Source organism: Gossypium hirsutum, chromosome A07 (genome assembly GCF_007990345.1).
Source record: "Gossypium hirsutum isolate 1008001.06 chromosome A07, Gossypium_hirsutum_v2.1, whole genome shotgun sequence".
NCBI classification, from domain to species: domain Eukaryota; kingdom Viridiplantae; phylum Streptophyta; class Magnoliopsida; order Malvales; family Malvaceae; genus Gossypium; species Gossypium hirsutum.
This window is the reverse complement of record NC_053430.1, coordinates 1,633,983-1,705,521: the sequence shown is the minus strand read 5'-3', so window position 1 is coordinate 1,705,521 and position 71,539 is coordinate 1,633,983. Positions and strand designations below refer to the sequence as shown.

At 29.9% G+C, this 71,539-nt stretch overlaps 6 protein-coding genes across 9 annotated transcripts; 3 read left to right on the top strand and 3 right to left on the bottom strand.

The window, feature by feature from the left end:
- The first annotated feature begins 19,525 nt into the window (after positions 1–19,525).
- Positions 19,526–20,798, top strand: LOC121232307 (uncharacterized). The gene is made up of 3 exons (XM_041118046.1): positions 19,526–19,833; positions 19,927–20,131; positions 20,250–20,798. The coding sequence occupies exons 1-3, from the start codon at positions 19,526–19,528 to the stop codon at positions 20,796–20,798; spliced, it is 1,062 nt and encodes a 353-aa protein (XP_040973980.1).
- A 9,275-nt stretch (positions 20,799–30,073) lies between these two features.
- Positions 30,074–32,250, bottom strand: LOC107929871 (transcription factor MYB1). The gene is made up of 3 exons (XM_016861404.2): positions 32,021–32,250; positions 31,697–31,826; positions 30,074–30,702 (listed from the first exon to the last, which is right to left on the bottom strand). Exons 1-3 carry the CDS (start codon positions 32,151–32,153, stop codon positions 30,201–30,203), a joined length of 765 nt encoding a protein of 254 aa, XP_016716893.1. The 5' UTR covers positions 32,154–32,250; the 3' UTR covers positions 30,074–30,200.
- Positions 32,251–46,498: 14,248 nt separating this feature from the next.
- On the bottom strand, positions 46,499–48,837 carry LOC107929977 (stress-response A/B barrel domain-containing protein UP3). Of its 2 annotated transcripts, none has more exons than XM_016861536.2 (2): positions 48,730–48,837; positions 46,499–47,440 (listed from the first exon to the last, which is right to left on the bottom strand). In XM_016861536.2, the coding sequence occupies exon 2, from the start codon at positions 47,379–47,381 to the stop codon at positions 46,602–46,604; it is 780 nt and encodes a 259-aa protein (XP_016717025.2). In that variant the 5' UTR covers positions 47,382–47,440; positions 48,730–48,837; the 3' UTR covers positions 46,499–46,601. The 2 variants fall into 2 exon arrangements, with proteins under 2 accessions (XP_016717025.2, XP_016717026.2); XM_016861537.2 differs by having other exon boundaries at positions 46,499–47,520; positions 48,730–48,824.
- Positions 48,838–53,425: 4,588 nt separating this feature from the next.
- LOC107929908 (E3 ubiquitin protein ligase DRIP1) lies at positions 53,426–58,899 on the top strand. Its single transcript, XM_016861439.2, has 8 exons — positions 53,426–53,536; positions 55,577–55,787; positions 56,322–56,421; positions 57,212–57,326; positions 57,429–57,781; positions 57,860–57,907; positions 58,032–58,104; positions 58,720–58,899. The coding sequence occupies exons 2-8, from the start codon at positions 55,673–55,675 to the stop codon at positions 58,897–58,899; spliced, it is 984 nt and encodes a 327-aa protein (XP_016716928.1). The 5' UTR covers positions 53,426–53,536; positions 55,577–55,672.
- On the bottom strand, positions 57,746–61,356 carry LOC107929911 (acyl-CoA-binding domain-containing protein 1). 3 transcript variants are annotated; one of them, XM_041117118.1, is made up of 5 exons: positions 61,226–61,356; positions 61,001–61,118; positions 60,449–60,511; positions 59,827–59,900; positions 57,746–57,764 (listed from the first exon to the last, which is right to left on the bottom strand). In XM_041117118.1, the coding sequence occupies exons 1-4, from the start codon at positions 61,235–61,237 to the stop codon at positions 59,827–59,829; spliced, it is 267 nt and encodes an 88-aa protein (XP_040973052.1). In that variant the 5' UTR covers positions 61,238–61,356; the 3' UTR covers positions 57,746–57,764. The 3 variants fall into 3 exon arrangements, with proteins under 3 accessions (XP_040973052.1, XP_040973051.1, XP_016716930.1); XM_041117117.1 differs by lacking the exon at positions 57,746–57,764 and adding an exon at positions 58,671–58,948; XM_016861441.2 differs by lacking the exon at positions 57,746–57,764 and having other exon boundaries at positions 59,656–59,900.
- Positions 61,357–69,751: 8,395 nt separating this feature from the next.
- LOC107929889 (protein ELF4-LIKE 3) lies at positions 69,752–71,277 on the top strand. The gene is made up of 2 exons (XM_016861423.2): positions 69,752–69,985; positions 70,641–71,277. The coding sequence occupies exon 2, from the start codon at positions 70,705–70,707 to the stop codon at positions 71,041–71,043; it is 339 nt and encodes a 112-aa protein (XP_016716912.1). The 5' UTR covers positions 69,752–69,985; positions 70,641–70,704; the 3' UTR covers positions 71,044–71,277.
- The last annotated feature ends 262 nt before the right edge of the window (positions 71,278–71,539 follow it).

The window sequence follows — 71,539 nt, the reverse complement described above, 5'->3', positions numbered from 1 at the left end:
TTCATTACAGGTTAAAGTGAATAGAAGCTGTGCACCAGGTAGGAAACCGGAAAAGAGGTGGTGAGTCCATCGGACTGCTTAAGTACCAAGCTCCCTTAGGATCCAACCCTAGACATGCATACCGCCATTGCCACACCTTAACGTCATGGATATTTCTAGGAAACGGATTTGATTAAGTCATTTTTAGGAAAAGTGATTAATTTTGGAAAATACTTTCATTGCGGAAGCTTTGCTTGTTGTCGTGTTATTTTGAAATCAATTGTTGTTTTTGAAAACGCGCACTAAAGCTATCCAATTTCAACAGTTAAAAATAAGTAATACCTATCTTAGTAATACATATTAAAACCATCAAAAATAATTAAGCGGCCTTATTACATTTAAAAACCCAAAACTTCAAACGTAAATGAAAGGGTGTCCAGTTCACCAGAAGAAAATCAAACTTTCAGAACGGGTGGCCATTCCGAATTCCCTCACAGCTCCAAGCCCACTATGGTTGGGGATTTCCTGCGTGGATGAAAATAAAAGGGGTGAGTTTGGGGAAACTCAGTGTGTAAGGAAAACCCATTCAAAGCCCAAGTCAGCTCTAGCCCATTGGGCCTAAGCCCATTCAGGTAACAGTGGTACTGAACCAGAGCCCTTTTCAGATTACAATAAACTGGGCCTTAGCCCCTTATTCAGATAACAGTATGACCCATAGGCCCATTTCAAAATACATGCAACATCAATAACATATGCAAGCCCATTTGGGGAGACTACTCAACCCACCAACCACTACACTCCACCCGTACCAGCCATACACTCCATGTGGGGAATAACTCAACCCACCCAGCCCAACACTCCACAGTTGCAGCCTTGCTGCTCAGTTAATAGTAAATTGAGGCAAAGCCTCCAGTACGTGGACAAGCCACTTTCAGTACTTCCTCCGTCAATATCCCAGTCTCATGCATCAGATAATAACAACATGGCATGCAATAAATAACAACAGTCAAACATGCATTTAGGTCAATTTAACCCTAGGGTTATTTCGATAATTTTGCACCTAGGGGTATAACAGTAATTTTCCATACATAGGGGTATTATAGTAATTTAGATGCTTTTAGGGTTTTTCATGCATATTCCTACTTTTCACGTACTAAAAGAATCACGTACCGAGGGTTCTTACCGAGTTGGGCCCGTTGGCCCATCATTCCAATTTTGGCCCATTAAGCCCAAAAATATTGAGGGCACAGAAATCATGCACTTTGCAGTCCAAACATTGCAGCTTACCAAAAACATTAATCGATTTACCTCACGAGCATTCGTACACTCGCAAATCTACAAAATACCAGTTTTCGGCATTTCAGCTTTTCGGCTTTTGCCGATCTAGACTAAGAAAGAGGGTGTTAGTTACACACCTGTTTGCAACAATATACTGACGAGATCCACACACACGAACTGCCTACAATTGGATTACTAACACGTTAATCTAACTATTCAAACACGAACTACATATTAACCCCTTACAATATTCAGCCAACCACACCTACAGATCATAGTAAGTGTTGTTCCAATAGGGTCGGAAGCGTGTAAATTATTGTACTAAAAAATCACACAAAGTTCAATTCCCAGGGAAGAGAGGTGGATCACAAGGATCTCTTAAATACCAAGTCTTTCCTTAGTCAGAATATTCCTTCTAACGTAATTTAATAGCACAATTAAATACTACTATTATACCCTCAAATATTGAAAGAAAAATAGGACAAAAAGAACATAAAAGTTTTAACGAGGTTCGGTAAATTATACCTACGTCCTCGGGCACTAACACCAGATGATAACTTTACTATCTCCAAAATATTACAAACAAATAGAATTCTTTAAGAATTCCCAAATGGGAGAAGAGAGAAAACTAAGAGAGAAAGATTGGTTGGGATAGTGTAAATGAGAAATGGTTAGGCCTATTTATAGTTGAGGTTCAACTAACTTGCAAATGGCCTAAAAAATTAGGGACCAAAATTGCAATTATCCCATTCAACTTTAAACAACTTGCCTACCATTTTTTTCTTTCGGTGCCACTTGCACCTCCCATTTTTTTGACTTTTCAACACCCATTTTAATTTGTCTTTTCAACAATCTCCACCTTGAAGATTTGATTAGGATAATCACATCTTCACATACTTCCTTCAACTCCCCAAATTCGATAAAGCTATCTTTTGTAGTGCCTCCAAATGCGCTCTCGAGCGCCATACACCTAAAGGTGCTCAAATTCTCAGGATGTTAATCAAGTTCAAACAATGATTAAACTTGATTGTTGTTACCACCTTGGTCATCATATCTGCGGGATTATCTGCTGTCGGAATCTTCTGAAGTAGAATTTTTCCTTTTTCAAAGACTTCCCGCACAAAGTGATATCTTACGTCGATATGCTTGGTTCTTGAATGATAGACTTGATTTTTCGCTAAATGAATAGCGCTCTGACTGTCACAATATAAACTTATGTGACTTTGAACAACTCCTAAGTCTTTCAACAATCCATTAAGCCAAATAGCCTCCTTAACAGCTTCTGTAACTGCCATATATTCTGCCTCTGTAGTAGACACAGCTACTGTAGACTGTAAGGTAGACTTCCAACTCACTAGGGCTTTCGCAAGAGTAAACAAATACCCCGTAGTTGAACGACGTTTATCTAAATCACCAGCAAAGTCGGAATCAACATATCCAACTACAAACTGACCAAGTGCTTCATCCTGTTCAAAAATTAAACCAACATCTACGGTTTTTCGAAGATACCGTAGAATCCATTTCACAGCTTGCCAATGTCCTTTTCTAGGATCATGCATATACCTGCTCACAACTCCAACAGCTTGTGAAATGTCAGGCCTCGTACACACCATCGCATACATCAAACTCCCAACTGCATTAGCATATGGGACTTTTTCCATATATTCTCTTTCTTCTTCAGTTTTCGGAGATAATTGAGCATTAAGTTTCAAATGAGAAGCAAGTGGGGTACTTACATGTTTTGTGTTTTCATTTACACCAAAACATTGTAATACCTTTTTCAGATATTGCTTCTGATTCAAACAAAGCTTGCCTCTCTGTCTATCTCTACTTATCTCCATGCCGAGAATCTTCTTGACCTCACTTAGATCTTTCATCTCGAACTCTTGATTCAACTGAGCCTTCAGCTTATCTATCTCTTTTTGGCTCTTCGAAGCGATTAATATATCATCAACATACAATAGTAGATAAATGAAAGATCCGTCATGCAGCTTCTGCAAATACACACAATTGTCATATTTGCTTCTTGTGTACTTCTGCCTTCTCATAAAGCTATCAAATCGCTTGTACCACTGCCTCGGGGATTGCTTCAATCCATATAGCGATTTGTTCAGCTTACAAACCCAATTTCTACCATCAGCATCTGTGTATCCTTCGGGCTGAGTCATATAGATCTCCTCTTCTAACTCACCATGCAAGAAAGCCGTCTTAACATCAAGTTGAGCTAGCTCCAAATTCAACTGTGCTACCAAGGCCAACAAAATTCTAATGGAGGAATGCTTCACAACAGGGGAAAATACATTATTGTAGTCAATTCCCTCCTTCTGAGCGTAGCCTTTAGCTACCAATCTTGCCTTGTAGCGAATATCCTTCTTGCTAGGAGATCCATCTTTCTTTGCGAATACCCACTTGCATCCGATTGCCCTTTTACCTTTCGGTAATTGCGCCAACTCCCAAGTATTGTTCTTCCGGAGAGACTGCATTTCTTCATCCACGGCGCTTTTCCATTTATCACTTTCTAAGCTTTGCATTGCTTCTTGATAAGTGATAGGAATATCATCAACAACGGGAAGGGCGTAGGCCACCATATCAGTAAATCGAACAGGTTTACGAATTTCTCTCCGTGGCCTTGCAACTGCAACTGGTTCTGGTGTACTTAGTGGTTCTTGGGTCAGAACCTCTTCAACCTCTAATTCCTCCATTGTGGCTGGAGAATTAGACTTATTAACTGGGCAAATCCCCATCTGCTCAAACTCCACCTGTTTTGGAGTACACTCCACCTACTGTGGAGTATTGCTCGTCTGAATATCTTTATCTGCTACCTTTTTCAATGTGGCAGATTCATCAAAGGTAACATCTCTGCTACAGATCATTTTCTTTGTGCTTAAGCACCAAAGATGAAATCCCTTCACTCCAGAAGTGATTCCCATAAAGAGAGCTTTCTTTGCCCTCGGATCTAACTTTGACTCCTTCACATGGTAATATGCAGTGGATCCAAACACATGTAAGGAATCATAATCTGTAGCCGGTTTTCCAGACCATACCTTCATAGGAGTTTTTCTTTCTAATGCAGATGATGGCAAACGATTAACAAGATGGCCAGCGTATGTCACAGCCTCAGCCCAAAATTGCTTGCCCAACCCAGCATTGGACAACATACATCGAACTTTCTCCAGCAATGTTCGATTCATACGCTCTGCCAATCCATTCTGCTGTGGTGTATCCCTAACTGTGAAGTGTCGAACAATACCATCTCTTGGCACACATCGAAGAACGGATCACTTTTATATTCCCCTCCATTGTCCGTCCTAAGCCGCTTGATTTTCTTGCCAGTCTAGTTTTCGATCATAGTTTTCCATTTAAGAAAAACTCTAAGCACTTCATCCTTAGTTCTCATGGTATACACCCAAACTCTTCTGGAAAAGTCATCAACAAAAGTAACAAAGTAGTGTTTTCCTCCCAATGAAGGTGTCTTGGAAGGCCCCCACACATCTGAGTGAACATATTCCAAAATACCTTTTGTATTATGGATAGCAGTACCAAATTTCACTCTCTTTTGCTTTCCCAGAACACAATGCTCGCAAAATTTTAATTTGTAAGACTTTGCACCTTTCAACAATCCTTGCTTTGCCAGAATTTGCAAGGATTTTGCGCTGGCATGTCCCAACTTCATATGCCACAACTGTATTGAGTCCAATTCTTTGTTACCGGAAGCTGTAGCGACTGCTCCAATAACTGTACTACATTGGTAGTAATACAAGTTATTTTTCCTGATGCCCTTCAATATCACAAGTGCGCCAGATGTCACTTTTAAAATCCCATCTCTCATAGTAACAACTGAACCATTGGATTCCAAGGCTCACAATGAGATGAGATTTTTCTTCAAACTGGGCACGTACCGAACATCAGTCAGAACTCTGGTTGATCCATCTTGATTCTTTAATTGGATTGAACCTATCCCAACAGTTTTACAGGCATTGTCATTGCCCATATAAACAACTCCTCCATTTAGTTCTACTAAATCAGAGAACCACTCCCGGTTAGGGGACATATGATAGGTACAACCCGAATCCAATATCCACTCATCTGAATGGAACGACGATGATGATGCAACCAGTGATAGTTCAGAGTCACTAGTATCATGCTTAGCAACACAAGCATCTACAACAGCTTTTCCCTTATTCTTCAGCTTTGGACAATTTTTCTTCCAGTGGTCTTTCTCATGACAAAAAGCACATTCATCTTTCCCGAGTCTGGACTTTGACTTTGATCTCCCCTTTTGAGTTTTCTTCCGAGTGTATGAACGACCTCGGACTACTAAAGCTTCTGTATCTCTGATTGAGTTTTTCTGTTTGTCCTTCTTTCTCTGTTCATAACTGTATAAGGCCGCACAGACTTCGCTCAGAGATATATCACTCCTGCCATGAAGTAGAGTAGTTTCTAGGAACTTAAACTCCTCAGGAAGTGACCCCAACAACATCAAAGCCAAATCTTCATCTTTGAATGTCTCATCCATATTCAGCAAATCAGTGACTAACTGATTAAATTTGGTGATGTGATCATTCATTGTGGTACTTGGGACGTATGTGAAGCGAAACAGTCTTTTCTTCAAGTGGAGCTTATTTTGACTGTTTTTCTTCAAAAATTTTTCTTCAAGTGCCACCCACAACTTATTTGCAGAAGTCTCCTTTGAAAAAGCATACCTCTGCTCTCGAGAAAGGCATGATCGAATTGTGCCACATGCCAACCGATTGATCGCCTTCCAATCTTTCTCCTGTACATCATCTGGTTTCTCTTCATCAATGGCAATGTCTAGACCCTGCTGAAAAAGGGCATCTAGAACCTCACTTTGCCACATACCAAAATGGCCCGTGCCATCAAAGATCTCCACGGCCAATCTTGCATTTGCAATTGTCGGTCTTGTCCACATGGACGATGTTGAAGCTCCTACACCGACCGTTTTCTCCATAATCTTTCAATATACCTAAGGAAATCTTTTCTGATGTGGAAGATCAGTTTAAACTGCAACCACAGAGCATACTACGATTAACCTTCGGCTCTTGATACCACTTGTTGTTCCAATAGGGTCGGAAGCGTGTAAATTATTGTACTAAAAAATCACACAAAGTTCAATTCCCAGGGAAGAGAGGTGGATCACAAGGATCTCTTAAATACCAAGTCTTTCCTTAGTCAGAATATTCCTTCTAACGTAATTTAATAGCACAATTAAATACTACTATTATACCCTCAAATATTGAAAGAAAAATAGGACAAAAAGAACATAAGAGTTTTAACGATGTTCGGTAAATTATACCTACGTCCTCGGGCACTAACACCAGATGATAACTTTACTATCTCCAAAATATTACAAACAAATAGAATTCCTTAAGAATTCTCAAATGGGAGAAGAGAGAAAACTAAGAGAGAAAGATTGGTTGGGATAGTGTAAATGAGAAATGGTTAGGCCTATTTATAGTTGAGGTTCAGGGACTAACTTGTAAATGGCCTAAAAAATTAGGGACCAAAATTGCAATTATCCCATTCAACTTTAAACAACTTGCCTACCATTTTTTTCTTTCGGTGCCACTTGCACCTCCCATTTTTTTTTACTTTTCAACACCCATTTTAATTTGTCTTTTCAACAGTAAGCTTATAAGAAATCAATAAGCAACTCATTAACAAATTTTTGTCAATGTTTACCACATAATCATAATTTCACTGCAAGCTGTCTTCCTGAGCAATAGTCACTAAATTATTTATAACTGGAGCTACAAAACTCCAAATCAAGTTCCGTTAATTTTCCCTAAAAATAGACTCATATTCTATCCATAAAATTTTTATAATTTTTGGTTTAGCCAATCAATACCAGATTTTTCTCAAAGTTTCCCATATTTCACTGTTTGACTAATCTGACCACTCTTCATTACGAATCAAATTTCTCATTGTACAAAATTCAAAATATGTTCTTGTTTATTTCATTAGAAACTAGACTAAATAAGATTTAATTACATAATTTATTCAGCTTCTAATTCATCTCCCACAATTTATGGTGATTTTCCAAAGTCACGTTACTGCTGCTGTCCCAAGCAGATTTATTACCAAATCACTCTTTCACACATACCTTGCATGCATGTTATTTAAACATGTATATCACCAATCAATCATCACATATCTATGATTTTACTTAAGTATAATCTCCATTTCATCATTTTAAAGCACAACGTGTTAGCTGATTTTTCCCTTTAACATCTAAGGCACATGCATGCTCATTTGTTTGGCTCAACTTCACCTATCTTCCATTTTTCATCAAAAGAATATGAAACAACAACCATTTCCTTCATTTTAATTCATGACTAAATGCTCACAACACAACTAAAAATCAAAATATACTTCAAGAGTTAAGGTAGAATCAAGAAGAACTCATGAACCTCAAAATAGAAGCAAGGTACCAAGAACTTACCTTCAATTTTCCTCCTCCTAATGACCGAATACTCAAGAGTTTTCTCCTCTCCTTTCTCTTCTCTAACTTTCAGCTATGATGAACAAAGATGGACAAAACTTTGTTCTTTTCACCCCTTTTTCTTTTAATAAAACTTCATATTTCATCCATTTAATTCTTTAATGCAAAAGATATGAAATTCTTATCATGAAACATTTACCTAACCCATTATCATGGAACATTTACCTAACCTATTATCATGGAACATTTACCTAACCTATTATCAATTTGTATCAATTTGTACCATAAATTATGGATATCAAGTGCACATTTTGTCTACAACAACATGATGGCTGACCACTTCATGTAAAATGGGAGGTTTGTCATGCAAATCCCCCTATTTTGCACTCCTATTTATTTGGCCACTTCAATTTAGCCTATAGCATTTTCAAACATTTTCACATAGGTTCTATTTCATAATTTCACCCCCTTTTTGTTATGGAACAAAAATTAACTAAAATTGTCGGGTTCTATCTTAAGTTTGGGCTTTCTAGAGGCCCACTAACATAATTAAACCTATGCCAACATTCACAGGATTCCCGAAAATTGGGGCATTACAAATTTTGTGTTTACGTTTTGTGGGTTCTTTGTTTTCGAGTTTTCGGGGTTTAGTTTTTATCTCCATCTTTTGTACTCTTCGTTCTTTTGCCATTATAGTAAAATTATCTTTGCCTGTGGTTTTTTATCCTCTTTGGAGGGGTTTTTCCACGTTAAATTTGTGTGTTCAATTTCTCAATTTATTCTGTTATTTTATTGTTCGTTACTTAATCGGGTTAAAATCCTAACAAGTAGTATCAGAGCTAGTTCAATTTTCATAGATCAGCCCGTTCAGAGATGGCAACAACAAGGTTTGAAATTGAGAAGTTCGATGGTGAGACAAATTTCAATCTGTGGCAGGTTCGGATGATGGCAATTCTAGTTCAATCAGGCTTGAAAAAGGTTGTTATCGGGAAAAAGCCTAAGAATCTAAATAAAATAGAATGGGAAGAGCTTGATGAAAAGGCTTTATCTGCAATCCAGTTGTGCCTCACGAATACGGTATTGCATGAGGTATTGATGGAGAAGACCTCATCTGCCTTGTGGAAAAGGTTAGAAACTCTTTATGCGACTAAGTCTCTGGCTAACTGTTTAGTGTTGAAACAACGTCTATTTACGTTTCGCATGAACGAATGTGAGCTTCTTAGAGATCACATCAGTCAATTCATTACTCTTTTAAATGATTTAAAGAATGTTGAGGTTCATATTGACGATGAAGATCAGGCTATGCTATTATTGTGCTCTTTACCCCCTTCATACAATCTTTCAGGGAGACCCTGATTTATGGCAGAGACAAACTCTCGTTCGAAGATGTGAAGGGTCATTTGTTGAGTAGAGACAAACTCGACAATGAGCTTCATTTGGATAGCAAGACAGATAGGCAAGCTTCCATTTTGGTAGCATCAAAGAAACGAGATAAAAGGTGTCGCTATTGTAAAATGTTAGGTCACGTCAAAGCAGATTGTTATAAACTGCGAAATAAAAAAGCTGCTGAGAGTAATGAAGAAGATGTAGCTGGTGCTAATTTGGCCGATGAAAATGGAGATGATTTCTTGTTAGTGTTAACAAGTGATAACACCAAGCTCACGTCTGAGTGGATCCTAGATTCAGGATGTTCTTTCCACATGTGTCCCAATAGAGAATGGTTATTCACATACAGTTCAATTGAAGGTGGAGTTGTGCGCATGGGAAACGATTCATCTAGTAAGGTAATTGGTATTGGTACTGTTAAAATTAAGATGTACGATGGGATGATTAGGACACTCTCAGATGTCAGGTATGTACCTGATATACGAAAGAATCTCATCTCCTTAAGTATTTTAGACTTGAAAGGATGCAAAATCAATATCGAGTTGAGCAGTATTAAAGTATCTCGTGGAGCTCTCGTTTTGTTAAAAGGTAAAAGAACCGACAGTCTTTATATTCTGGAAAGTTATACAGTGACCAATGAAATCGGACGTCCCTCATCCGTTACGGAGTTGAAGTTAACTTGTTTGGAGCGGAGGCAACTTGGTCATATGAGGGAAAAAGGTATGACTGTTTCGTTGAAGAGAGGTTCTCTTTTGGATGCAGGTTTTGAAAAGTTAGGGCACTGTGTTCGTGAAAATCAGACCTGGGTTAGCTTTGATTTGGCAGTGTACAAGTCTAAGGCTAGAAGTTTTCTAGTTTCTAAGCACAAATTCGACTCAGTTAATTCCTTGCATAGTTCAAGATAGGGTCGTGGCGGGCTTTGGCAAAGATGGCGTTATGGAAATTATGAGTCAAAGTAGATATTTGTTAAATATGACTCCTATTTTCAGTCAAATTTGAAAAATAATCTTTCAGTTAAACTCTGTTTACTTGTTTCAATCAAACACTGATTAGTTTGGATTATTTTATTATTATTTGATCTATGAATTTAGCCTATAAATAGGCTCTTTTACAACATTAGAAAATACACCCATTAGAGATTAGAACTCATAACACATTTAGAGAATTTTGTGTTTACGTTTTGTGGGTTATTTATTTTCGGGTTTTCGGGGTTTAGTTTTTATCTCCATCTTTTGTACTCTTTGTTCTTTTACCATTATAGTAAAATTATCTTTGCCTGTGATTTTTTATCCTCTTTGGAGGGGTTTTTCCATGTTAAATTTGTGTGTTCAATTTCTCAATTTATTCTGCTATTTTCTTATTCGTTACTTAATCGGGTTAAAATCCTAACACTTATTTTATTATTGTTATCTAATATACTATTATTATCACTATTATTATTTTACTATTGTAACTTAATATTTTTGTCTTCATTATTATTATTATTATTATTATTATTACCACCACCTTATTCTATTATTAACACTCTTAATTATTGTCACTATCATACTATTACTGCTAACTTTTATTAGTATTATTACCATTGTATTATTACTATTATATTATTATTATATTTTTTACCCATCACTCTTTAAATACACTAAATTATTTCTACTCCTCATTCACATTATATATTTATACATATATATATACACTTTTATATATCGTTCCGAACTTTAAAATATTTATTACGTTTATTATTACCATTAGTATTATTGCCATTACTATTACTATCAAAACTTTTTAATAATTTTACGTAATATTTGTTTATAACTAGTTTTTTTAAATACTATTAGATTATTTATCATTTCTCTTAGCTTATTTGTTATTTTATTTTATTTATTTTCATCGTTATCGTTCACGTTCGCGTTTATGCTCATTCCATTATGCTCATCAATATCGAGATTTATATTCGTTTATGCGTTCTTCATCTTATTATTACAAACTTATGTTGTATTAACCTTTTCTCGACGAAAATAACTTTTGCATAAAAAATCAATACTCCGTATTTGGAATTTCGAGAAAATCGTGCCATAACTTATTGGGTTTCGATTTTTCTTATTTAACCTAAATAACGGAATACTCTTTTAAATCGCAATACGAGTTTTGAAAAATGCTTATTCTCGGAGATACGAGGTGTTGTGCCCTAACTTACCGGGTATGACATTTTGTTACCTCGAAATAAGATTTTTCGCAAGTAAAGGCAATATTCGGTGTTTGGAAATTTGAGGAAACGTGCCCTAACTTACTGGGTTTCGATTTTCCTCGTTCACCCTAACTAACCGAATATCCTTTTGAAAAATAGTTAAAAATACACGAATTTTTAGGTAAAAGACAAGCTCATTCTCAAAAGTTTGAGATGTTGTGTCCTAACTCACTGGATATGGCATTTTGTTGCTTCGAGACGAGAAGGTCTTTAACGTTCAAATGTTTTTTTACAAAAAGAAGGATCGTATTTCAAAGTCTTTCAAGTTTATTTATTTTAGACACTAAGACACTAATTAATCAACTAGGTACCAATTTTTGAGCGTCACGAGGGTGCTAATCCTTCCTTGTGCGTAACCGACTCCCGAGCCCGTCTTTCTGAATTTCGTGGACCAAAATCGTTGTTTAAATAAATCAAACTATTTATTAAAAACAACCACTTGTACAAGGTGACCCAATCAAACCTTAACAAAAAAGATTGGTGGCGACTCCCGTTTTTTTCGTTTTCAAAACTTAAGTCGATTCCCGCGTTTTTCAAAAAATAGTTTCGACAGTTATTATTGCTAAGCATTTTGCTGTATTTAATTGCATCAACAATTACTTTGCTTAAATCGATGGTGGAGTTTCTATCTTTAATAACACCGTCGATAGAAGCGGGTTTTAGAGATTGTTGTGGTAATTAGTTATGTGATTTTGTTATAAGGATTGGAAATGAGTCAATCTTTAAGATTGAAGTAAAAACTATTCTAGAAGGATTTAAGTTAGCATGGGAATCGAGTTTCAGGCAATTAGAAGTGGAAAATGATAATACTTTAGTAGTGGAAATGTTATTATCTGGAGGCACAGCAAATAGTGAAATGTCGAAGTTGCGTTTAGTACATAAACTCTTATGTCGTAATTGGAAAATACGGGTTCGTCATATTCCTTGAAACCATAATGTTGTTGCTGATTTTTTAAAATTGTCATTTTCAATTGCAATAAGTTACAGGTATTTGCAGAACCCCCAAACTCAATACAAAATATTGTCAAGGTGGATCTTGATCGTATAACTGATGACATTCACTAATTTAATATATATTTTGTAATCGCCTTCTGATTGTCCTTTTCATACAACAATGTAGAATATAAGAAAATAAAATATATATAAATTCTTGCTTTATTTGTAAATCAATGTGGCCCTCACATACAATATGACTCACACCTCATAGAATCATTGATTTAGAACTTTAAAGGCATTATTCAATTTTTTAATATAAAGAACATGCCTCCTAATAAATTCACTCATCAAAGTGCATTAGTAGAAGTTAGATGAAAGTTTTTGAATTAAAAGTTAGTACATATATATTTTTTTATATAAAAAATTGAGAAAATTACTCTTATACGTTAAATCAGAAAGTAAATCAGTGTTTTTTTTATTAAAATTCTATTTATTTGTACTATTAAAAGCTGAGGTGGTTGATAGGAAACTAGACAATGATACATGGTATGCCACATGTACCTTATGCTGACGTACAAAGACCATATTTTAACAATAGAAATAGATGAAATTTTTAACAAGAGACCAAATTACTCTTTAATTTAACGCATAAGAACTAGTTTATCTATTTTTTAGTAGAGATGATAAAATATAATCCGATTCTTTATGGTGTTTTTATTGAGTACATCCGATTAGTCATTCATTAAATAAATTATAATTACAAATACAATAACCTATACATATTAGTAGATTACTAAATAATCAACAAGTTAATTTCTTAATTTCAAAATATGATCAAAGTTAAGAGACTCAAACGCTAAATCAAGAGACGCATGTTTTATTTTTGCATTGCTTTTTAAAAAATACTTTTGGAGGTTAAAAAGCTCTTTTAAAATCATAAACAATACTAAATAAATAATTTTTGAAATAAAAAATATTTTTGATCCCAACCACGATAACTAAAATTTTTAAAGTTTGCATTTGAAAAATAAAAAAAAAACTCGCATTTAATATCTAAATCAATTTCAACCCCTACCTTTAGAACCCGTAATTTTTTCAATCATTGCACATTCCTCTTATAATGATCATATTTTAATATTTATAATATAATTTATATATTGAAATTAAATTTTACAAACAACTAACATTATTTTCTTAAAAAATATTTTAAATTTATATTTTATATATCAAAATATTAATAACAAGTTACAATACATTATTTTTATTATAATGTTAACAAATTTAAGCATCATTTAGATGTTTTTTTTTTTACAACATCTTGTCTAAAATAGAATGTTTTATTACTCAATAGTATTTTTTAGCAACAATACTAAACACTTAAATCTTAAACTCAACTTTTTAAAATAACTATTTTTACAGCATTTTTTTAAATTATTTTTGACCGCACTTTGCAAAAGTAACGATGAACTCACATTTAATATCTAATTCAAATGTCTTACGATAGATGCTATATGATCACTACTTGAAAGAAACTTGACAATACTTAAACAATCAATTTCAACCTTTACCTTTGGAACCCGTAAATTTCTCAACCATTGCGCATCCTCCCTTTTAAATGTACAACTGACTCTAAAAAAATATTAAAAGAAGCAAATAATTTTAAAATCTTATGTACATATACTCATATCCATTATGAATCCAGAGGAGAAGTCTGAAAATTTTTTAGGAGACAAAATTAAATTATATATTTTTATAATAGTAAAAATATAATTTCACCATTTTAATAATCTATATTTTTTTTATAATTTTTAAAGAACTAAATCAAATTTTTATCATTTTGGAGAGTCAAAGTATAATTTTATTATTACTAACTTCAAATTTTATAAATTATAAAATGATTTAAATAAAAAAACTTTTCATTTCAGAGGAGATTAGGGCTTGTAAACTCTTATGAATCCAAGCAAGCAAGTCAAAAGAGAAAAATGATATATTGAGAAATAATATTCGTTATTCAAATAAAGAAAAGCAATAAATAATTGAAATATTAGTTTTTGAAATTATAAAAATATACAATATTATTTTAAAAAATCACATCTAAACTAAAATTTGACAAATAGATATCTTGATTCAAATGAACTTAGACATTCATGTGTCTAAGTTCTTTATAACTTATATTTTTTTTTGGTAATTTTATTACTTTTATTAAGTTTTTTCAATACTTATCGACGTGACTCATCATTTGACAAGTCAACAAAATGTAACAATTGATGTAAAAGTTTAAACGGTTATTTCTTTTTTTGTCAATAATGGCTTAATTGGGTGAAAAGTTACGATGATATCTTCTTCTTCTTCTTCTTCTTCTTTTTTTTTTTTAATTTTTTAACGAGAGTAGATTTTGACTCTTAAATATTCTTTTTTAGATATAAAATTTAAACTACTCATAATCAAAGGTGAATTCAAGGGTTCTGGTAGAGCCTGCCCCTTAAAATGAAAAATTATTATTTTGGCCCTTTAAAAATTTTTAAAAATTTAAATTTAATAAAGGTAAAATTTTATTTTAATCCCCTTAAAATTATAAAAATTTAATTTAATCTTTTAAAAATTATAAATATATAAACTATTAAAAAAATAAAATTTCATTTCGACCCCTAAAAAAATTTTCAGACTTCACCCCACTAATAATCTCTAATTTTTAAAATAAATAATATTACATGATTAAACACGTTGGAATTCACAAATTTAGAATTGTTATAACAACAATTTAAAGTCATTCAACTCAACCATCCACTTTAAATCAATTAGTCTAGACTTCAGGTATTATTATTGTAATGAACCGAAAGTTACGGTATCGGAAATTGAGTCTTGAGTACTGTTTCCGTGAAATTTATTCATGAATATTTATTAGAAATATTTATGAATTATAGTTGAATGGTTATTTAGTGTTTAATTAAGTGAAGTAGCTTGAATTTAGTTTAAAGGGCTAAATTGCATAAGGAATAAAAGTTTAATTATAGATTAAAGAAGTAAAGGGGACTAATCTAGTAATTAGACCCTAAGTGCCATGTGTGTGTTAATATTGAATAACGTGTGTAATAGTTGGTATATATGTGTAATAGCTATAAGATATTTTATGTTATAGCTATTACACATGTTAGTTTTATATTTATTATAGGTTAATAATAGTATAATAAGTAAAATTGATAAAATAGAAAAAGAAGATAGAAAGACTAACAGAGAGCAAACGTGAAAGAAAGAAGAAAGAAAGAAAGAAATAAAAAAAAAGGGAAATTTGAGGATTAAGGCCCTAAAGTTTGATTGGTAAGTTGTTTTAGCTCATTTTTCTTATGATTTTTATGTTTATGGATGCCTAATTCAAAGTTCTACATGTATGAGGTTAAAATGAAGAAAAATAGAGAATTTTTAGATATTGATTTAGTTGAATAAATTGAGGTTTTATGGGTTAAATTGATAGAAATTGAAGTTAGAAGTGATTAGTTAAAAGAATTTCTAAGATAGGTTTAAATAGGGACTAAGTTGAATAGAGCTCAAAATTTATGTTCTATAATAAATTTTATGAGTTAGAAATTGTTAATGAGTTGATTAAAAGAGAATATGAAGCTTAAGTTAAAGAAAAAAAGATTAGTAATGGAAAAAGGACGAAATTGGAATTTTTGTAAAAGTTTGGTAGAAAGTGAAAATGTGTTTTATGAATTAATATATTGATGATTTTTAATTGTATGATTGTTAGTAGCAAACGTAGCACCGGATACGTCATCAAATAAGGGAAAAGAGAAAGTGAACGAAGATATCGATTAAATTCGATAAATAGTGGTTTGTATTTCTATAAACCGAGCTTAATCGTTATTCCTATATTTGATATTTATATTGTATGAAAATGTGAATGAGGTAAGTATTTTTACTATATTGAAATGAATGTGATTTTGAATACCCTATTAACAGTGTCGGGCTAGTCGGATATAGTTGACATGTCATAGGAATTGGAAGTATTGGGATATTCTGACATTGAGTCGATGAGACACTATGTGTCGACTACTGTTAAAGTTTCGGATTTGTTCCGATGAAGTACTTTGTGTACTATAATGTTAAAGTTCCGGATTTATTCCGATGAAGCACTATGTGCTTATCCCGGAGTGTGGGTTGGATCCGTGTATCAGTCAGTGTCCGAATTATGTTAATAAGGGTAAATAAAGTAAAGGTTATTAAAGTACTGATTGATATTGAATAATAGCAATAATGTGTTTGAATTACCATGTTTTAAAGTTGATTAAGCTATTGTTTATAGAAATACTACTGAGAGTATTCTCAGCGTACGGTTTGTTTCCGTGCGCAGGCTAGGTACGAAAGTATAAGGACTCAGCATACAAGCCGATCCCCAAACTCAAATTGGTGAAGTTTCTATCTTTTTGGAAATTGGCATTATACCTAGGATGTCTTTTGGTCATTTTGAAAGTATCTAAGTTGTTAAGTGATATTTTGGTATGTTTTGTAAATGTTACCAAAACCTTAAGTATGGTATGTTTTGATATGTTAGTGAAGAGTAATAAGAGGAAGTGTTGGTAAATATTGTAGAGAGAAGAAATGAAGATGTTATAAACTTAGTTATCAACATTTTATACTAAAACAGATTTAGACAGTAGCGGTAGTCCAACTTTGAAAATATACCAAAAATAGTATAAAGTGAATTAGATAATGAATAAAAATTTTAATTGAAGCTTAATGAATCTATTTTTATATGGAAGAAATAAAATAGGTAAAAGAGTTGTATTTTATGAGATATTTACGTTTTGGTGAAACAGGGTTAGAACAATTTATGGATTCCCTATTCTGACTTTAGAAATTCACCATAAATTTATTTTTATGGATTCCTTATTGAGCCTATTTTTAATTGAAACAAATGGCATAGTCATTGGATTTCTGTACAGGAAGAAATTTGATTCGTAGTGCACAAGGGTCAGAGTAGCCGAACCCTGAAACAGGGGAGACTTTTTCTAATAAACTGTACTAATTGGCCTGACCAAAAATTCTAGAAAAAAATTAGTAAGTAGATATATGAGTCTAGTTTCAGGAAAAATTTACGGAATTAGATTTCGGGTTTCGTAACTCGAGATATGATTTTTTTTGCGATCGTGATGCAGATGGATAGTTTACTACGAAAACTGTTTAAATGCTAAAATAAGTTTTGTAATGTCTCCTGCTCGACTCCGGTGACGGTCCCGAGTAGGGGGACGTTACAAGCTTGATTGGTATCAGAGCTAATTAGGTTTAGTCAGTTCTAGGACTAAATCGAATGTCAATGTGAATCTAGAGGTACATGCCATTACACTAAAATCCAAATATCTTTACTCCACTAAACCACTCTAACCACTCCACTAAACCACTCCACTAAACCACCCCAACCACTCCACTTGCCTATAAAATTTATTTGTAAAATTTTGCTATAAAAGCCATTCAAGACTATGTTAGAATGGTCGGTTTTTTGTTTTTTGAAAAGGCTAGTTTTTGGAGATTAATCAAATATCAAAGCAAAAGAGGTTTCTTTTGTCTATTCTCATCTTCAGTTCTTTGTTTGTTTATTGTTTTCTTTTCAATTTTATTTTATTTTTTTATACGAAAGTAAAAATAAAAGAATCTTACCCATATTTTCATTACCGAAAAAGATTTTTTTGAGGTCCGGCCGCCGTGTACGGTGGCGCCGACGGCGGCCCGTGGGGGTCCGTAACCGAAGCAAAGCCGGGCCAATGGCCGGATTTAGAAAAGAGGGAGAAAGAGAGTTGAGAGCTTTGTTTTATTTTTTTTATTTTTTTATTTTTACTATTATTTATATTATTATTATTTCTCATGTATATATTATTATTTATATTATTATTATATTATATATGCCCTCTCCATATTTATTTATATTATTACTATCATTATTGTTACTTCTATTATTTTTTATTTCTGACTACTATTATTATATATATATATGTATGTATTATTGTTTGTATTATTATTATTATTATTATCACCCCTATTGTTATTACTTTACTTTTGTATTCTAATATATTATTAATATTACTCATATTTTTATTATTTTTGCTATTACTATTATTATTATATTTTAGTGTATATTTTTATGTATATATATATTTATATATAGTATTGTTTTTTATTACTTTAATTTAATATTTTTATTATATTTGCTTTTTGTATTTCTATATTTATTATTATATAGTAGTGTGTATTTCTATTATATACATATATATATATTTTTATATATAGTATTATTATTTACTTTACTTTAATATTATTATTATCATTATATCCAACCCAATAATAATTCTTTCATAAAAGTAATATTCCGTATTTGGTAATTCGAGACAATCGTGCCCTAACTTACTGGGTTTCGATTTTTCTCCTTTAACCTAAATAACGGAATACTCTTTTAAATCACGACATGAGTTTTGAAAAATGCTTATTCTCGGAGATACGAGGTGTTGTGCCCTAACTTACCGGGTATAGCATTTTGTTACCTCGAAATAAGATTTTTGCAAGTAAAGGCAATATTCGGTGTTCGGGAATTCGAGGAAACGTGCCCTAACTTACTGGGTTTCGATTTTCCTCGTTCACCTTAACTAACTGAATAACTTTTTGAAATACACGAATTTTTATATAAAAGGCAAGCTCGCTCTCGAAAATTCAAGATGTCGTGTCTTAACTTACTGGATGTGACATTTTATATTGTGAGACGAGAAGGTCTTTAACATTTGAGCATTTTCTTTACAAAGAGGGATCGTATTTTGAATTCTTTCAAGTTTTTAAATTTTCGATACTAAGACACTAATTAATCAACTAGGTACCAATTTTGGGCGTATCGAGGGTGCTAATCCTTCTTTGTGCGTAACCGACTCCCGAACTCATTTTCTGATTTTCGTAGACAAAAAAATTATCGTTTTAGTAAATCTTAACTTTTATTAAAATGATTAATTTAAGGTGATCCGATCACACCTCATTAAAAAAAGATTGGTGGCGACTCTTCTATTCGTTTTCATTTCCAAAAATCTAAGTCGATTCCCGCTTTTCCAAAAAAATGGTTACGACAATGATAAACCGTATAATGTGAATGAAATGAGTCTGCAACTCCAAGTGTGAATCCAGTAGGAAATCAACCGAATGTTGGAAGTGATAATACTGAAGTCTTTAGAATAATCGCCAACGCCCTTCAAAAAGCGGTAAGAACTATGCCTGCTACGTCCTCTATCCCTATTACCCGAAGAGCTCCAATTAAAGAATTGAGAAAATATGGAGCTATAGAATTTTTGGGTGCGAAAGGAATTGATTCGACTATTGCTGAAAATTGGTTAAAGACTAAAAAAAGAGTTCTGAAGCAACTTGAATGTACACCACAAGAAAGCTTAGTGTGTGTTGTCTCATTACTGCAAGATGAAGCTTTCGTATGGTGGGAATCAGTGATTCAGAATGTACATGAGGAACAGATAAGTTGGGACTTCTTTCAAAAAGAGTTTCAAAAGAAGTATTTTGGAGAAATGTACATAGAGGACAAAAGACAAGAGTTCTTAACACTGAAACAAAGTGAGATGCTCATAGTGGATTATGAATGAGAATTTCTGAGATTGAGCAGATATGCCACTGAGTTTGTACCGACTGAAGCCGACCAATGTAAAATATTTTTAAGAGGATTACGTGATGAATTTAGACTACAGTTGATGCCTCTTAGAATCACTGAGTTTGCGGATTTAATGGAAAGAGCTAAGATGATTGAACAAATTCTCAGAAGGGATAAAAAGTCTGAAGTTGCTCGTTCGACTGAAAAACGTCCCGGAATGGTTAGTTCAAGTCCGCAGCCTAAGCGGTCAAAGGAATCATGAGGTAATTAGAGATTTAGTTCTCGATCGGAAAGGAGTGATCATGAGGTAATTCAAATACAGTCTGAATATTCTCCAGACTACTGTGTCTACTGGCAGTATCCGAAGTCCAGTTCAGAATACTGAAATTCCAATATGTGAGCATTGTGGAAACCGACACAAAGAGGAGTGTAGAAAGTTGACTGGAGGTTGTTTCCGTTGTGGAGCTACCAATCACTTTATTAAAGATTGCCCAAAGATATCTGGAACAACACCGACAGTAGTGCAAGAATCTGAATTTGCTTCTAGAAGCCGGGGATCAAGCCGAAGTAGTTCGTTTGCTAGAGGTGGTACTAGAAGAACTAGTGAGAGTGCTACACAACAATCTGAAGCTAGAGCTCCAGCTCGAGTGTATGTTGTGAGGACTCGAGAAGAGAAAAATGCTCACGATGTGGTGACATGTATATTCTTATTAAATTCAGCACCCGTTTATGCTTTAATAGACCCTGGGTCATCACATTCATATGTTAATACGAAAGTAGTTGAGACAAAAAAATTAGAGTCTGAATTGTCTATAGTTATGATAGAAGTGTCTAGTCCGCTGGGACAAACTACTTTAGTGAACCATATATGTCGAAGATGTTTGTAATGATTCAAGATAGAATATTCCCTGTTAATCTGTTGATTATGCCATTTGGCGACTTTGATGTTATTTTGGGAATGGACTGGTTATCAGAACATGGAGTGATTTTAGACTGTTATAAGAAGAAGTTTATTGTTCAGAATGAAAGTGAAGATAGAATTGAAGTAAATGGTATTTGGACTAATGGATCAATTCGTATTGTTTCGGTCATTAAAGCTAGCAAGCTTCTTCATCGAGGTTGTAATGCTTTCTTAGCATATGTGATTAATTCGGATTCAGTTGAAAGTCAGTGTAGTAAAATTCAGACTGTATTTGAATTTTCTGATGTATTCCCTGAGGAATTACTTGGATTACCCCATGATCGAGAGGTAGAATTTGTGATTGAAGCCTACCAGGTACAGATCTGGTATCGATACCTCCGTACCGTATAGTACCTACTGAGCTAAAGGAATTAAAAGTACAGTTACAAGACTTATTGGACAGAGGTTTTATACGACCTAGTACATCACCATGGGGAGCTCCAATGTTATTTGTTAAGAAGAAAGATGGGTCGATGCGGTTGTGCATTGATTATCGACAACTCAACAAAGTGACTGTCAAGAACAAGTATCCACTTCCCCGAATAGATGATTTGTTTGATCAACTGAAAGGAGCTTCCGTATTTTCAAAGATTGATCTGAGGTCCGGATACTATCACTTGAAAGTAAAATAGTGCGACATATTGAAGACGACATTCCGTACGAGGTATGGGCATTATATATTTTTAGTGATGCCATTTGGACTGACAAATGCCCCTGCTGCTTTTATGGATCTTATTAATCAGATTTTTCAGCCATACTTGGATCAGTTCGTAGTAGTTTTTATCGACGATATTTTGGTGTATTCCAAGTCAGAAAAAGATCATGAGCAACATCTCCAGATTGTTTTGCAAATACTACGGGAAAAACAATTATACAGAAAATTGAGCAAGTGTGAATTCTAATTATCAGAAGTTGTGTTTCTTGGTCATGTCGTATCAGCGGATAGAATTAGAGTCGATCCAAAGAAGATTGAAGCAGTTATTCAGTGGAAAGTTCCTAAGAATGTATCAGAGGTACGAAGTTTTCTCGGATTAGCTGGTTACTATCGAAGATTCGTCAACGGATTTTCAAAGATAGCCTTACCGATGACCAAGCTACTACAGAAGAATATTTCATTTGTTTGGAATGAGCAATGTCAGAAAAGTTTTGAAGCATTAAAACGAATGTTAACAGAGGCACCGGTGTTGACTTTACCAGAATCAGAAAGAGATTTTGTAGTGTACAGTGATGCTTCATTGAGTGGACTGGGATGTGTACTGATGCAAAACGGGAAAGTCATTGCTTATGCTTCACGGCAACTGAAACCGCATGAACGCAACTATCCAACTCATGATTTAGAATTAGCAGCTGTAATTTTTACCTTGAAGATTTGGAGGCACTATCTTTATGGTGAAAAGTGCTATGTTTATACGGATCATAAAAGTTTGAAGTATTTACTTTCGCAAAAAGAATTGAATCTGAGACAAAGGCGTTGGATAGAGCTTCTAAAAGACTATGATTGTGTCATAGTCTATCATCCAGGGAAGGCTAATGTAGTAGCCGACGCACTGAGTAGAAAAGCTGCGATTGAATTACGAGTAATGTTTGCACAACTTAGTATCACTGAAGATGGAAGCCTTTTGACTGAATTAAGAATAAAGCCAGTAATGTTTGATCGAATCAGATCAGCACAATTAAAAGATGATAAGTTGTTAAAGAAAAGAGAGATGATTCGGAATGGTACAACAGAAAATTTTAGCATTGATGGAAATGGCTGTCTAAGATTTCAGAATCGACTTTGCATTCCGAATAATTCTGAGTTGAAAGAGTTAATTCTTCGAGAAGCTCATAATAGTCCATTTGCATTTCATCCTGGAGGTATGAAAATGTATCGTGATTTGCGTGAATTGTATTGGTGGTCGGGAATGAAAAAGGATATAACTGAATATGTGGCAAAGTGTTTGACTTGTCAACGAGTGAAGGCAGAACATCAAGTTCCATCGGGATTACTTCAACCCATCAATATTCCTGAATGGAAATGGGACCGAATAACGATGGACTTTGTGACGGGATTACCGATGTCTACAAGTAAAAAGAATGCTATCTGGGTAATAGTTGATCGACTTACGAAGTCAGCTCATTTCTTAGCTGTGAGAACCGATTGGTCGTTAAAGAAACTTGCTGAGGTTTATGTTCAGGAAATGATTAGATTACATGGTATTCCAAAATCAATAATTTCTGACAGAGATCCAAGGTTTACGTCAAGGTTTTGGAAGCAATTACATGAATCTTTCGGTACTCGACTTCACTTTAGTACAGCTTTTCATCCACAGACTGATGGTCAGTCTGAACGGGTAATACAAATTTAAGAAGATATGCTTCGAGCCTGTATGATTGATTTTGAGTCTAATTGGGAATATTATTTGTCATTAGCTGAATTTGTGTATAATAATAGTTTCCAGTCAAGTATACAGATGGCACCGTATGAGGCTTTGTATGGACGAAAATGCCGATCACCCGTATGTTGGACAGAACTGAATGAGAAGAAGATGATTAGACCTGAATTGGTTCAAGAGACGGAAAGTACAGTTAAGAAAATTCGGGAAAGATTAAAAACTGCTTTTGATAGATAGAAATCGTATGCAGATTTGAAACGACGGGATATTGAATACTCAGTCGGGGATAAAGTATTTTTAAAGGTTTCACCTTGGAAGAAAATTCTAAGATTTGGTCAAAAAGGAAAATTAAGTCCTCGTTTTATTGGGCCTTACGAAGTTATTGAGAGAATTGGACCAGTAGCGTATCGATTGGCCTTACATCCTGAACTACAGAAAATGCACGATGTCTTCTATGTTTCTATGCTAAGAAGATATCGATCGGATCCTTCACATGTTATTACGACCGAGAATGTAGAGATTCGACCTGACTTATCGTATGAAGAAGAACCAGTTGAGATTCTAGCACGAGAGGTAAAAGAATTATGTAATAAATGTATTCCTTTAGTAAAAGTGCTATGGCGAAGTCACAGTGTTGAAGAAGCTACGTGGAAACCGGAAGAAACGATGAGATCTCAATACCCCTATCTCTTTTCAGGTAAATTTCGAGGACGAAATTTATTAAGGGGGAGAGAATTGTAATGAACCGAAAGTTACGGTATCAGAAATTGAGTCTTGAGTACTGTTTCCGTGAAATTTATTCATGAATATTTATTAGAAATATTTATGAATTATAGTTGAATGGTTATTTAGTGTTTAATTAAGTGAAGTAGCTTGAATTTAGTTTAAAGGGCTAAATTGCATAAGGAATAAAAGTTTAATTATAGATTAAAGAAGTAAAGGGGACTAATCTAGTAATTAGACCCTAAGTGCCATGTGTGTGTTAATATTGAATAACGTGTGTAATAGTTGGTATATATGTGTAATAGCTATAAGATATTTTATGTTATAGCTATTACACATGTTAGTTTTATATTTATTATAGGTTAATAATAGTATAATAAGTAAAATTGATAAAATAGAAAAAGAAGATAGAAAGACTAACAGAGAGCAAACGTGAAAGAAAGAAGAAAGAAATAAATAAATAAAAAAAGGGAAATTTGAGGATTAAGGCCCTAAAGTTTGATTGGTAAGTTGTTTTAGCTCATTTTTCTTATGATTTTTATGTTTATGGATGCCTAATTCAAAGTTCTACATGTATGAGGTTAAAATGAAGAAAAATAGAGAATTTTTAGATATTGATTTAGTTGAATAAATTGAGGTTTTATGGGTTAAATTGATAGAAATTAAAGTTAGAAGTGATTAGTTAAAGGAATTTCTAAGTTAGGTTTAAATAGGGACTAAGTTGAATAGAGCTCAAAATTTATGTTTTATAATGAATTTTATGAGTTAGAAATTGTTAATGAGTTGATTAAAAGAGAATATGAAGCTTAAGTTAAAGAAAAATAGATTAGTAATGGAAACAGGACGAAATTGGAATTTTTGTAAAAGTTTGGTAGAAAGTGAAAATGTGTTTTATGAATTAATATATTGATGATTTTTAATTGTATGATTGTTAGTAGCAAACGTAGCACCGGATATGTCATCAAAGAAGGGAAAAGAGAAAGTGAACGAATATATCGATTAAGTTCGATAAATAGTGGTTTGTATTTCTATAAACCGAGCTTAATCGTTATTGCTATATTTGATATTTATATTGTATGAAAATGTGAATGAGGTAAGTATTTTTACCATATTGAAATGAATGTGATTTTGAATACCCTATTAACAGTGTCGGACTAGTCGGATATAGTTGACATGTCATAGGAATTGGAAGTATTGAGATATTCCGACATTGAGTCGATGAGACACTATGTGTCGACTACTGTTAAAGTTTCGGATTTGTTCCGATGAAGTACTTTGTGTACTATAATGTTAAAGTTCCGGATTTATTCCGATGAAGCATTATGTGCTTATCCCGGAGTGTGGGTTGGATCCGTGTATCCGTCAGTGTCCGAGTTATGTTAATAAGGGTAAATAAAGTAAAGGTTATTAAAGTACTGATTGATATTGAATAGTAGCAATAATGTGTTTGAATTACCATGTTTTAAAGTTGATTAAGCTATTGTTTATAGAAATACCACTGAGAGTATTCTCAGCGTACGGTTTGTTTCCGTGCGCAGGCTAGGTACAAAAGTATAAGGACTCAGCATACAAGCCGATCCCCAAACTCAAATTGGTGAAGTTTCTATCTTTTTGGAAATTGGCATTATACCTAGGATGTCTTTTGGTCATTTTGAAAGTATCTAAGTTGTTAAGTGATATTTTGGTATGTTTTGTAAATGTTACCAAAACCTTAAGTATGGTATGTTTTGATATGTTAGTGAAGAGTAATAAGAGGAAGTGTTGGTAAATATTGTAGAGAGAAGAAATGAAGATGTTATAAACTTAGTTATCAATATTTTATACTAAAACAGATTTAGACAGTAGCGGTAGTCCAACTTTGAAAATATACCAAAAATAGTATAAAGTGAATTAGATAATGAATAAAATTTTTAATTGAAACTTAATGAATCTATTTTTATATGGAAGAAATAAAATAGGTAAAAGAGTTGTATTTTATGAGATATTTACGTTTTGGTGAAACAGGGTTAGAACAATTTCTGGATTCCCTATTCTGATTTTAGAAATTCACCATAAATTGTGTATTAAGAATTAGGACTCAAACTTCATTTGTATGGATTCTTTATTGAGTATATTTTTAATTGAAACAAATGGCATAGTCATTGGATTTCTGTACAGGAAGAAATTTGATTCGTAGTGCACAAGGGTCAGAGTAGCCGAACCCTGAAATAGGGGAGACTTTTTCTAATAAACTGTACTAATTGGCCTGACCAAAAATTCTAGAAAAAAATTAGTAAGTAGATATATGAGTCTAGTTTCAGGGAAAATTTACGGAATTAGATTTCGAGTTTCGTAACTTGAGATATGATTTTTTTTGCGACCATGACGCAGATAGATAGTTTACTACGAAAACTGTTTAAGTGCTAAGATAAATTTTGTAATGTCTCCTGCTCGACTCCGGCGACGGTCTCGGGTAGGGGGACGTTACAATTAATGACTTGGATTCAATTATTATATGCACTGAAATGACATGTTGTAATTAAGTTTGGGAGGTTGGCTGGCTACCAAATCCATCCCTACATATTTTCTAAACCTTTAAATGAGTTTCTCTTTTTTTCCTCCTATATTTTACATCTTTCAAAAATTATTTATAATTCCTCCCCAACTCATAAATAAAAGGATAATACGTTTTAGCACACTAAAATCCACGTCCTCTTGTATAGATAGTGCCCATATTAATTAAGCTAAGAGTAAGACTCAACCTACCCAAATTATCTAAGTTTATTTACTTAATTCATATAATTATTTTAAACAAATAACAAACAAATTTAAAATTTACCATAAACAAAATAATCTGAGTTTTATTTCAATTCACTTGATTCATGCACTTATTTTTAACAAAATTCAATATGACTTCGGATTTCAACATCTTCAAGATTTTCTGTTATCTTACATCTTAGAAAATCGAAATTTTTTTATTTGGAAAAAGACAATTTAGAACAAATAAGAAGGTAAAAGAGAAAGACAGTGGCCTTGGTCCACCCTGAAATGGTAGATTTGTCATTTATGACTTTGAAATTTTTATGAAATTACATAATAGTATAATGGTAAAATTTCATTTTGATTCTCAATAATTAAAACAATTTTCTAACATTATCCCTATCTAGAAAATGAATTTCTTATTAGAAAATTATAGTTTTCTATTTATCTTTTTAACAATTTCCCACTAATTAACATGCATTTTTATGATGAAACAAGAAACTCAGCTTAATTCTGCACTATTTTTTTTTTTACAAGATAAAGGGGGAAATTTGGGTTGTCAATTCTATTACTTACAATATTAGTGGCCTCGTTTCCCATGGCAATTGCTATTCGAATGAAAATGAAATCAAATATAGAAAGAAATTAAAATGCCTCAAATCGATGCACCAGCAGTTTGAATTTTTAATATATATATACACACTAAATAATGAAGTTTATTTGAAATTCTCGTCATTAAAATTTGAAATTATTATAATGTGATCATAGTAGAAAAATAATCTAGTAGAATTTGAAGACTCACACGTATAATTATCCATAATAAATCTCGAACTCAGATATTTAGAATCCAAAACCTTCACTTTTACCAACTGTGTTTATTATATAATTAAATGGGTTAATGAATTTTTAATAGTATTAGTGGTTTGGATCAAAGCATAACATTAATAATAATGAAAATATCAAATTGTCTCAAATTAAAATATATAAGGACTAGATCTTAAAATTAAATGTAGTATTTGGAGAATGTATTCTCATATTTCATGTTAAATGGAAGGCAAAACAACAAAGGGAGGCCCAAACCGGGGCCTTGCTCCCTACCCTTAAAAATGGAAAATTTTATATTTTAGTTCTTCTCAAAGTTGTAATGTTTTAACTTAATACATGATAAATATTTATTTTATTTCCTCGAAAATAATAAATTTATGATTTAATATTTTTAAAAATTATAAATTTATAAAATTGTATTTTGATTTCTATAAAATTTCATAATTTAATTTCGACCTCTATTTTTTTTTTCACTTCGCCTCTGAAGACATTCATATGAGCTTGAAGAACACTAACAACAGGTAGATAGCGGCGAATATAGTGGGAGGTAGGACCCTGACCCTCACAAACGGAACAATTGTCATTCAATCATTTCATAAATAATAAAGATGAATGTATATATATATAGTAAAATTATATTTTGACTCCCAAAATAAAAAAATAAAAAATTTAATTTTTTAAAAAACACAAATTAATACATGATAAAAATACATTTTAACCTCTCGAAAATTCGTAATTCAATTCTACCCCTTAAAATATTTATAGATTCGTCCATGCAAGTAGAATGATAATATATACAGACCAATGATGGGAGGACAAATGCTCCCTTTAAAAAAAGCCTTAGAAATATTGTTTGTTTAAAGCTAATGGCCCCCTCAATGAATCAATATCGTTCTCAAATCGAGTTGAGATTTTATATTTCGACTTCGACAAAATACTTTTAAGTTAATATGATTTTTCTTTAAAAAAACAAAAACTTTGATTGATTTTGGAAAACTTTTTAACTGAATCCAACTATTCTACACCACTAAATGCCAAGAGAAAAGAGTAGTGGGGGTAGCATAGGTGACTAAACATGATATAAGAGGCAGAATGATACTATTCATTCATGCGTAGCTTTTGGGACAGGTTTTTTCTACATTATTAGTAAACCCTAGTTTGGCATCATGTTCAAATAATTCAATTTTTTCAGAAAGTTAAGGGTTAGAAAAAATATAATTAATAGATTTGATATTCTAATTTTGGACTGAGTGATATTTTCTATTTCTTTTTTGAATTATATTAAAAGTATTTTGGTTGAATTTTTAATTTTTAATTTAATCAATTCAATTTTTTATTCGATTATTTAATTATAAATAAAAAATAATTTGAATTGATGTTAAGAGTCACATCTTTGTTGAATTTTTAATTTTTTTATTTAATCGATTCAATTTAATGATGTAATTATTTATAATGAAAATTAATAATGATTAATGTTTTAAAAATATTAAAAATTAGATGATTTAAGGAAAAAAATAAAAAAAACAAAGATAAAAGTGAAACATAAAAAACCCTTTTTTGGGGCACTTTTTAATCATTTATTTTTAATTTTTGATTTATATGCCTACAACCTCTTATTTTTAAATCAATTGGTTTAACAGACTAATTCGATCCAGATTTTATAAACTTGTTAATATCTAGTCGATAAAAGATACAATTAAGTGGTGATACATACCGTTATGAAAAAGTTAACAAAATGACTAGTGGAAGGACCTATTTCAAACGATATTGATAGTTTGAAAATTAGTTAAAACTTTTTAAAATTTAGAGACAAATTTAGAATTTAACCTATAATTTAAGGATGTTGGATGCAAATAGAGTTGTCCATGTGTAAAGTTGGTTCTAACAAAATTTTAGGCCTGATTGAGATCCTACCTGGCCAAAAAAATGGGCTTAAATTTTTGTCCAAGCCCGACCTGGTGTACCCATATTAATTTTTTAATTTATTTATATAAATTTTAAAAAATATATAATACACCAAATATACTAAAAATATTAAAATAAATGTTTCCCAACAAAATGATTTTTTTTACTTACATAATACTAAAATTAGTAACTTAACAAGCAAATACCTTTAAAATAGTAGCAAAATTAACAATAAAATAAGTGTAATACAATATTCAAACATTAACAACAAAATAGTAGCAACATAATAGTGAAATGGTAACAAAATAGTAGTAAAAAGTGGGAAAACAACAGCAAAACAACAAAAAAATTTTATATCAAATTCAGGTCGGGCCCGATCTGGGCAAAGAAAATATTACTCAAGACCTAGCCCATTTTCTAAACGTGTCTTATTTTTTGCTCAAACCTATTTTTCAGGCCTATATTTTTGCTTATCATAACAAAAATAGTTTAATTTCAATCGAATAAACAGTTTGATACTTATGTTTTGGTAAAATTTGAGATTTAATTTCTGTACTAAATGCAATCATTAGTATTTTTCCGTAAAAATAATCTAACTTAGCTTTAATTATTAATTTTTAAATATAAAGTGAAATTACAAAAATAGACCCATATTTTATTGCTATTTCTCATAGATATTTATAGGATACAATATGATTCTAACACTAACAAACCTAACAGTCAAATCTTATTACAACAAATTACAAACTTTGGATTATTAATTAGTTGATCCATTCATCTTCAAGATTCAAATAAGATTCTAGACCTCGAAGATCCAAGTGTTCACCTGCCTGACAAAACTCGGTACCATGACTGTACTCCCCGTTGTCCGCCACATTATTGCCCATTTTATCACCGCCGTTTTGGGTTCGATACAACTCCGGGATCGCGTTGTATTCGAATGCGAGAAGTTCATTGATATCGAAATCGACCAAGAAATCCATGGAATTGTTGTTAGTATTATCCTCATTGATGGCTGAAGAAGAAGGGGTCTCACTAGGACTGTTGACTAGAGTTTCGGATTTGGGGTCTAAAGTATCAACATTGACGGCCTTGGTGCACTTCACTGCTTTGGTCCTAATCACATTGTGAGAAGAAACTTGGGGGGTATTTGGAGAAATATTCCTTTTTTGGCCTTGCATCCTTTTGCTTAAATTTGTGTTCCAATAGTTCTTTATTTCATTGTCTGTTCGCCCCGGTAATCTTCCAGCAATCAGAGACCACCTAAAAAGAAAACACAAATATTTTTAGCTTTTTGGCTTTATTTATTGAATGGGTTAATTCACCAGAAGTCCCTGAATTATTAGTTGAATTTTGAATTAATACTTAAAGTTCACGTTTTGAAGTTTAGAAAAGAGTTAACTACTACTATCACTATCACTCTAATAGAAAGAAGTTCACGGAATAGCTGTCAAAAGGATCTATTGGAAAGATACTCATGGGTTAATTTCACTAAAAGTCACTAAACTATGAGTCAAATTTTAAACTAATTCTAATTAAGTATTTAATTAGGATTCCAATCCGTAGCAAATTAACGTTGGTCCTTTTGAAATGAAATTCAAAGTCACAAGATGGGATTTTTGGTGGGTCAGGCTTTCCCTTTGTTTTTTCTTCATTTTAACCACAGAAAATTGTGGTTTAGCCATTAAAACAACAATAATTGAGAATTTTGACATCAAAGGTTCATGAAAAGGATCTTTAAGGGGGGAAAAGTAAATCAGATTTCTTAAATGTACTAAGTAGCCAACAATGATTACAGATCATCAATATCTTTCGCACACTTTAACAATATATTAATTTTGATTTCATTAATCTTAAAAGCAATAGATGAAAGGTTAAATTATAATTTTAATCCTTCGATTATGCTCAAATTATTTTAACATATTTTTCCTTAAAACATGCTTCCCAACACACAAAAATCCAAGTAGCATGATGAGGTGAAAGGTATGCTTTTAAGAAAAACTCATATAAACTCTCAAGAAGAGAGTAAGAACGTTGGAAACCGCCTCGAATATTGACCGTAAAACAAAGTGAAATATATGCCTAAAAAATCCAAGTAGCATGATTAATTGAAAGAGAAATTTTTAAGAAAAATCCATATCAACTTTTTAACCATATTATACCAAATTAAGGTACTAAGATTAAATCTCAAATTAGAGCAAAGTAGAGTCACTAAAACCCAAATTTGACCAAAAGAGAGAAGAAAAGTGAAGTTTACCTGTTACCAAGGAGCTTGTGTAGTCTAATAATGAGCTCTTCTTCTTCAATAGAGATGTTCCCTCTCTTAATGTCCGGCCTCAAGTAATTCAGCCACCGGAGCCGGCAACTCTTCCCACATCTCTTCAACCCTATATATATATCAAGTTACAAATTAAACTCCGAAATCATACAAAAGCTTGGGTCAATGCTATTCTATCAAAGTTTCGAGTTGGTATATTATAGACAGAAAAACAATACTAGAAGAGCTTTGTCCAGTTTAGGATCTTCCTCAGCTCAAACAGAATAATAAGTATATTTTCCGTGAAATTTAGCAGGACTATACCAGCTTTTTGAGGAAGGTCTCTCCATTTGCCTTCACCATGGATGGTGATGTAGTTTTTGAGGATTTGGTCTTCATTTGCAGTCCATGCTCCTTTGTTTAGCCCTTCTTTGGCACAGCAAGGCCTCCTCCCCATATTTTTACACAGACACACAGTCGCTCTCTCTTTGAGTACTGGATTTCTTCTTCTTATTATTATAATTGTAGGTGGACGTCATTTTCTGGTGATTTATGGGGTATTTATATAGGGAAGCCGTTTAAACTACTTATACGTAACACCGTATACTGGGGGTTGATGTTTGCATGTATAAAGGAACCCCAGGTACTCTGAATTATTGAGTAAAAAAAAAGGGCAAACTGCACTCGAGGTTATTGAACTATTAGTAAATCTATGTTTTAGTTATTCAACTTTAAAAAGTTACAAAATAGTCACTGAACTATTTAAAAGTTTTCATTTAAGTCCCTAGACTGTTAAAATCGTTGTTGATGAAATAGCTTTAAACATTATGAATTTGCGAATCAAAATCTAAATAACTTTCTTCTTCTATATTCAACACTGATCGTTAAATTGGTTTGGATCTAAAGTATATTCTTTTACTCGTTGATGGGTATTGATTTGTTATACCGATCATTAAATAATTGTTTGGAGCTCACTAGCTAAACTTTTAAAAAAAAAAAACTTAACAATCAAATTACTTAAATAAAATCTTTTGAATAATTCAATAACTTAAATGAAAACTTTAGAATAGTTTAATGCCCATTTTGTAACATTTTGAAATTTAGTGTCCCATGTCCAAAAAATTCATATTCAAATTCCAATTTGACTCGGTCCGATTGATTCTGCTTACACTAATTAAATATATAAAAAATATTTCAATTTAAATTTGAGTTGGGTTGTTCAAAGTCAAAATATCTAGTCCAAGGTTCAACCCGCATATATGTATCAAACTTATGCCCACTTGATCTATGTACAAGTCTAATTCCAATGCTATATCAGTCTCTTATATATGTATGAATTTAGAGAAACTTTTGAACCGATGAAAATACGCTTTATTATTAATTATATTAATAAATTGAAGTTAGAATAATAATTTATTAGTATTATTATGTGATAATAATAAAAGTAATATTAATTAATATGATAGTATATTAATGTGAAATTAACTAATTTGATATTTTTAATAAAAATTTATACTTAGAAAAAAACATAATATAGTATTAATTATTCTGTATTTGAGATTTTTTTTATACTTAGAAAAAAACATAATATAGTATTAATTATTCTGTATTTGAGATTTTTAGTCATAGGTTTACAATTATTTGGTTTTAATAATATTTAAATAATTGTGAATGTTGTTTATCATTGTGTTATGAAATATTATGTCAAAGGAAATAAAGTATTAAAATAATAGTTTTTTGTAATTGAATTTTTAACTCATTTTAGAATTATAAATTATTTTATCTAATTACTTAATATTTACTACTGCTTGTTTCACACTTTTTTGTTTTTATTATTTTTAAAATGTTATTTTATTTTCTCAATTATTTTTTCAAAATTAATGGGCTTTTATTATAAATTAGATCAATTCTCATTTAATTAGCAAATATATATTTTTAAAAATTATAAAAATATATTATTTAATAAATTTAAAAATAAACACGTAAAATCAATGTAATGCATGTGATCTGGGAACTAGTATGACTTAAATGTGTAATATTCTCATCAAAATAAATTTAATTAATTAAGGGTCCGACAATTTCACATTTTTTAAAAAAAGTAATAATAATAGTTCGGTAAACTGTAGAAGAAAAAGGGAATGAGAGCTTTCAATTGGTGTAGATGGTGTGAATAGAGAATGCCATACAACAGTGATTTTAGCAACTCAATGACTTAAATGAAAACTTCCGAATAATTTAGTGATCATTTTGTAACTTTTTGAAATTAAGTAACCGAAATTCAAACTTATTTATACATTTATAAAGCCTTTTACTAAGTTGGTGTCACCCATCAATGGAGTCTCAACTCAGTTAGGGAAATTCTTTTGATGTCCCTTTCACATTTAAAAAAAAATTATTTGAGGGTACTTTAGTCTTTTTATTAAAAAAACCAACAATATGTGCATAGGATGAGATTTGAACTCATGCCAATTAAGTTAGCAAAACTTTAAATTTACCGGTCAATCAAAGTATCATTTTAATATTTGTATACATTTTAATTTTAATATGCACATTTTATTACTTTCATCAATTGTACGTATTAATAATGTTATTGATTGAAATGGAGTTACAAATTAACTCGACACCAACTTAGGGTTGATGACAACACCATGATAAATAATTGTATCCATTTCGTAATCTTAAACTAACGTATTCATGTTCTTATATTTCGCTTTCATTACCGCTTATTCTAGTTTTTTTATTATTCTAATATTTTACATATGTCATGTGTTATTAATTAGTTTTAAATCATACATTTCATTGTTTATCATATATTATTTTTAAACACAAATTCGTATTTTAAAACCATAATTTCTACACGCATACACGTGCGATAAACTTCTAAATTATTATTTAATTGTATTGATTGACGTTTACTTAATGGCTATTCAATATCACAGAGGAAAACAAGTGCCCCCTCCCCATGTGCAAAAGAAATCTGCTTTTCTTTGTTTCCCACAATTACTGTACGACTGCTTTTCGAGGCTTATTAGTTGAGGGATTCACGTTTTGAAGTTACAAGTTTGAGACCACAAATTCAAATTCTTTTTAATAATATATTCTGCATGCAAACAAAAAGAAAGGGGAGAAAAGCACTGTATATTCATCACAAATCATCACCATCATATTGAAAAGTCAATGCTTGTGTGAAATTACTAATGAAAAGCTTAATTTCTTTGTCTCTTTCAATTAGTTCAATAATTAAATTGTTAATTAACACTTGTTGAATGCATGGGATTCACGTGTGTGTATATATATATATTGACAGATAACACTGAAACGTGATAGGTGTGTTTAGAGATATAGAATGATTCTTTTTATTTTATTTTTTAAACGGTAAATTTAAGATTTAACTTCATAATAAAATTAATAAGTGTTAGATGTAGTAGTAAGACACATTGAATTCTTATTAAGAGAATGTAGGTTTAAATTTTAGAGACAATATTATTGAAAGGGGGTAGCCATGAATCTCTAACATAGACTTTAAAATGGGCATGAACAATACAAAAAAAAAAAATAGAATGAAAGAAAAAGATATAGATATTTTCATCGATATATAGGGTTTTTTTTTGGTATAATGATATATCTAGCTTTTAACGTTGATATCTTTTGTCAATTTGATATTTCTTCTTCTTCTTCTTCTTTTTGGAGTTAAATTTAATAATTAATCTTTCAAAAAGAGTCAAGCCATTTTTTTAATGAAAATGCTGACTGAAACATTATTTTTTAACAATATTGACATGGCAACCCGCGTGGTAGTCCACTATACTTCATGTTATGTTACATCAACAAATAATTTAAAATTTTAAAAAATTCAAAAAAAAAAAGAAAAAAAGAAGAAGCATGAAGTGCTTGTAGATTGCCATGTAACCTACCATGTTTAAAATTTTATTATTTTAGTTAGTATTTCCATTAAACAAATAGAAATTCAAGCCTTTTTAAAAGGTTGAGAGTCAAACTTAACTAAAAAAAAGAATAAGGTCCAAATTTAAAACAAATATAAACGATATTTAAATTAGGCATCATCCCAAAATTCCTAAAGTGGAACATATTACGCACTTAAATGCATCAAATTCACGTTTTTCTAAATTTATCCAACAACAATGATATCAATCAAACTAAAACTCAATTAATATATAATTAGTTTAGTAAACCAGGGCATCCATCGCCAACAGTCATAAATAATCCACTTGTTGCGGGTGCTCTCTGAAGAGATAAACGACTGACCATGAAATATGTTCCATTCTCATAAACAAGGATCGAACCTTCAACCATATAATTAAGGGATGAGGCGAGCAATCCCCACAACCATATAATTAAATATTTTTAGCACTACAACATAAGAATAATTATATAAAGATTAAATTTGAATTTTAAAATAATTAAAATGTTAACTTGTGATACGTGGAAATACGATATTGGATATGTTGTACATTAATGTTGAATGATAGCGTTTGAAGGCATGCCCTCCCTTGCTCCAATTAGAGAGCGACAATAGGTAGGTATCATATATTGCTTAAAAACCATGCAAAAACAACATCACGTACATCGACGTTACTTCCACGATGCATGGTAACGTGCGTGCTAATTAAGCTTATAAAAACAAAGAAATAAATTAATAACATTGGAACATGACAATAGCCAATAGATCAATAGTTCCTTTGCAATCCAAATTCACTAATTTAAATTAAATTTTAATTATAAAAAAAAGAAATAAATTAATAACACTGGAACATGACAATAGCCAATAGATCAATAATTCCTTTGCAATTCAATTTCACTAATTTAAATTAGATTTAGTTGATGAAGTTGGAGTTTCATTTTATGTTTGATGAATTGGTAGTGTATGTTGGTTCTTGAGACTTATTTATTTTTATGATTTAAAAAAATATAAAAGTACAAATTATTAAAATGATGAAATTGCATTTTAGTTTTCGTAAAAATATATAATTTAATGTTATCTCCCTCCTCTCAATATTTTTTTTTAACTTCAACCCTAAACTTAGGGTGATTATCTTACCTTATTCACAAGATATGAGATCAAGATATTTAATTGGGGCAGGTTTCTAGAGATTTATTTTGACCACACTAGCTTGGTTGTGAAGACTTAAACGCCTATATAATAAAGACTTGTTTGATAGTTTCATGTGTGGAATTAAGAGAGTACAATTGTGAGGAACATGCATGGGTGTAATTTATTTGAAATTAAATTATTGTAACAGTTTGAGTGAAATTTGTTAGGATTTTGTGTTATTAGTGTAGTAATTTCATCATTGTTTACTTGTAATTTTAGAATCAGTCGAATAAATAATTATTTTCACGTGATTAATTTAATATTTTGGGTATGGATGTCTTACATAGATTTTTTGTATAAAGCAAAATGTCTAGGCCAAACTACTGTGATATGGATCGGCTAGCTTGTTATACACCCTCCATTGAGCCAAAGAAGGTGGAACAACTTCTCAAGGATGAACATTAGCTACAAGTGATGCAGGAAGAGTTGAACTAATTTGAAAGGAATGATGTATATAACAGTTAGTTTTCAGAACAAAAAACAACAATGTTGTAAGAATAAAATGGATTTTTAAGAACAAAACAAATAAGCAATTCACTGTGTAGGATTGGATTCGAATTGAGTAAACAATTTAAGCAGTAACTCAACACTTTTGGTGTATAATTCTATATTTTGTTAATAAACTATATGATTCTTTTGGTATCGTTAATAAATCATATGATGACAGATCGTAAAAAAAAATAAAAAAAAAATTAATTTATATTGACGTATTAAAATTTGGTCTATTGACAGTGTATATATAGAATTTTTAAACCATCTACACATCATATAAAAGTTCATGAAGTTTGAGTTTAGTACATTAGCGAAATTATTGTCAATGAATTAAATGATGATATGATATCATAAAAAAACTTTTTAAAATAAATACAAATGACTTCATTTATAATGATATGTCGAAATTAAATTTACTAATCATATATAAAATTATAAATTATTGGTGCACCAAATATAAATTTTTAAATTTTGAATTTAATAGTTCAAAATCTAACATTTAATTTTGTTTCTTATTTACAAATTGTTTTTTATATATAATTTTATTTTAGAAATTTGTAAATGCCCTTGGCAGAGAGAGTATGTAAACTACATCATTTGGAAACAATGGACCACCTCTATTCCCTATGTATTTAAAAGATTACATTTGAACCAATTGAGTCTTAATTCGATTGGCATGCGTATTGTTGTCAATGTAGAAAGACGTGGATTCAAATATGCTAAAACACATTATTCTCTTATTTATGGGTTGAGGGTTGGGAGGGACTTTAATTATCTTCCAATTTAAGGTAACCCATGTACAATAATGTGCAATTTGGCACATTTGGTTATTTACATAATTTATTAAGTTACATATACGCATCTAAATATATAACAAGTATATAATTGGTTGACCTTAAAAATATATATAAATGGTTTGAAAATTAAAGGTAAATTATACTAGTAGTTACTTAATTATTAGTATATTTTATTGGTCATCCAATTATTCAAATTTTTTTTGTCACCAATTGTTAAATTATTAACAGAAAAATAACTTGACAACTTTTAAAATTGGCATAATAGCAACTTTAACCCTCAACATTTACACATTGTATAATTTGGTCTTTTTTGTAGTTTTGCTTTTCTTGACATTGAGAGTAAATTGACGCAAATGTATAAACGTCGAGGGTTAAAGCTGCTATTATGACAAATCTAAAATCTGCCACGTCATATTTACATTGGTTATTTAACTAATGGTGACTCAAAAAGACAAATTTGTATAGTTGGATGACTATTTTGTAACTTTTCATAATTGGGTGACAAAAAAAATTCTTACAAATATTTGGGTGACTAATAATGTAGTTTACCCAAAAATTAATTGCTTTGTTTCTTTCTTTCTTTCTTTCTTTTTTAGTACAATGGCTGTGCTTGAACTAAAATTGAAGATAACTCTTTTATCCCAACTCATAAACTCGAGTCTTTGCTCTTATTCCTAGATATTCGAAAATGGAAATATTTTTTAAAATTACATAATAAAAACTTTGTGTCTTTCAACGAAATTAAATTGGCATGTGAATGTGAAGATGAAAGGTGTGAATATCAAAGAAAATGATAAAACTAGAAATTGTGGCACGTGGGTGAAAAAAATTAAAAAATATTAAAAGTCATAAAAGCAAATATATTAGAGATAATTTTTCCAATGTAAAATTAAAAGATTCTGGTTTATAATTCTATATTTTGTTAATAAATTATATGATTCTTTTGGTATTGTTAATAAATCATATGATGATACATCATCAATTCTTTTTTAAAATAAATTCAAGTGACTCTACTTACGTATTGAAATTTGGTTCATTGACCATGTGTATATAGAATTATTAAACCATCTGTTGGGAATCGACTCGTATAAACAACAAACAAGTAAAATGGAGAAAATTGGGAACAAATATTTTACGTGGAAAACTCCATTACCCAAACCGCAAATACTAAGCTCAAAATTTCAAAGAGAAAACCGGTAAATAAAACCCTAAATCTCATAGGGCACTCACAAAAGGGTACAAAACACTCTTCATAATTGCCATGAAACTCTCACCAAAACTCATATGCGACTACATCTTGTCGGCCTCAAAGAAAAAAAGCCATTGTTGATTTTGCATGTCAAAACATAGATACAATGTCCCTTTTAAGTAGACTTAGATTAGAGTTCTAATCATACTAAAATATCCTTAGAATAATTAGAGTCTAACTGGGAGAATCAATCCTGCGTGAAGTCTAAAACGCAATTGCCAAATAGGAGAACACATCATGACGTGACAAATTGCCTCGTCGCGTCGTTGTCTCTACTTTATTGTTTCAACGTTGTCGCGACGTCCTAATCCTCCTCCTCCCTCCTCCTCCTAACGTCGGGCCTATTTTGGGTCTTATTCGATTGCTGGTCAAAACATCTTTCTAAATGCCTGCAAAACGTCTGATAAATACGAGGCACACCCTACACCATCTATGCATCATACAAAAGTTCTTGAAGTTTGAGTTCAATACATTAACGATGTATAAAATAATTGTCAATGAATCCAATGATAATACATCATCAAAAACTTTTAAAAATAAATATAAATGACTTCATTTATAAGGATGGTTCGAAATTGAGTTTACTAATTATGTATAAAATTATACACTCTCTCTTATTTACAAATTGTTTTTTTATATATAATTACATTTTAGAAATTTGTATATGTCACCACCTCTATTCCCCATGTATTTAAAAGATTCCATTTGAAGGCTACAATTTGGCCTCTTTTTTTTTTCCTTTTACAAGGTTCATTATTTTACAATAATGTGCAATTTGGCACATTCGGCTGTTTATTTTCTACCCATAATTTATTAAGTTACATATATATAAATGGTTTGAAAATTAAGGGTAAATTATATTGATGGTCACTTAATTATTAAGGAAAAATTACTTGACAGTTTTTAAAATTGATGTAATAGTAATTTTAATCCTCAACCTTTATATATTGTATAATATAGTCTTTTTTTTTGTAGTTTTACGTTATGTACGACATTGAAAGTAAATTAACACAAATATACAAATGTTGAGAGTTAAAATTGCTATCATACTAAATTTAAAATCTGGCACGTGATCTTTCTAAGAAAATTGTTAAATGATTATTAGAGAATATATAGATTGTATTTATTTTAACATTATGTCTTTTGAACGAAATTAAATTGGCATGTGAATGTGAAGATGAAAGGTGTGTGGATGTCAATGAAAATTATAAAACTAGAAATTGTGGCACGTGGGTGAAAAAAATTTTAAAAATTAAAAGATTTAAAGTCATATTTTATCTAAATATAGGAACTCACAACATATTTTAAAATGGGTTACAATTCTTGTCCGAGCCCTAGTTTTGTGTATTAATTTTATAATTAAAAATAAAGGAGAAAATTGTTGTTTGATCCGATAAATAAACCTAGTTTAAGTCAACAAGTTCATAACTTGATCCAAGTGTTTAAAAAAAGTAAAATAAAATCTTACAACTTAACTACAAAATCACAGTCTCTAATACAAAGTAACGTTTAATCTACGTACTCACCAACTTGTCAATAAGATCATTATTAGTTCATCAGTGGTCAATAATTGTTGAATCTCTAGATTCAATTGTTGTTTCCATTTTTTAATATTTTTTTTCTAAGAAAATTATTTAATAAATTCAAATTTTTATTTGATATTTTATTAATAATTTTTTTTGAGTATTCTCTGTGCGTGCTCGTTTTATTGTTCATGTTCAGGGTTTGTGGTTGTCTCTCTCAACAATGTCGTCTTCAAAATTTAAACCTGCATTAATACATATAAAAAAATTCTTGAGCACAATTCTATCAAGGTTTAAAATCAAAGCGAGATAATTAAAAATATAAATTTATTTAAATTAAAGTAAAGTAAAATATATAAATATGCTTATAATTTGGGTATTATTAATTTTTTTTTCTATTTGATGTTTGATTAAGCCGTGATTAGGGATGATAACAACCAGCATAGACCTTCCCAAAAAAGGCAAAATTTTATTTTTAATCTCTTTGAGAAATTCTAAAATCATAAGTTAATACATCGTAAAACTGCACTTTGACACTTCAATATGATACAATTTTAATTTAATTCATTTAAAATTTTTAGAAAGAATAAGTTAATGCAATAATAAAATTGTACTTTAGTCCCTTAAAAATTTATATTTTAATTTTGACTCTCAAAATAAATTTTTGACTTCATCATTGTGGATGCATAATTTTAAAAATCACTACCACCTCCATAAATGTTGAATGCATCTATCTCCGCCTTACCACGCTCCGCTTCAATTTAACTTTTGCTACTTACCCTTAATATTTTCAATCCTTTTTTTAAGTAAAACAAATATTTAAATATAATTCTTCAAAAAATCTTTAAACATAAAAAATATATGACATTTTTTTACATTACGTTATTATATTTTTACCCTGTTAATTGTTTATATATACAATAATAAAAGAATTTAGGGCAATTTTAAATTTACCATCCTTAAGTTTAAAAAAAAAGGGAAAGCAATGGGAATTAGCTTTAGTTTTGGCAATAAATAGTTAATATTTAAAATGGAAATCCTATTTTAATATTAATATTAATATTTAAGTAATAAGAAAATTGGAGGATCCAATGATGATTGAGAGAGATACAGGCAAAATCCTCAAAGCCTGGAACCAAAATGTTCCCATTTCAATAATACATTACGTATGTAAACACAATTTTTGAAAATAAATAAATAAATAAAATCATAGCGGTTGCTGTTTTACGTTAAGGTTTCCTTTTTCCAAAAAGAAAATTATTGCACTAAAAAACAATTGACTTTGAAGCCATTTACAATAAGATAATTAATTTTAGTCAACTAATTTATAAATGATTGCACATATAATATAGGACTATAAGTTAGCTCAACACTTATACATTACGGGTAAAACTAAAATTTATATAAAAAACAAGGACTTATAAATAAATAATAATAATATAATCAATATTCATTATAATTATTATATTTTGTCTATATAACTATTTATATAATTTATATTTTAACAATTCAACTGTTATATTTTTGCAATTTGAGTTGGCTCAACTTGAATTTAATTTAATTAATGAAAAAATATTTTTAAAATTTAAAATTAATTATAAAATATTAATTAAAATATATTTTAATATTTTATTAATTTTGAACGATGAAATCAGCTTTTTGGATGGATTGGGCCGAAAAGAACCTTGAGCTTGAAATATTTTTAAGATCAGGCCTCAGCTCAGTTTGACCCATGAACAACTTTAATATCAAGTTTGATATAAATGAGTTTTTTTTTTAACTTACTTGTTTTATGCAAAAAAAAAACCATTAAATTTTATTAATATATATAGATAATATTTTAAATCGATATGATATAGATATCAAATCGGTTAAAAATTTTACATGTATTATAAGTGCAAATATATTGATAAATTCAACGGTTGGACTGTTAACATATTAATGGTAAAGCGTCTTTAATTTTACACTGGTGTAAGTAGATCCATTCGTCAAAAATTATATTGAATTTCTAATTTAGGGTTTAAGGTGTCAAGTTTAGGATTTTGAGTTTATGTTTAAATAAAATTATTAACATTTATTTATATATCTTTCACTATTTTTTATTTCATTTGTAATGAAATGTGATGTTATTCATTAACAGTATTGGAGAGTCATATAGTCAAAATGTGTCCAACATTCACCCTAGAATATATATACGTTGGTGTGTATGTAAAACAAAAATATATATACGTATGTATACATATGATAATATTGTAGCTTGGCCATGAAACCTGGGGCCAACATTTGTGGACTAACAAGACGAGGTTGTCTGTGTATTTTGGAAATAATTCATATTAGGCTCTAGGCATAATCAAATAGAGTTTATTGATGTATTGATAAAAGTATTATGAAAGCGATTATATTAGGAGTTCGATTATATTTTGTTATTTTTACTTTAAAAATGAATAATTTTACTTTACGTATATTACATCAAAAAATAAATTGGTTTTTTTATAAAAAAATTTATCCATTTTTATTGTTAAAAATCAGTCCATGTATGTCAGATAGAATGAGATACATATGACACGCCATGTATATCTATTTGGTTATTCTATTAATCATGTCAATATTTAACAGTAGAAGTAGATGAAATTTTTAATAGAAAGAATCAGATTGCTTTTTACTATAATGTACAATGACTAATTTACTCGTTTTTTAAGTAAAGTAAAATGCAATCTAATTCCTAATACAATGACCTCTATAATATTTTTACCTTGATTGGTCTAATAATTCATTCCGAGTATTATATCCCCTATGCTGGGGGGTTTAGATTTTTTATTTTATTAATACTAAAAAATAATTTTAAAATAAATTTAGTTAAATTATGATTATTTTATTTTTTATTAGGAAAAATGAAAATATATTATAATTACTTTTAAGATTTGAAAGGATTTCAAATTGGGTAAATTAATATCTAGATCCATCATTTTAAATATATTATTTGAAAATAAATAAATTTATATTTTTGCAGGATATAAATATTCAACATTCTTTATCCACCTACAATTAACTTAAAACTAAGTATTTAAATGCATTATATCATAAACAAAAAATGGTTAGTAAATTGTTACAATTTATAAATCCTAAATTGATTTGCAAATGTCTAAATATATAATTTTAGAATAAACTATTCGGATTATTTTATATTATACTTTTTAATAATTGTGTCAAGAAAAAATTTATTAACTCTTAGTTCACGTATGTTGTATGTGATTTTATTTGTTTAAGTTTTATAATTTATTAAACAAAACAATTCTATTTTAGGTAATTGATTGGAAGTAACATTATTCAAAATAATAATTAATAAAAATAATTAAAATTTATAAATTATTTTATTAATTCAAATATTATAATAATAAAAGAATTCCTAATTCCTAATTGCATATTTTCATGTTTTCTTATATATATAATACTTAAAATTACTAATAATCATTTCCCAACCTTTAATTAGGAGGATGAATGCGTTCAAGTACACTTAAACTCACATCTTATTGTATCGGTAAGAATAACGATGCTAACAGATAAATATAATGTAATATAAATTTAATATAATATAATAATACTCCAAATGCAAGAATGTTGTCTTATTTTGAAAATGTTTTTTTATTGATGATTAGATACTTTAATAATATGAACCAATATAAACACATGTTAAAATGACATCACAATTGAAATAAGAATGAAAAAAAACTAAGCAAAATTTATTTATGGCATACATAAATTTTAAAATCCAAGATCCATAACTTAAATCTTGATACTTAAAGATTTAAGATCTGATACCATATGATAAGAGGCCGCAGATCAAGATCAAATTCAATTTGTTTAATGCAAAGAAAAACCAATTGGACTTAGGAAAAACTTCTTCCCTGGCAGCAAAGGAACTTGAAAATTGTGTTTGAAGGTTAGAACAATTTAAGAAAACAAACTAAGAAGATTAAGTAGTCAAGAACTAAAATTAAATCGATGAATAGGAAGATTGAACTGAATACGAGATGAATAGTAGATAGTTGTACGATTAAACTTTTTGAGATATAAACCTCAATAAATTCAATTAAAGGCTCTAATTAACCCTCTAAGAAATAATCCTTGGCAAATTGAAGAAAGAAGAATGGATTCTCATAACTCCTTGAAGAAAATCGAGAAGAAAAGCTACTTCAAAAAATTATAAGAAAATAATCTTGCACGAAAGAAATTAACTTCAAGAGTTGAAAATTTTATTAATAAATGAATGCCTTTAATGAATAATAAAGAAGCTTTTATATAGGTTAGCTAATTACATCGGAATCGAACTCTCAAGTATAATTAAACTCTAATTAATCTAAATAAAAAGTATTTTTACTATAACTAAGCTTTCTTATTGACTAATAAACATAAAACTACTAAATAACTTAAAATACTTAAAAATATCCTAAAATTTAAAATAAATAAATAATAAAAATATAAAACCTAATAGATATAATATTGGGCGTGTATATAATAAAAGTTAAGCCTAAATATCAAATCGAATATGGCTTAAACTTGAATTAAAACCCAAAACTCGTAATTTCCCATAATAATCTCGTCCAAAAATTTTGCTCGCTCAATCTTCACTAAAACGATCATAACTTGATATCTCAAACTCAAAATTGAGTAATTTAAAGTGCATTGCGTAGCTAAGAGACAAATCTTCGATCCACATGAAGGCGTATTGACCGAAAAATGCTTAGAAATACACAAGTCAACTGATTATAACATAGGCTAAGGTGTGTGGGATCGATTGAGCGCCTAAGGCTTAAGCTTGTTAACATCTTCCACGTTGACTTGTTATCATGAATTGAGATTTTAAGTCTAGGAACAAACTTGGACCCTTCTAATTCATCCATCCTCACTCCGTATTGAAATTTAAAGTCCATCACATCATCTTGAAGCTTCAACTCTTATTCTCGAATTTTCTTCGTGATTGATACATTCTAATATAAAATACTTGTGAGTTTGACCATTGGACTAGGAATTTGTTAAATTACTTAATTTTTAACATTTTAAGTATAGAGATTGGATTTCAAAATTTGTCAAAATACATTAACTAACAACATATTTAAATCAAGAGAAGCTAGAAAATTTTTTTTAGAAGAGTTAAAATAAAATTCAAAATTCGAGGGAGGGGAGAAAATGAATATAGTATTAAAAAAACCTTAATTGAATGATAAAACTTTCAAGACACCGAAGGGAGGTGAGGTCGAGACCCTGCCTGCCCTTTGCATTCACCCTTGATTTTTAACCTTTTAAATTCGAGACAATCGTCAAGTATTCAAAATGACAGGTTTGATAAATTCTTAGCATGCAATGGTTCAATACATAAAGGTGGATTCAAGTTACACAATGGCCTTGACTCCCAAAAATTGAGAAAATTGCTAAACCACCTTTTTCAATTTGTAATATTATAAATTAATATAATGAAAAATTCACATTTTAACCAGCAAAGGCCCCTCCCCCATGAAAATTTCATGGCTTCATCCCCTTGGTGTATTCAAGAGATTTACTTTGATGATGATGATGGCATCTTATAATCAGCAACAATGAAACCATCCAAATAAAATGCAAAATCTTGCATTTAAAAACCAATCAGTCCCAAAATTATTCAAAGTTGAATATTGTTCCAACAGCAACCATTAATTAAGCAAGTAACAAGGTTTTCTTTGTAGTTAATAACATATCAAAGATTTGATGATGATGATGATGATGGCACCACATAATCAACAACTATGACACCATCCAAATAATCCCTAACCTTCTGTTTCTGTAGGTTCACATATTCTTCGTTTCCCTCAATCTCTTCCATTTCATTGACTCCATTAAAAACCGCAACCGAGGCAATCGAAAAGCCCTTAGCTCTTGCGGGTGAGAAATTCTCCCCACAAGTGATCTGTTGAATACCGGAGACACCGTCCTTAATCCCTTTAATTACCCCTAATATCTCACCTTGCACTTCATCATTAACGTTCTCTTTAAGTTTCAAGAAGGTCACTTTGATGGCAGAGTTACAGGGTAAGGACAACGGCAAAGGATCGTTATCGGCAACCCAATCAACGGCCATGATATCATCACAAATGGGGAGGACATTTTCCTTGACGACACGAAGGTGATCGGGGTGTGCGGAATATGAGTTCAAATCCTCTTTGGACTTGTACCGGCTATGGAGCATGTGCGTGAAATTGGAGATTGGAGACCTCGTGCGAAAGACGGGACCTGCAGTAAGGTGGACAACAGGGTCGAGAGACACCAAGCCATTGAGGCCATTGAGCATCATATTGACCTTTGCCTGGTCAGTGTCATCTTTGACCTTGAAAAGTACAACATGCTCAACAATGGACATGGTGATCGAGGTTTTCGAGGATTTGGTGGATAAAGTGAAGGGTCTTTTGGGGTGTTTGGGAGATGAGAAAGTGACAGAAAATGGCGGGGAAAAGAGAGGGCGAGGTTTTACACACAGCATCAAAATAAACTACAAGTAGCCTAATAATTGGAATAAAATTAACAAAACTTCAACACTACCTGCAAAATTTGAGATCAAATAGAGATGAATTTCCTTATAAATGTAGCTCAGAACTTGCAATCAACCAAAACTTCAACAACTACAAAATCGAAAACCCTTCAAAATTAACATTACTCTAGCCATTAAAATGTCACAATGTAAGTACCCATAGAGACTCTTATACTAGGAGTCGGGTTGCATTTTGCCCCTTCTATTAAAAAATAAGCAAATTAGTTCCTGTATGTTAGATCAAAGGACAAACTAGTCCTTTTACCAAAAATTCCATCCATTTTTACCCTTAAAAATGGGTCATTGTATATCAACATAATCAACATAAGGTACATGTCACACGTTGCATGTAACTATCTGTTTATTTATTTTTTTTGTCAACCAAGCCGACTTTTTACAGAAGAAATGGATGAAATTTGCTCTATGATCTATTAATTTGCCGCTTTTTTTTTAGTAAGGGGGCAAAATGCAATATGATTTGTTACTTTTACCACACCGATCAAGAACTACCAATACCATAGCATAATCTCTAAAAACAAACATAAAAATCAATAAAAAAAATCCCAAACCCATTTTTTGGAAATGAGAATCTGAGATTAATAGCCAAGTCCCGAAACATTCAACCAAACGAATCATTATAATAAGTACCTTTTTTACATTAATGCAAAGAGAACAACTGAATAAAGAACAAAAAGAAATATGAAGCATAAATCAAGTAGAAACAATAAGAAAGAAGAAATGCACTAGTAGATAAAGTGAAGGGTCTTTTAAGGTGCTTGGGAGACGAGAAAGTGGGCGAAATGGAGAGAAAAAAAGAGAGGGCGAGATTTCATACAGCATCAAAATAAACAAGAAGTAGACTAATAGTTGGAGCAAAAGTAACAAAACTTCAACACTGCCTACAAAATTATAAGAATTTAGAATCAACCAAAAACTTCAAAAACCCCAAAACCAAAACCATTTTAAAATTATAAGAATCTAAAAGCAACATTAACTACAGACTAGCAATTCAAATGTTACAACGATTAAGTACCACCCCATAGCATAATCTCTAAAAAGAACACAAACCCAAATTGGGAAATGAGATTCTAAGACTAAAAATCAAAATCCCAAACAATGCAACCAAATGAATCGTTATAATTAAGTGCCCCTTTTCTTCCCTCCATTCAAAGAGAGAAAAAAAAAACCAAAGTGCTAAAAAGAAATATATGAGATTAGCTGAAGGCAAAAATCAACTAAAGATTATATAAATAGATTACAAAGAGAAGTAAATGAGCTGAGCGAGTGGACTGACACTAACCTTGGAGAAATTGCGGCGTCTTTTTGCCTATTTTTGTGGTTGAATTGTAAGAAATGCGGATTTGGTTTTATGGGGTCTTGGTTTTGTTGACTAAAGAAGGTCAAGAGCATGTGCGTGGTTGGATATATGTCATGTGAAAAAAAAAATGTTATTTCGGCCGGCCCAAATCACATTGGCCTAAGTAACATTTGGTTGGGCCTTATAATTATATATATTTTAAATGGGATTATATAATTTTTGGCTCCTGAACTTGATAACTAAGTCCACTTTGATGCCTATACTTTTTCTGATCCACTTGGTACATGAACTTGGCAACTAGATTTATTTTGTTTCTTAAACTTGAAAAATATAAAGGTTTGATGACATGGCATTCAAAGATTGTGTCACATAAATCGAATCGAATCGAAAAAAATTTAAGTTAGTCAAGTTGACAAGTCCTATTTTATCATCCTAACTCAATTTTAAATTTTTTAGAATCGACTCGAGTTGAATTTAGTGAATTTTTTCGAGTTAAATTTTTAAAAAAATAAACATGTGAAATTAAAATCTTGTTACAATATAACTAATTCCATATTAGAGCACATAAATCTCAAAACTCTTCCAAAATAAAATAAGAGGAAAAAAAAAAGATATTTTAGTATGATAAACTTGAATTGATGATTTACTTATTTAGGTCCTCAGAATTATTATTTTGGAAAATTTTAAAATATTTTCTGAAATATTGGAAAATTTTTATAAATATTTTTTTTATAATTTTTGTTAAAAGAGTTCAATTTGTTTATTTTCAAAATTGACAGAGACTAAAAATGTATTTACATTAATATGTTGTTTGAATTATTTGAGTTATTCAAATTGTAAAATTCAACTCAACTCGAACTTGAAAACCAAATTACTTACTCAAGTTAACTCGAAAATTTTGAATAATTTGAATAACTTAATTCGAAATAAAAAAATGACTTTTTGAGTCGAATCAAGTTTTGCTTACCTCTAATGAGGTGGTTCAATTTTAAAGTGTCACATACAGTGTTCTAATAATCGAACTTGTGGTTAAACCGACTAGAGCACTGATTCCCAATTCAACCGGTTTGATTAATTCAACTACTGGACCAACAATAATTGAAAATTCATAAAAATTCAAAAAATAATTTTTTTATTAAATTGGTTCAACCTGTTCAATTACTGGTTTTTGTTCCAATTTTCGATTTTTACCGATTTCGTGCAATTTCAAATTCAATTGATTCAACCTTTTTGTTTGAACCAGTATACCGGCTAGTTCTTAGTCTTATCGGTCCAATCAACTAATCCAGTCATGTTTCAAGAACACTAGTCATATCATCAAATATTGACGGAATCCAAGTTTAGGGATAAAATGGATCTAATTATAAAGTTTAAGTACAAAAGTAAATAAAATAAATATAAGTACCAAAATGGACCTAATTGTCAAATTCAGAAACTAAAATTTATATTATATATTCCTATTAAATTTATACTAAAGTAAAATTTTGTTGATATAAGGTTTGAGTTTTGTTTACACCGTAAAAAGTCGTTTAGAAAGATTTAGGGTAAAAAAAATAGTATAAAATGTTGTTGATATAAGATTTGAGTTTGATAATTTAGTTTCGTTTACACCGTAATACCGAGAGTCGCTTGGAAGGACCTACCACGTAGTAGTTGAAGTGGGAAAGAGAGTTGCCTTCTGGTGATGAGCAGGGTCTTACACAGGCCATGGGCTTAGTGATGAGTTGTTTGTGGGTGTTAGCGGATAGTTGCCTTATTATGAAGTGCTAATGGAGGAGTTATGTGGCGCCTTGCTAGGACGTAACTACACTTTCCTAGCGATGGGATTGATTATGTCGTAAGTAGCCGATGGCAAGGTTTCTGCGATGCCTACCAAGATGGTGTGAATTGCATCTAACACTAACACAGCATCAATTAAGTCTTCTTGTTAATTTTATCGTGTATCGTCTAAATTTAGAATTAATCAGTACACTTTTAACATTTTTAAATGAATTCTTAAAGTATTAATATATTGCATCAATTTATGTATCAAATATAAGTTTATATCTAATATCAATTATATTTAAAATATTGAATCAAATTATAAATATATGCGTATTTACCACATAAACAATTTGAAACTGTTGTATTTATAAAAAACCGTATGAAACATGAACCAAAAGTAATAGTAAATATAAAGCTTTTAAAATCAAATTATATTTTTAAATCGAGATTTTATATTTAACTTTCATAAATGTGCTTTTGGCTGAAACTATTCTTTAACCTCATTAGAGTATATATAGCCTTATTTCAAATATATAGCATAATATATTTTAATTTGTAATATATATTGTTGTTTGCTGATTTTTTATATGCAAAATTGGCAGCGGGCTAGTTGTAAATTCGAAGTTGTGCAATCCGTGACGGTGCCATCTCCTGTGGATAGTACTGTTGATTCACTTGTTAATGAGCATGGTTTAAACAATTCTCAAATTGTGAAACGTTTAATTCTTTAAATGAATTGACACAATCATTTGATTATTTTGTTAATGATGTCAATTAAAAATCAATTTTGGGGCTTGTCAATAATTTGTATTGCTGCTGTTTTAAGGGATTCTAATGGTATGGTTGTATGATGTCAATTAAAATTCAATTTTGGGGCTTGTCAATAATTTGTATTGCTGCTGTTTTAAGGGATTCTAATGGTATGGTTGTGAAGTGTTTTACTGGTTTTGTTCATTCCTTAATGGATCCTTGCATAGCTGAAGCATTCGCAATTCGTGAGGCTCTTTCTTGGTTGTGTTTGCATGTCGACCAGGTTTTGTTGGAGTCGGATTCTCTAGTAACCATTTCTGCTTTAAATCACCCAAGGGTTGATGTGTCAAACTTCGGTTTGTTGATTTGCAGTTTCAACAGTAGTCTTTTTTTATTTACTCGTCGAGGAGTAAATAAAGTACCTCATTCTTTAGCAATGATAGTCTTATTACATGATAATCACACTTTCCTGGTAATATTAAATGCTGAGATGTCTATTGTGGTCAATGAAGGGTGTCATTAGGACCGAGTGCATGGGACAAGTCTATTGCTTTGAGTTTAATGTGTCCCCTTCTCGACATATTTTATCTTTATCCGCTTTGAGTATTTATAAAATCTTTTTTTTTTCTTCAAAAGATTATATTATTGACAAATTGAATATAATTTTTTCACATGTTTCAAAAACAATTTTTAACTTCAATAGTAAACTAAGCTTGGTACTTAAGCTAATTGCTCAAGTTATAAAAAAATGTTCTATCTAAATATTTTACACTCTTTTCTTATTAGTATAGGATTATTAACCTTACAAATCATTGATTTTTTTTTTATCATTCGAGTAAAATTCACATATCCATACGCTCACACAATTCTGACTAGATTCGTGTTTTAGGGATGAGTGAACACCCTTAATTTATATTTTTTTATAATATTTATGTTTTGTATCATGATGAGAATGAAACTTCCAATTTGTATCCATATATAATAATTTATATCTGCCAATTGAGTTTTATTTCAATTGACATGCGTATTGTTGTCAATGTATGAGGACGTGGGTTCGAGTGCACTGAAGCACATTATCCTCATATTTATGGGTTGAGGAATGACTATAGATACGTAGTTCTAAGCATTATGTCACCTAAATATAGATATGATCAAAACCTATAATGAAATTGTTCAAAAAAATAATTTATATCCGTATAACCGTTACATAAAATGACTCATTGCTCTAGTTAAATGAATGTATTCATTTTTAACCTTGTTTTGATGTTACAAATCACACAACCCCAAATTTGGTAATCTACTTATTTGCGATTAAATAATTTTACAACTATAATACTCAATTTAGAATTAAACATTTATTATACACCTCATGAGAGTTTTTTCTTAATTAATCTATTCTTTTTAAGAGAGAGGTAGAAAGGAAAGTTTTTAATCGTTATTATTGTATTAATCTATCTTTCTGTCACTTTAGCTGGGAATATTTAAGTGTTAAATGTAAATTTGAATATGATGAATTTATATTTAAAACATGTGAATTAAATTATAAATATATATGTATCTATCGTATAAATAATTTGAATCTAATTTGGATTTAACATGTTAAAAAGGAAAGATAGTCATCAAAATTTTTTAAAATATATATATTTTCTTTTTTTTCTTTAAACACATCAGGTTCAGATTACCTATACAATAATTACACACGTATACAATTTGATTTGTGCTGGATTTAAATTATTTCGTTATCGCGTAATATTTAAGCTACTAACCAAACTCTACAAATGATATGATTGAAATCATAATGATATTTTAAAGAGTTTAATCAACAAGTAATTGGGTGTAATGAAAAGACATATTATACTTAAAAAAAACATATATTCTAACTTTAAAAATAATATTATTAAAAGAAATAACTACAAATCCTAAATATAAACTATAAATCTGATAAGAAAAATATAGAAAAAAAAAAGTCTTAGGTGACTCATAAAAGAACAAAGATGGTACAAACACCTATTAAAGAAAACAAGTCACGGCGGCGTTTCTAAGTTCTTCAGCTAACTTACAGATATTAGAAAGTAACTGATGTTGTTGGGTTCAGTGCCTTTCCTGTCCCTTCTTAGCTTAAAACGTCACTGCCTTCAAAGATTTTCAAAACCCTTTTTTCAGTGTTCAAAAAGGCCATTGCACTTTGCCCCCACTATCCCATTTTTTGCCTTGGTGAAATGAAAGCCTACATTTAGTTCAACAGATACTGTTCTTCATGCTCTGCAAGGAAGTGGTAAATGTCTTTTTGTTGAATCTCTTTTGCTTTATTTTTTACTTTGAAAACTTGGGTTTTGTTTTTTTTTTTTTGGGGGGGGGGGGTTGAAATGAATGATTTTGCAATGTTAAACATTGTTAATCAAGTAATGGGTTTATTGCTTTTTAGTTCATTTTAATCAGTCACCCCTTTTTACATGCATTGCATGTTAAAACATTGTTAATCAAGCAATAGGAGTTTACATGCATGTATGTTTGAAATTCATGGTTTATCTTTAGAACCACCAATGGACTTCCTATCTCAAATCATGATGTTTAGGGCCTTTATTGTATTCAATTTTTGAGTTAGGTCAATTCGAGTTTTAAAATTTTTGAATTATATTTATATTAAAGTTATTTTAGGTTTTTTCAATTTGTGATTAAAATTTTTAGGATTAAGTTATTTTAAGTTCAGACTTCGATTTTTTATGTTTAAAATTAATTAAGTCAAATTCAGATTTGAATTAATTAACTGCGTTTTCAAGTTTAAATTGAAATTCACTCGTTTATTCAGTTGTGATACTTTAAACAAAAAATCAAGGGAGTTTTGTGCAAAATTTCAGATTTTTACTTTTTGATTGAAATTAAGGCATTTTGCAATGTTTTGTTGCATGTTAAACATTGTTAATCAAGGAATTGGTTTATTGAATTTTAGTTTATCATGTTAAAACAAATGTTAATCAAGCAATAGGCTTATACATGTGTATGTTTGAACTTCATTGTTTATCTTTGTACTATGGATTCGTATTTGCTATCCAAATTAACCAAATCTTTATCTTTAGCACCATGATCAATGTTCTTTATTGTCTTCTGTTGCAATTGTTGAATTCGAGTTTTAAAATCTTCACCTTATTTTATATTCAAGTTGTTTTGGATTTGGGTTGGTCAAGTTTTAAGGCTTAAGTTTTGAGTGGGTCGGATCTTTTTTTTAAACAATTTTATTATAAGTTCTGATCATATTTGCTCTTTTTGACAGATTAGGTCTTTTTTTTATATATTTTTTTTGTTGATTTTTTTTTGCTTTATTATTATTATTTGTTCAAATATTTGTTTTATTTTTTTACTTTGAAAACTTGGCTTGTGCATCATGTTGTGTCTTCTTTTTTTTAATTAAAATGAAGGCATTTTGCAAGGTTTTGTTGCAGAGCATTTTTTCTTGGCTGAAATTGTTGTAGAGATACATCACCATCATGTTAAGCATTGTTAATCAAGAAATGGGTTTACTGATTTCCAGATAATTTTGTCTCTTAAATTTTTTAGATTTTAAAATTTAGGTCCAATTGTTAATAACTTGAAATTTTTTATATTAAATTTAGGTCTATTATAATGTCAATTTTTGTATTACATGTTTAATAGAAGAATTTTAACAATGTTTCACAACTAGACTTGTATGATTAAATCTGAAAAATAAATGAACTAAATTCCATAAAATAAAAGTAGAAGGACCAAATCACAAGTGTACAAAGAGTACAAAGACTTGAAGCATATTTTAACCGGTCAACTTTTTTCATGCATTTCAATTTTTCTATGTTAATACATTGCATGTTAAACATCGTGCAATGGGCGCATACATATGTATGCTTCAACTTCATATGGTTTATCTTTGTACTATGAATCCATATTTTTGCTATCCAAATTAGCCAATTGTTTACCTTTAGCACAACCAATGGACTTCCAATTTCAAATCATGATGTTTAGGGTTTCTTTATTCGCTTTAGTTGCAATTTGATAGTTCAAGTTGATTTTGGGTCAGGTCAATTTGAGTTTAAAAATTTATGAGTTCTATTTTATTTAAGTTGCTTTGAATTTAGGTTGCTCGAGTTTTAGATTTAGATTTTTGGGGTCAAATTATTTCAAGTACAAGTTGTTAACTTTTTATGTTCAAAACTAATTAGGTTGTCAATTATGTTTTCAAGTTCAAATAAAAAATTCCCTGTCTATTTAGTTGCGATCCTTTAAATAATATAACATCACTAGTCACATCGGTTTTAATGCTTGTTTTATATTACTTTCAATGCAGGAGGCTACGGATACTTTTGATGAATTAAAAGTATCAAGGAGACAAAAATTTAGCAAATATTACAAGTGAGACATTATTCTATAACGACATACTATCATGTCGAATGATTACATAAATGTTCAAAGGAGGCCACTTATGGAGTTCTTAACATGTCCCCTTTGTTCAAACATTTATAGGGAAGCAACTACCATATGTGTTTGCCTTCATACATGTAAGTATTTTTCACCAAAAATTTGCTTCCCTTAATAGGCTTTTCATTGCATGCTCTGACTATTTCGGTTCAACAATTAGAAATTTGTCGAGTTATAAGTAAAGTCTCGGGTCCCAATATTTTTTTTGCAATATTGTTAATAGTAAATAGGGGCAAAGCCAACATTTTTTTAATGGAGATCGAGATTAAGTTATATATTTTTATAAGAGTTAAAATACATTTTTATCATTGTATTGGTTTATATCTTTATGGTTTTCAAAAGGATTAAAGCAGCAATTTTCATTTTGTACCAAAACTCCTGCCAACCCTCCCCTTCGCCCTTGGTAGAGAATACAACCTTAGAAAGCTTTGCATTCTATTTAAGGGTCTGAACTGGTTCAATTTTGAATTTAGTTACTATTGTATAGAAAAGACATTTTTAGAGTTACCTAATGCTAAACATTCTCTTACTGTCCAAAAACAAGAAGAAAAAATTGCTGGTATATGTTTCTAAATTGCTTGACGTTGAAATTACATTGTGTGTGCGTCCTACAGTTTGCAGACAATGCATCTATGAGAAAGTAGAGAAGGAAAAAACACATTACTGTCCAACGTGCGATGCCTATCTGGGTTCCATTCCTCAACACATGCTAAGGTAAAATTGGATCTTTTTGTTTTATTTCCTCGTAGTTAGACGTATAAATTCTGAATTCGAATAAAATATCAAATTTTAAATTTGAACCAATTTGATTTTATTATAAAAGGTGAATTATATGAATTTGTTTAATCTAAACTGGAATTGATATGAATTTGAAACAATTTGAACCTTAAATAATCCAAACCCAAAATAATATGAACCTGAAATTATTCGAACTCATAATGACCCGACTCGAAAAATTTGAACCTTAAACCTAAATAATCTGAACCCAAAACAAACTAAAGTTGAAATGGCTTCAATCCAAATTGATTTGAACCTGAAATGATTTCAACTTAAAATAACCCAAATCCAAAACAATCTGAATCTAAAATGACTTGAACAATTAACTAAAAATGACCCAACCTGAAAAAACATAATCCCATAACAACTTGAATTTGAAACAGTTTAAATCCAAAATTTACGCAAACATGAAATTGATCCAAATTAGAGTTGTTTATGAATCAGCTTAAAATACAAAAAATTTTGTCCAAGCCCAACTCAAATTAAACCGGAAAAAACAGACTACCTAACCTTTGGATAAGTCTAACTAAAAGTTTAGATACTTAAAATTTGAAACTAACCCAAATTAAAATGACCAAAAAAAATTACAACCCCAATATACCCGATCCAGTCCCACCTAAAATCCATGGGCATCACATTTACAGATTTTACACCAGTTATTTATGTACCCAATTGCAATTCCATATTATCATTTTATAATCTCCATTTATGTACTTTTCTTTTACAGAAATGACCATAAATTGGAGAAACTTGTAATGCAAATTTTTCCCCTGGAAAAACCAAATGAAGACAACACAGAAAATAGATTCTCAAATCATTCCATGAATCCTATCATGAAACAGGTATCATTTTTCACTAACACATTGTCTCTTGATGCTAAAATAGCTTTTATGCATCTCATAGTACCTTGCATTACATCCCCCCCCCCCTTTTTTATGTATTAGAATGAATTAGACAATTCCGAACCTACCGGGCGCGAGTTTTCTCTTGAAAGAGCAAGGAAAGGACTGTGCTGGGAACATCTAGGAGGTCATAAAGATGGCGAAACTTTTGGAACTGAAGTGCAAGTGAAGAGGAGGAGGAGGACGCAGAGGAAGCCATATTGCAAGTTTCTGATCGGCCAAAGAGAGGAGGGTTTGAAGATAGGGACCGCAAACGAGATGTCGAAAACCGATACGAGTGGTCTTGAGAAGTCGACTGATTCATTGAACCGATGCGGAGAAATTGTGTATCTAAACCAAGATAGCAGTTGTTCCCCACGCCCTGTGTGGTTTTGCTTGCTTGCAAGTCAAGAAACGTAAGAAACGTTAATTATTAAAAAAAATTATCCTAAATCCTGAATCCTAAATTTTTTTTATTGGTTTTGTTGTTTCAGGAACGACATGGCATTGCCTCAAATACCAAAACCTTTTATTAGTACCAAGTAGGTTAAACCCTTTATTAATTAGTTATATTTTACATCTGATGTCAATGGGTAGCGTGGGATTCGAATTAATTTGTGGATCCATTGTAGATTTACGTTTAATGTATTTGTGCAATTGATTCAGGAATGGAGATTTAGCCATATCCATTGTGAACAAGTATCTTGCAATGAAGCTAAACCTCAAACATGAATCTGAGGTAATGCTGTTTATGCTTCCATACGTGTCCAAAGTACCATGGAAGAAGTTGTATTAAACCTCAAATTGCAATTGCTTTTTTGTTTAAAAATAAATAAATTAGTCCTTGTATGTTAGATTTAAAAGCAAACTGGTCATTCTGTTAAAAATTTCATCCATTTCTATTGTTAAAAACCGATCCTTGTACGTCAGAATGAGGTACATGTGGCACACCACGTGTAACTATCTGGTTATTTTGCCAACCATGACAATTTTTTATAGTAAAAATGAATGAAACTTTTAACAGAAAAGACTATTTATTCTTTGATCTAACACACAAGAACCAATGTACCTATTTTTTAAGTAAAAGGGATAAAATGCAATTTGACTCCTAACATAGAGGACTCCATGATATTTTCATAGCATATGCTCCCACTTGCTTATTCATATTAATGATACATTCATAGCCTATAAGTAGTAGAGTTGTTTGGTCGTGTCAGATTCGGGTTGAATCCATGAATGGCATTGACAACTAGTATAGTTTTTCAAGCTCAACTCAACTAAACTCTAAATCTTTTTAGATTTTTGGGTTCCAGACTTTGAAAGATATGATTTATGAAACATGCTTTGAATGCAGGTTGAAGTCATGTGTTTGTGTCATCCATTGATGCCAACCTTAACCCTAAACAACCTGATAGACACATGGCTAGAGGCCGTATCAGATATCGAACCGGTGCCAGCCGAGGAAGGCGACGGCAGGAACTTTTTGATGGAATTAACGTATAGAAGGTCCATGAAGCAGTGCGCTTTGCAGTAAAATTCAAATGGGATGGAGCCTATGATATCCTCCCAATTGATAAACTCTCCTGGTATACCAATGAACTTTCCAAATTAACATAGCCCGGTCATTTTATATGTTTCCTAATACACAATAGTTTCAATTAATTATACATTTCTTATTTTTCTTCTGTTGTTTTTGGTTCATAAATTGGTGTTGATTCCATTAGTTTCAGTCCCTAGTAATTAATTTTGATCGAATCAATCTTAAAACCCAAATTAAATAATATTCATTCGACTATATTTGATAAATTAAATAAATTCATAATTTTAACACTAAATTTATTCTATTAACAAAGTCATAAAAAATTCAAACTTAATAATATCAGTTATTAATTTTCATCAAATCAACCTTAAAATCCAAATTAAACATTAAAAAGTTAACGTTTATTATCACTGGGTACCAAAATATATAAATTTTGTCAAATACAAGTACTAAATTATACTCAAAAATAATACAAAGTACCACGTTAAAAAAAAAAAAGGTGTGGTGGCACATTCAATAATTTAGTAAACACCCATTTATGAACATAAAGCATGCAATCTAGAAGAAAATGAAAAAGTTTAAAAAAAATTGCTTAAGTTATTGTTACTATTTTGGTTATTTTTAGTTTATTTGTTTTTTGAATTTGAATTAAAATTTTAAAATTCGAAAAATATAAAGACTTAAACATAATTAAATTAGAGAGTTAACGACTAAATCCACAGCTTAATTGAATCCGCAACTCACGCAAAATACAAAAATTAAAAAATAAAATTCAACCAAAAATCAATTAAAATACACGCTACACGAACATCAAAAGTAGGGGGGGAAAACGAATTTTTCAGCATTATTGATTAATATTTATGATAAAGCAATAGGAAAAATTGAACCTAATCTAACATCAAATGCATGAAGAGAACTCACTCATTTAGCAGATTGTCCCAGTAATTCCTTTACTTTTGCAATATATTCAGTCATTGCTTGTTCTTTGGTCTTCCCTATATATATACAAACATTCAACATTTTTTAAGTTAAGAAACAAAGCACATCATTTTTTTCGGGTTAATTCCATAAGACACACTTAAACTAAAGTATTATACCAATTAGATCTTTAGTAGATAACATTGATTTTAATTGTCAATTTGGATTTGACATATTTAAAAATGCTTATTAAATCCATATGTATTAAAAAAGTAATCATGTTAAATCCGGGAATGCATTTAACAAAAAATCAGGAGCGGAGGCAGGAAAGTCTTTATATAATCCCTTTTTAACTTTAAAGAAATCATAAGATAGTATAATGATAAAATTATATTTTGACCCTCCAAAACTTTTCATTCATTTATGGCTTCTCAAAACAATTTTTTGGTTTTGCACTTGACTAAAACTTATGACTAGATTGATAGGAAAAAAAACCCTTGATTGGAACAATACGTTAGTTTAAGGATCCAATGTTTTGAAGTATATTACTAATTTAAAATTTATTTCATAATTCGAGATGTCTGGTGCAATTAATCCTCTAATTATTTTTTTTTCATTTTTATACCTTCAACATCTTTCCAAGCATCCCATTTAGCTCTGTCTGTGGGGCTTAATATTCCAGGACGATCTGCAAGATTTATAATCATATATTATCTATTAAATATAACTATTACGTTAAATTATTAAACTCAATTAAAAATGATTTATATTTGAATATATATAATATATTCCACTAAAAAACTAGAAACTAGATTAAAAACATATAAAAAAAATTAAGTTACCTGAAATGGTACAATAAAATACGACAAAGCTAGTAAAAAATTAAGATTGTATCAAAAGACAAACAAAAACGATAATCAAATTATACTTTAACCCTTTAAAAATTTATAATTCAATTTTTACTCTCATGAAAAAGAATACGTTCCCCTACCATTAGAAGTATCAATACCAAAACAAAAAATTGATAAACTTATCGATATTGCACCAATAAGAAAATTATTTGGTCCACTCCTGTGGAGCTTAAGTAAAATAAAACACCACCATATGCTCTGGTCTATATCATTTATTTAACCCTACTTATGGAAAACGGAATGATCGATAACTGTGACTTGCGTACCCGTATTAACATTTCCAACCATTGCTTGTTTATATAAGCCGTATAAAATCAGCTTATCTGCATCTTTTGTTGATGGAGGCAAGGTTTTGGCCTTGTTAGCATATTCTTGGAAATCCTCCTATACACACAACATAAACGTTTACAAAAAGAAGAAAATAAATTTGAATTTTTAAAATGATATTATTAAAACTAGAAATTACGGATTCTAAAAACATAAAAACATACCAATAAACTCATGTTTTGTTTTTTGAGTTTTGTATGTAACGATAGTTGATTGTTGTGAATCAAACATGAAAGCTTAGCTGATATAAATGGCGAAAATAATTTTTGTAGAAATGTTCGTATGACAGATTGGTCATTAGTGTTTCTATGTAGATGAACATGAATTTTAAAAACAATTTTTTTTAAAAAAAAGTGGTCCTACCATTCAGATTTTGCCACGTGGAACCCAAATTCATGGACCATTTGTGGATGTGACTGAGTCTTGTTTGAATTGTTAGTAGAAAGTAGTTACTGTTATTGTGAACAATAAATTGTCGTGGTCCTAAACAAAGGGACTCCTATCTTAATTCTTGTCTACTAATTTATCAACCTACCTTAATTATTAGGGTTAAAAAAACAATTTCTCATATGGGTTAACTTTTAAATTGATTCTTCTAAATGTTATAATTAAAATACGAGATTAAAATATCATTCCAACCAAGTTTTTTCATTAGTGTATTGTTAACTTCGCGCGGTATTAAATCTCTTTGGATCTGATATAAGTTCTTTTTAAACTCTGTTATAACCATATTTTGTGAATCCACCTCACGAGCCCATGCATCGTGAGTCAACATTTGTTACCAATAAGGACCACCTTGCAAGCTGGGACACCTACAAGTCCAAGACTTCGCGAGCCCAGATCATCGAGATCACTTGCTTGATATGGATGAGACATTTGTCACTTATATGTCACATATATTCATTTTCTCGGATATGGCAGCCCATACCAAAGACATGCCTCAGACAACCTAGAATGACAAGACACCAATAAACCAGCTAATTTTTATAGAGTCCGAGACCAATATGTGGGTGACACGTTACTCCTTAAGAATTACCAGATAGAACTCAATTAATAACTTAAAGGCACTTCGAAAAGAGGAAGAGCACCTTCTAGATTCTAAACTCTCTCCTACTCTCGTCTCCTCTCAAATTCTCTCTCGAATAACCATGCTCCAACCATGATAATTCTCTTATTGCTTTTCGACCCCCAGATGAATCATTCCAAACTGCCACAACCTCATCATTATATCAACAAACACAAATTAGTTAATTTAAACACATCAAATTCAAGTTGATATTTAGAATCAAGTAACGGCTAAGTTGATTGAAGGATCTAATTAGCATGACAATGATGCTTTAAGAACTTAATTAGAACATTTTTAAAGTTTGGGACTAATTTAGAATGGCATTTGGTACAATCAACAAAAACTAAAATTTTTAAGATTACGTGATGAACAAGATGGCATTAAAAAGAAAAAGAGTAAACTACACTCAATGTCACTAAACTATTAGTGAGTTTACGTTTGGTCTCTCAACTTCAAAAAGTCACATAATGGTCACTGAATTATTTGAAAGTTTTCATTTAAGTTGCTGAACTATTCAAAAGATTTTATTTAAATCATTAGGATATTAAGTTTTTTTTAAAGTTCGATTAGCAAGCTTCAAGCAACGATTTAACATTCAATAACATGGATTAGTACCCATCAATGAGTAAAAGAACATACCTTAGATCCAAGTTGATCTGATGATCAGTTCTGGAGATCAAAGAATAAAGTTATTTGAATTTTGATTCGTAAATTTATGACGTTCAAAGTTGTTTTATGAAAAAAAATTAAATTGTATAAGAATATCATAGTATGAGCTTTTAATTGGTACAAATAAAGAAAGTCATACCGTAATAATTTTAATAGTCTAGTGACATAAATGAAAAATCTCGAATAATTTAATTATTTTATAATTTTTTTAAAATTAAATAATCAAAATATAAATTTATTAATAATTTAAGGAACTTAATTGTAATTTACTAAAAAAATACAAAATCTGATCGACAGATTGATAATCTAAATGGATTTAATTAAAATTCAATGAGAGGAAGTGGGAATTCCTAGATTTTCATTTGATGAAATAGACCCAACACAAAGAGCATTGGTGGGTGGGGACAAAGTGAAAGCAAAGTGGACAAAATCTAATCCAAATACTGTCTGACGGATGGACCGACCCTAATTGGTAATTAATGTGGCGTCACATTTTTTTGTGGTCGATGCTAATGAAGCTGCCCCCATATTGGGTGGCTCATCGTGGTGGACAGATTCCCCCACGTGGGAACCCATGTTGCTGCATTCATATGCTCCGTCCTTTTTGTACTACTATAAAATTATTATTCAATTAATGGATGACTTAAACTAAATTACTTTTTTAAAACAAAGTCTTTGAATTATTATTTTTTATTTTAGTTAAATCTTTACACCTTCTTTTACATTTAAATGGGTTTTTTATATAAAATATTATTTTTGTGGATTAAATTTTAATTTGATTGATATCGGTATTATTGTTAATATAGGAAAACGTGAGTTCGAGTCTGTTAAAACGTGTTATTTTCCTATTTTAGAGGAAGTAGTTCTAAGCATCAGTTTTTAAATTATTAATAAGTTTACATTTTGGTTATTCAACTTCAGAATGTTATAAAATTATCGATAAACTATTTAAAAGTTTTTATTTTAGTCACTAGATTATTAAAATCGTTGTTGTATGGCCTTTTTCATTCACATTGCTTGCATCAATGAAAACTTTTCTTCCCATTCTATTTTATAGTTTAGTTTTTTTTCAAAAAATAAATTTGAACGTTACAAATCTACGAACCAAAGCCCAAACAGCTTTCTTCTTAGATATTTGACATTGACCATCAGATCAAGTTGTCTTGTTTAACTTGTTGATAGGTACTAATCCACTGTACTGATCGTCAAATCGTTGCTTGAAACTTGCTAGCCAGACTTTTTTTTCAAAAAAAACTTAACAACCTTGTGGCTTAAATAAAAAACTTTGGATAGTCCAGTGACTATTTTGTAACTTTTAAAATTTAAGTGACCAAAACATAAACTTACTAATAATTTTGATTTGTGAAATTCTACTTCAAACCTGATAAATCACAAAAACTAATTGAATATGTTTTTAATAAGAAAACTAGTGTCTGCAAAGAGGAAATGGGGGATATAACCCTTTGATATTTTCTCCATGTTTTGTCTTTTCAAGCATTTAAGAAAGAAAATGTTTCGATAGAGTACAAAGAAATAATAAAATTATAAATTAAATCATGATAAAATTTTACTTTGGTCCTTAAATATAAAAAAAATCAATTTAATTCCTTTAAAAATAATAAAATTATAAATTAATACATGATAAATTTATATTTTAATCTCTAAAAAATTTTATAATTCAATTTTGGTCACTCCTAAAAGAAATTTGATTTCGCATTTGTTTATACCCTTCATTCTCTTTTTTATTTCAAAATAAAGGAAAGGTTTTTTTCTATAATTTTTCAATTGAATTAATGTTTCATTAATACGTGAAGACTAAATTATATCATCAAAAAAGATAATTGTATTTATCAAAAATAAAAGATAAAAAAGCAATTTACATGCGCAATCACTAAATTATCGAAAAAAAATGCATATTAAAAAGTATTTGTCAAATTTATTAAATATTAGCTCTTTAAATGAATAAAAAATAGTTAATCATATTAAAATAATATAAATGCGGTGATTATTGATAACCGTCCAAATCATTGAGGTTCTAAATAGCAATTAAACCAACTTATGGATTAGAGAGATATTTTAAAATAGTAGTCAGAGAGATATTTTAATCATATATATATGCTAAAGTAATATAGAATTACAATTCAGGAAAGTAATACAATGTGACATCGTTTAGAAGTTGCCATTTGTCACACCAATAAGTTACCACGTGTACATATTATTCAAAGTTGAAAATTGAATTGTATTTTAATTTTGCAGTTAAATGCTTAAAATTAACTTAATCTAGCATTGAATTTCCGTTTGAATAAGAATATGTATATATATATGTCAGTATTCCCTATGATTATGCTTTGTAGTAGAAATATTACTAAGTATTCCATTAATTAAATAAATACTCCAAAAATTGAATATTTATATTTTCTTAATAAATTTATTATAAGTTTTGATAATATTTATTCTTTTTTCTATCAATGTCTAAAATTATCAATAACTCTCTCTGACTAGATTTGTTCATGGGTCGAGCTACCCAATCCAGCCTGAAGGCTCGCCTAAAAAGTGAGAGGGTTTGGGCAAAAATATAAGCCTAAAAAATGGACTTGAGTAAAAAAATAAGACCCATTTAAAAAACGGGTCGAGTCTCGAGTAAGACATTTTTTGTCTAGCCTGAATTCACAAAAAGACAAAAAAAATTTGTTATTTTATTGTTGTTTTTCTCCCTAATTTGTTATCATTTCATTATTATGTTACTACTATTCTGTTGTTAATGTTTAGTTATTGTATAACATTTGTTTTATTGTTAATTTTGTTATTATTTTAGAGACATTTGTTTGTTAAGTTGCATGTATCTTAATGTTATTTAAGTATACATAATTTTAAAAATTTATTTTCAATTTATTGAAAAATATTTGTTTTAATGTTTTTAGCACTTTTGATGTATTATATATATTTAAAAATTATATAAAAAATTAATACGACCGAGTCGGGCTTGGGCAAAAATTTTAGGCCCATTTTTCGGGCATAGGCCTAACAAATTTTAAGCCCATTTTTCGGGCAAAGGCCTAACAAACATGCCTAAATTTTTTATTGAGCTTGGCCTATGAGCACATCTATCCCCAACCCATAAATAGGAAGATAATGTGCTTCAGCGAATCAACGTCCTCCTGTATTAACAACAATACCCATGCCAGTCAAACTAACACTCAATCAGCTTATTTGGTGTAATACTTTCTCCACAAGTTGCTAAAAAAAAAATTTAAACACTCCCATTTATTATTTTTGTTGTTTATAAGTGTCGATGTTTAGCAATTGTTGACTTTGACTAAATAATTTCATCGCCTTTTTCAATAAAAAATAATAATTCATTGTCTTTTCTTAATTATGAATAATTTTCTTGTGCTGATTTGATTTTTTTATAAAGTAAAGCTAAAATCGTAATAGGGAGTAATATCAAATCATTCAAGTTTATTTTAAATATTTTTTTATGTTTTTAATTTATATCGATTATAATTTAAAATATCATTATAAAAATTAAATATTTATATTATTTTTACTTTTTTTAATAATAATAATTATAAAATGTTGCAATTTTTGTAACATTTTTTTAATAATTTAATATACTATATTTTAATTAACACATAAATAACCCATACTGTCGCACGGAGAAAAATAATAATTAAATATATATTTTATTAATAATAGGATTGGCCCAAGAAAAAGCTTTGCATAATAAATTTATTATGTTAATAAAGATTATTAGTGGGAATCCTACTTTCTATAGTTAACTCAAGCCAAATATGATATCATTAATGATAAATTATAAAATTAGTCACTCAATTATGTTTTTAGTTTTATTTTAATTTTTTAATTATTTTTTAATTTAGTCACTCAACTTTTCAGAGCTAAATATTTTAGTCACTCTTTCATTAATTGTCGTTAGATGAATAATGGAAAGCTGACATAAGCTTCTTTTTATTGGCCTAATTACAAATTTAGTCCTTAATGTTTATAAAATTTATTATTTTAGTTCAATTCTAAAACAATTCAATAAATTTAGTCCTTAACGTTTACAAAAATTGTTAATTTATTTCTACTTCTAAACTTAAAAAAAGAAAAAGAAAATATTCAATAAAATGATGTTTTTAATGAGAATACTAATTAAAATGTTAAATTTTTAAACACAACAGCTTACATGACAATTCATGTGTACTCTATGTTTTTTTTTTTGAATTTTTATGAACTTTTTTTATATTTTTTAATTTAAATTTTGATTGTTTTTGTTTTTTTTTTATAATTTTTGAATTATTTGTTGGCATAACATATTAGACAAATGATTTTATATTAGAATAATGTGCAGATGGACTTCTATACGAGTTGCTATGCGAACAACGTTAAAAACTAACGTTTTAATCACCATTTTCATTAAAAAGAAAAAAGAAATTTGACTATTTTTTGAAGATTAATGGTCAAATTTAGCTAAAAAAAAGTGTCAAATTGACAGAAAATATAAATGTTGAGTGCTATATTTATCATTATGCCTTTTTTAAACTATTACAAAACATTATTTTTGAATTTTTTTCTTATTTTAAAAATATACAAATATCTGATCTTCAAGTAGAAAAATATTATAATTTAAAATCTTTCATGAATGAAAAAACTAGAAAAAAAAAATTTCACCTTCTTTTTTTTCAACTTGGACATGTCATCAACGCTTTTCATAGTCCAGTGGTCCAAGTACATCGATCAAACAAACAAAGTCCCAAAAAATTTAGCCCATAAATTAAAAATACGAGTTAAACTGAACCAAGGGAGATTACTTTATCGATTCCATGCCCCAAGAGATGCCACACACTAACAACTTCACCTTTATCTAATACCCATAAATCTATTTCATGTTATTTCTTTATAAATATTTTAGAATTAGAACTAAAATGAGAATTTTATAGACGTTGAGGGCTTAATTTGTTAAAATTTTTTTTAGCTAATTTATCTTTCTACTAATCAATCCCAAAGGAGGATAAAAAGGAAAAGTTGAAAATGAAACGTTCCTTCACAAACTTGAAAATCAGATGGTGGGACCCTTAATCATAGATGACAAAATTCCCATCATTGTTTAAATGCCACGTGGAAAATAATCAATATCAGACACGGATAGCTATTATTCCATCCCCCGAATCTAAAAACAAAATAAAATAGAAAGGGTAGATATTTTTATTTTTTATAGAAGGATTAATTTTAAATTGCGTTTAAATTGATTATATATAAAAAAAATTTATGATAATATTTGTTAATTTTCTAAAAAATAATATTTAAATGTTTTTATTATTGAGTTGTCATATCTTTAATTCGTGACATTAATTTAATCTCAGGTTTTTATAATATTAGATATATTTAAAAGCCTCATCAACGGTGAAATCAGAAAAATTTTAGGGGCGGAATTAAATTGTATATTTTTATGATGATAAAAATTTAATTTTATCATTTTAATAGTCTATATCTTTATAATTTTTAAATAATTAAATTAAATTTTTATTATTTTTGAGAGACTAAAGTGTAATTTTATCATTACTAATTTAAAAATTTATAAACTATAAATAGCCTAAATAAAAAAAATTACATTTTAAGGGGGCTCAGCCCCTGCCTACCCCTAGCTCTACCACTGAGCCTCATAAAGACCGAATCAAATTGGTTTATTTATCCTTATACTATTATAAAGAATCAAACAAGGCTAATTTTTAACAAAGTTATCAAATATTGTTTAAGAGAGTTAATACTTTTAAAGCTTATATGGTTCTTCAAATGAAATATTTTGTTTGAAATATATATTTCATGTCATTATTAAATGTTAATATTTGACCTTATTTGATTATTTCTAATAGTACATACACTAAATTGATCTATTTCTTATAATAAAGGGATATGAAAGGCAATTTCCCCTTTAAAAAATGAGATATCAACACAGTATTAAAAATTGGATAATTTGTAAATAATTTATTTATTTTTGTGATACAAAATACTATGAATTTAAACAATCTTTGAATTTATATATAATACTTATTATTTTATATATATAATATAAGGATAAAGAATAAAAATTGTTTAAGGCTGGAATTCGAGATTAGTGTCAACTGAAAATTTTATTACGATTCATTTATTACTTTATTTATAATTCAGTCCACGTGTAATTTGAACAGGCAACAATTATATATTTTGGATATTTAAATTCACTTTATATTTTTGCTAATGATGGATTGAAAATTTTACTTTTACTTTTCTAAAGCTTTTGTTTAAAAAAATTAACTTCAATTTAAATATTTAGTAATAATGTGTTTTTAATAATTTGAAAAATCAATTGCTAAAAAATTAAGTTTTAAAATTCTAATATTGAATTTTATAACTACTAAATTTATATTGAAGATTTATTCAGTAAATTAGTAAAAATTAAGTATTGAATATAATTTTATTATTTGGTCAAAATAGATTTATTTTGAAAATTATTTATTTATTAAATTTAATCTTTATTTTGTACTATTTTAAATAGTTTTGGATAAAAGTTGAATATATTAATTTGAATATATCATTTTTCTTGAAAAAGAGATAATTAATTTTAAATATATATTTAAAAATTGTTAACATTTTTAATAACGAGTTTATGATTCATTGAAAATTTTATATTAAATAAAAAAATAAAATTTATTAAACACACTATAATATTTAAATTTAATTAATGGAATAAAATGTAAATGTTGGATCTCAAAAAATACATTTTATTTTTTATTTTATATAATTTTTTTAATTAAACTGATCTAATCGAGAACTGATAGTTTAACCAATTCAATCACTGATACAATTCTATAAATATTGGTTAATAATATTAAAAATAAATCATTATTAAATAATTTAATCATTAAAAAAATATTATGTAGAGAAATATATATATATATATATAAACAAATATTTAGACACACAAAGAGAGGGGGGTTCGAGCGTGACTGTCAAAATCTACATATTGTCTCTCTCTCTCTCTAAAAACTCTCTCAAAATTCAGAAAGCTAGTTCTTTTTTCTTTGGTTGGTGGGTGCCTGAGATTTTAACCGGCGACATTTTTCCACTATTCCTCGGGAATCCCTCGTCTTCTTCTTCCTCACAATCAGTATCTCCTCCTTCGCAGGATATAATGGTCCAGGTTTTCAAGGTAGTTATATAAAAATTAAATTATAAAATAATTTATATTTCTATCTTTAAGCTTTCCCTATCTTTGTTTCCTTTTCTTTTGTACTTAAATGAATATGCTTTTAATTTTTTTTTCTTTGATGGGTTTTTTTTTCCTGGGAAGCTCTGGAGAGTTCATCTTCTTTGAATTTAAAGCAAGAAAATTTGTTTTCTTTTTCTGTGTTTGATTTAATTTGATAGAAGCTATGTACATTTTTGTTTTTTTTATTGACATTTTTATTTATGTTATGTAAAGATTAATAATGGTTGCCTCTTTATTTGATAAATTTTGTTTTTTTTTTGGGGATTTTTCATTGAAACACTGTGCTTTAGGTTAGGTTTTTTTTTCTGAGTACATTAAAGAAGGTTCCCTTTTATGGAAATGGGATCTGCTTTTTTTTCTCATCTCATCATAAATACTAATAATAACAACAACAATAATAGTAAAAATAATAAAATAAACAATAATTTTTAAGTACTCATAGTTACTAATAACATTATAACAATAGAAAAACACAGAAGGATTAAATCCCAAATTTTACTTAGTGGAGGGACTAAAAGTGGGATTAACCCTTTATTAAACAAAAACTAGTGGCTTTTTTACATTTTAACTCTTCTTTTTTTTTTTTTGGATCCAGGACTGGTTTTTGATCTGATAGAACTCTGACTCTAAAAAGTGGAAATAATAAAATTATAATAATAATGGAGGATGAGACATATTCAGGGCTAGGGAGTGGTGGTGAAATAGATACCAAAGTGGTGCAGACATTTCAGAAGAACTTTGTGCAGGTCCAGAATATATTGGACCAGAACAGGTTGCTGATCAATGAGATAAACCAGAACCATGAGACCAAGATCCCTGACAACTTGACCAGAAATGTTGGTCTAATTAGGGAGCTCAACAACAACATAAGGAGGGTGGTTGATTTATATGCTGATCTTTCAACTTCTTACACCAAATGCATGGATGCTTCTTCCTCTGATGGGGATTCTAATGGTGCCATGAAATCAGGTGGTAACAAAAGAAATAGGCCTGCTTGAGTTTTAAAACTCATGGATAAATGATGGGTTTTAGTTGTTATAGTTGTTATTAATCTCCTCGGGTTAGTTCAAGTTTGTGATTGTCTTTCGCAACAATATTTTCTCCCAGCTACTATACCCTTGTTATCATTGTTGTTATTAGTAGTAGTAATTCATTTGCATGGTGGGAAATGAAAGTTTCTCAGAAATGGTTAGATTATGTAATTGGTTAAAATATCTTTTAACTTGTTTTAATTTTTTATACTTGAAATTTAGTTATTATATTGTAATGAATTTAATTTTAACAAATGAATTTTAATGATATAACATTGGACTTGCATTTTTAAACCCAAAAAGTAGAGAGATTAAATTTATTGAAATAAAAGTAGAATGATTAAATTTTATATGTAGGAAGAGTACACGAACTTTGAGCATATTGTAATCTATGTAATTTTTAAAAATCATAGGCAATGATGGGTTTTTTTTACCATTGTATAATTATTTGATAGATTGACAT

Bases quoted from the DNA above. Each gene is read 5' to 3' on its own strand.
- LOC107929871 (XM_016861404.2), bottom strand. From the start codon at position 32,153: ATGGGGAGGAGGCCTTGCTGTGCCAAAGAAGGGCTAAACAAAGGAGCA. The intron at 31,827-32,020 runs GTATAGTCCTGC...ATATATATATAG, and splicing joins AGACCTTCCTCAAAAAGCTG to GGTTGAAGAGATGTGGGAAG. The intron at 30,703-31,696 runs GTAAACTTCACT...TTTTCTTTTTAG, and splicing joins CACAAGCTCCTTGGTAACAG to GTGGTCTCTGATTGCTGGAA.
- LOC107929908 (XM_016861439.2), top strand. From the start codon at position 55,673: ATGTCGAATGATTACATAAATGTTCAAAGGAGGCCACTTATGGAGTTC. The intron at 57,327-57,428 runs GTATCATTTTTC...TTTATGTATTAG, and splicing joins TGAATCCTATCATGAAACAG to AATGAATTAGACAATTCCGA. The intron at 57,782-57,859 runs GTAAGAAACGTT...TTGTTGTTTCAG, and splicing joins TTGCTTGCAAGTCAAGAAAC to GAACGACATGGCATTGCCTC.
- LOC107929977 (XM_016861536.2), bottom strand. From the start codon at position 47,381: ATGCTGTGTGTAAAACCTCGCCCTCTCTTTTCCCCGCCATTTTCTGTC.
- LOC107929911 (XM_041117118.1), bottom strand. The intron at 60,512-61,000 runs GTACGCAAGTCA...TAAATCTTGCAG, and splicing joins GGTTGGAAATGTTAATACGG to ATCGTCCTGGAATATTAAGC. The intron at 59,901-60,448 runs GTATAAAAATGA...GTATATATATAG, and splicing joins TGCTTGGAAAGATGTTGAAG to GGAAGACCAAAGAACAAGCA.
- LOC121232307 (XM_041118046.1), top strand. From the start codon at position 19,526: ATGCCTGCTACGTCCTCTATCCCTATTACCCGAAGAGCTCCAATTAAA. The intron at 19,834-19,926 runs GTACATAGAGGA...GAGATTGAGCAG, and splicing joins AAGAAGTATTTTGGAGAAAT to ATATGCCACTGAGTTTGTAC. The intron at 20,132-20,249 runs GTTAGTTCAAGT...AATATTCTCCAG, and splicing joins CTGAAAAACGTCCCGGAATG to ACTACTGTGTCTACTGGCAG.
- LOC107929889 (XM_016861423.2), top strand. From the start codon at position 70,705: ATGGAGGATGAGACATATTCAGGGCTAGGGAGTGGTGGTGAAATAGAT.